Here is a 72,089-nt window from a genome sequence, read left to right as displayed (position 1 = left end):
TTGTCCATGATTATCAGGGAATATGTACCCCTGTTATGTATTGTAGGTAATAGTATGTCTTGTAAAAAAAACTTTTTTCTATTAATTAATTAATTTTTTGGACTTTTTTTAAAATATCAATAATAAAAGCTATTTATATGTTTTAGAATTTTGATCGTGTTACTACTTCATTGGCTCTATTGGGTATTAGTTTTTAGCAGTATGAGGGCTGTTTTTATTCAAGGCAAACTATTTTTTGTGCCATTTTGGGGGACCATACGACTTTAGAATTACTAACTAGAAATGGATTTTTGTATTCATTTTTACTGCGTTAACCACATAGGATACATAAAGTGATATTTTAATATTTCTTAATTAATGGATATGGCAATACAAAATATTTTATTTTCAATGGGAAATAGGTAAAAGTGTTTACTAATTTTTTTGCACACTTGATTGGTTGTAAGGTACACTGCGATACTAATGTAGGACAGGGCTCCATAGTAGCCTAAAAGTGGTAGAACAGGTGGTCTTTTATTAGGCCATCTAAGAGGTTAAGCTCTGAAAACTGTAACTGTGAGAGGGGTGTCAGCTGTGTAATACAGTCAGCACCTGCCTTGTATGGTGAGGGCTCAGCTGCACCACTGACAGTCGCTACAGACATATGGCTTATATTGAGAAGGGGGAAAGGAGAAACTAGAAACTTAAGACAGAAATGGGATTCTCAGTTTCTATCATCTTGAACGGATCTGGCGTTAAGCTGGCCATAAATTTCAGATAGCTGCATTTTGGTAACAGCTATCCCTTCCAACCCCTCCACGTTTCCTTCTATGGGGAATAAGCTGCTGCTAGACATTTGTGATAGTGGCTTGTTTTCCCCTAAGAACAAAAGGATCGTGTTGAAATCCAATTACCTAAACCTTCTCTAATCTGATGTTGAGGGAGAGTCAGAACCACCCTCCCATACATACAAGATTACTGGCTGGGTCATGATCTCAGTTTTGCTCTGTTATTTCTACTGTCATTCTGACTGAAAATGTGTATGAACACAATCAGTTCAACATAAGTAGAATTCAGATGTTAAACCATTAAAGGGAACCTGTCACCCCCAAAATGGAAGTTGAGCTAAGCCCACTGGCATCAGGGGCTTATCTACAGCATTCTGGAATGCTGATGATGGGAGGCCCTGGACCGGACCGCGACACCCACCGCAGCACGAACGCCCCTGGGTGAGTATAATCTAACCTGTTTTTCTCATCTTTCAGGTTACATCGGGGGCTTATCTACAGCATTCCAGAATACTGTAGATAAGCCCCTGATGCCGGTGCGCTTAGCACAACTTCTATTTTGGGGGTGACAGGTTCCATTTAAAGAAAAGTGATCATCAGAAATCAGGTTTTTGGGTTAAATGTATTTTTTTTTTAATTTGCCATTTTTTTAATCTTACTATGTGTACTTACTATGTGTATTAAAAATTTAACAGAAACCTTGCAATTTTCACATTCACAACTGGGGAACTGGGGCTTTTTAAAACTGTAAGTTCCCTTAGTTTTAGGAAATAACACATGAACACAGATAGTCACAATAGTGTGGTGCGGACCCCATCTTTTGTATTGAAATGTCTAATCAGTGTGTTGAAATGTCATAGTGAAGGGAGGGTCAGCTGGACATTACCTATTGTGATCAGTGGATCCTCAGCAATCAGCTGTGCATGTTACCTGTCATCTTGCCTCTGCTGTAAACTCTTCCTAAAAAGACAGAAAGACTGAAAAAAGCCTCAGTGGCCAGTGTGAAAATTCCAAGATTACTATTTTTTCTTTAACCCCTTCATGTCATCCGTCCACCATACATGTAAGGCACAAGTTGAAAACGGGTGTATGGAGAGGGCCCACGGGGTGAGCTCGCCCCATATTCGGCAGGTATTGGCTCAGTGTTACAGACAGGACCTGCCTCTAACATTCGCGAGTGGATCGACGTGCCACATGTGATCGTAAACCTGTTAAACATTAACAACATGCCGGCAGAAGGAGGTATCTTTCTATGCGACAACCAGAGTGCTCGTGATGTAATCTTGGTCGCCAATGGGTTGCTATAACAGCCGGGCGTCTGTTGAAAACCTCTGAGCTTGTCATTACGTAGCTCCATTGAAACCCTACTTGTGAACAGGCTTCAAAGGAGACCATGATTATTACTGTATGCAGCGTATAGTATATATATATATATATATATATATATATATATATATATATATATAGTATAGATCGCATGTTCAAGTAAGAACAGTGAAAAATAAGAAAAAAATGTAAAAAAAAACCTGAAAAAAAAAAGAAATCTAAATAGCATAGAAGTTCAAATCAGCCTCCTTTTCCCCCATGAAAAATATAAAAAATCCACATGGATTGACGGTTGATAGGTGATCGTTGTCCGTTTGTCTCGCATGATGAAAACATGATTCCCTTGCGGAGGAGCTTCATCACTACATTTCTTACTGCCAACAAGTCTTTCATATTTGAGGAATAGTCTCTCTTTGTCTTCTACCAGACTCCCTGGACTGTGCAATCTCTGAGATGTGCTCCCCATCGCTCAGAGTGTATCAACTGTTGTGATTACATCCCTGACCTGATAGGACCAAGGGACTCCCTGCGACAGATTTTCTCATTTAAACCATCAAGTCATGGAATTGATAGTCACCGGGGAAAGTGTTATTTTCCACTGTAAACAGTCCTTGAGTCTTTTTCCTCTTTTAGAATGTCCAACTGCAAATATTTGGAGTATATCTGGGGCCACTGGACTGCTGGAATACAGGAAGTCATTGTCCCTAGTCATTGCCTTTCTTAGAGTCATAACTGGTTTTGTGACTGCCGCTGATACTAAAGCCATGACTTTGTTCTTCTTTTCTTCCGGTAGAAGACAAGTCTTCTTTCGAGTTTAAGATAAGCCCTAAGGTCGGTTTCACATGTATTGATATTTCTCGTACTGGAAACATCAGTACCGGAGATATCTGTGTCAGTGTGTGTCATACGTGTGGCAACTGTGGCCACCTCAGTACCACACGTACTGGTGCCAGGGAAGCAGCGGTTCAGTTATCGCTGTTCCCTGGTGCCGGGTGCAGAAGATGGCTATCATCACTCTCCCCTGCTCTGCCGGCGATCAGTGCAAGCAGGGGAGAATGCTGAAAATTATATTCAAGTGATAACAGCGAGAGCAGGTGGCGGCTGATGGGACAATTACTCCCATCAGCCTACACCTGATGCCACTACTAACTGTGAGACAAGGCGGTGGCTGATGGGAGTATTCATCAGCCACCCACGCTATAAATAAATAAAAAAATGTTGTGGGTTCTCCTGTATTTTTGATAACCAGCCAGGCAAAACTGACAGCTGCGGGCTGCAACCCTCAGCTGTCAGCTTTGGCAAGGCTGGTTATCAAGAATAGAGGGGTCCCCACAATATTTTTCTACATTGTTTAAATAAATAATTGTAAAAAATAGGCGTGGGGTCCCCCCATTTTTGAGAACCAGCCTTGCTAAAGCAGACAGCTGATATTCTCACGCTGGTAAGGGGCCATGGATATTGTCCCCCCAGCCTAAAAATAGCACCCCATAGCCGCCCAGAAAAGGCACATCTATAAGATCCAGGCTCTGAGAATGATGAACTGCGGTGAACTCAGTTACTTTTTCTCATGGTGCTTAGGTCACCGCAGTGATGTCACAGCTGCTCACTGATCCTGCACTCAAAGCAGTTCCTTAGTGGTTCTAAGCCTGCATGATCGCATCTTGGCACCGTTCAGGTTGAAAATGATTTATCCTCAGACATGGGGCCATAGATAGGCCAAAGAGTAGAGCCCTGTACTGAAAATGCCTGACTTGTTTGTTAATATACAAGGCTACTCTCAAGAACTGTTGATCTTTTCCATGGATTGGGACGTGGTAATAAGCGTTCCTCAGGTGCAGGACACTCATAAAATTCTGAAAACAGTATTATTTTTATGGTTAACTTTATGGACTCCATCTTGAAGGGCCTGTAGACTAGAAACTTCAGCCCTTTCAGGTTGACTATGGGCCTGAAGGTGCCATTGTTTGTTTGTTTTTTAAATTAGGAATAGGTGAGAATAGAATCCCTTCCCATGCGCCTGTACCGGCACCACCACCAGAACTTGTTTCTGTACCAGGGTTAATACTTTTATTTCCAGGGCTAATTGTTCCCTGGGAGATGATATCCTGAAAGTATGGCGAGGAACCGACCTGAATTTCAGTTTTAGACCTGATCTTATTATTCCCAGAATCCAGGTGCTGGATGAAATATTCTCCCAGGCAGGCGAGAAGTGGGACAACCATTCTCCTACCTGGGGAAGCCTGTCACTTAAAAGGCTTTCTGGCCTCAAAGGAAGGGCCCCCGACCTTGAAGCCTCCACTTTTTTTCTTCCTCTCCTTCCACTTCCCCTGTTTTCTGGGGGACTTATTTCGGCTATATCTTCTTTTGTAAAAGGAAATCTATACTGCGACAAACAGGAAGAATTCCCTTCTCCCTGTCTGCCGCTTTGTCAAGTACATTGTCAAGTGCTGGTCCGAAGAGGATACCTCCTTAGCATGGCTTTGAGTACAGTTGGGTCTTAGCCTGGACATGCTCTACGGGCAGCATTTGATAGATTTGCTGACCTGGCTGCCAACCTAACCGAGTCCGTCAAGGTGTCAGCAAGGAAGGCAGCAGCTCCTTGCATTAGTGGGAGATTGGCCAGAATTTTATCTCAAGGAGTGTTGTTATTAACTTGATCCTCTAGTTGCTGCAAACAAACCATCATCGATATGGCCGTGCAGGTCGCAGCTACTGCTGGCTTCAATGCCCCCGCTCAGGACAACCATGTCTGTTTCAGATAAAGATCTCCTATTAAAAAAGCAGAGATTTAAGAGTGCCAAGATCTTGAAAGGCAAGGTAGATTTTTTTGGAAGATTTTGCCACTGCCACGTCAATCTTAGGTATTTTATCCCACATGGCTGTTTCCTCTTCGTCAAATGGGTACCTCCTTTTTGATGCTGATGGTAGCGGCCTTTTTTTCTGGTTTTTTTTACATTCCCTGTCATTGAGCATTTTAATTTTCTCATTGACAGGGAATGTGCGTCTTCTCTTTTTCTCCAAACTCACAAACATAATGTCCTGGTATAATGACACCGATGGTGTCACTGGTGCAGCCTAGGGAGAGCTATCAGAGGGCATGGGAACGAACGTAGAGAGTGGGGGAACAAGGCACGCCTTGCACAAAAACCTGAGACCAAGCAGTGAGCACAGGACCTGGAACAAAGCAGTCACATGATGGCAGGGGGCAGAGTGCAGCTAGGGAAGGCAGCAGGGAGCGCAGAGAACCGGGCACAGTGCGTAAATACAGTTAAAGGAGAGCCGAGGGTCAAAAAGCAGACGAGAGCGTGGTACCAAGGGATAGGACAAAGAGTAAACTGAGACAAGCCAAGGGATCAGATAACCAGGAAGGACAGGGCAGTACAATGCAGGATACAGAGGCAAAAGTCAGGGGACAAACTGGGTCATTGACAGCAAAAGCTCACACACAGAGGCACAACGATTACGGACGAGTACCCTGGGGCAGCAACCACTAACCGAGTATACGGAAGTATCACCGACACCAAACCCAGGAACTACAAACATTAAATAGCCGCCCCATTCCCTAGCAACTAGGCAACCCCCACATGTACTCAGGCTGGCTAGTAGCTGAAAATCATTCAGCTGCGGTGATGAAAACTAAATCTCTGAACACTATCAAATACTCGGAGACCACCCGAGTGTGCTTGTTAAAAGCCGAGCAATGAGTATACTCGCTCATCACTATTAATTATGTATTTTAGATTCATAGCAAAGCTAGGGGTTTCTTCAGAGGTGGTCTTCTAAATACAACTGGGACGTAGTCTATTTATATATGTGCTGGGCAGATTATTATATACATAGAGAAAGGGACCTATTTAACATGGTGAACTTTCACAAAGATCACTAACCACTCTGTTGTTCATTCTAGGGTACCGGATATGGAGGCTGGATCAGTTTACATGATCGTTCTACCCTGGAGGTGATGGACTCATGACCTGCTCTGTTCTTCTGTCTGAGTGGCTGCTGCTCCTGAAATGCATCCATTATCCAGGATGAAGCTGCTGCAAGCCTCGATATCTTGTGACCAATGCTCCATATATACTTGAGGGATGGTCCTGCCACACCACTTCTCTTCCGGCTCCTCCCTGGTTTTTACCGGGTCAGACTTGGTCCGGCGCCCTATGTTGCAGGGAGCCTCGCTAACCCTGCCCATGCGCAGACTCGGATTGTCACTTACTTTCTGTCAAGCTGCGTTTTCAGGACACGCCAGATATTCCTTCATGCTCCCTGCACATGCACAGACCGGGCACCCCACTGCTCTCCAGCGCGCTTGTCACAGGGTCACGCTAGATCTTTCACTAACGCACTCCGTGTGTGCAGCCTGGTAGCATGTCCTGGCACACTCAGCACTTCAGCATTCCTGGTGTGTGCAGACCCAGGATTTCGTGTCAGCAATAGACTTTTACCAAGAGGTCTCTGCCTGCACACGCTGCACACCACGATCTCCTGGAGAGCAGTGGCATCTCCAGTTCGGAAAGCATCCTGTCCATGGACACCCTACTCACCAGAGTAAAGGCCCCGTCACACACAGCGACGCTGCAGCGATACAGACAACGATGCTGATCGCTGTTTTGTCGCTGTGTGGTCGCTGGGGAGCTGTCACACAGACCGCTCTCCAGCGACCAACGATGCCGAGGTCCCAGGTAACCAGGGTAAACATCGGGTTACTAAGCGCAGGGCCGCGCTTAGTAACCCGATGTTTACCCTGGTTACCAGCGTAAAAGTAAAAAAAACCAAACACTACATACTCATCTTCCGCTGTCTGTCCCCCGGCGTTCTGCTTCTCTGCACTGTGTAAGCACAGCGGCCGGAAAGCAGAGCGGTGACGTCACCGCTGTGCTGTGTTTTCCGGCTGGCCGGCGCTCACAGTGCAGAGAAGCACAGCGCCGGGGGACAGACACCGGAATGTAAGTATGTACTGTTTGTTTTTTTTTACTTTTACGCTGGTAACCAGGGTAAACATCGGGTTACTAAGCGCGGCCCTGCGCTTAGTAACCCGATGTTTACCCTGGTTACCAGTGAAGACATCGCTGAATCCGTGTCACACACACCGATTCAGCGATGTCAGCAGGACCTGAACGACCAAAAAAAGGTCCAGGCCATTCCGACACGACCAGCGATCTCGCAGCAGGGGCCTGGTCGCTGGTACGTGTCACACATAGCGAGATCGCTACTGAGGTCGCTGTTGCATCACAAAACTTGTGACTCAGCAGCGATCTCGCTAGCGATCTCGCTATGTGAGACGGGGCCTTTAGTCCAAACCATAAGGCTCTTCTAGCTTGCCTCAAGGACAGAAAACCAAAACTGGTGCAGAGGAGAGGTACCAGCCTTTTATTAAGTAGGTTTTCTGTCTTTGACGGGCGGATACCCTCTCTCAGGTGGTGCTGTCATGGGAAAAAAACATGAAAAAATCACACAGTAAAAATTATACAGTAGACCCCAAAAAATTTCAATGCATATGTGCACAAAAAAATTCTGCATGGAAAAACGATAGCTTTTTTTCTGTGCAGATTGTTTATGTGGCCTTTTACATATGTGTTTCTTTCTAGTTAACCCTGCAATACACAACTTAGCTACAGCACTATATAAAAGAACCCGTACAAGTAACTAAGAAAAAAGTTAATTTTCTGTAAGCACAATTTTCTGTTTGGGTACGGTTCTATGTCTGCATTTTTCTTATGTGCCTATATGACTGTGATTTTTTTACAGTGTGTAATTTTCATATGTTTTTTTCATAGAACCCCTTCAGAAATTCTGCTCAGGAAGAGAAGACACAGCCCAATCATCTGTGGTGCCCCAGAAAGTAAGCATTAGTGATGAGTGAGTGTACTCGTTGCTCGGGTTTTCCCCGAGCACGCTCGGTTGATCTCCGTGTATTTGTTGGTGTTCGGAGATTTAGTTTTCATCGCCTCAGCTAAATGATTTACAGCTAGTAGCCAGCTTGATTACATGTGGGGGTTCCCATGAAACCAGGCAACCCCCACATGTACTCAGCCTGGCTAGTAGCTGTAAATCATTCAGTTGCTGGCGATGAAAACTAAATCCCGAGCAGTCACAAATACTCGGAGACCACCCGAGCGTGCTCGGGAAAACCAGAGCAACGAGTACACTCGCTCATCACTAGTAAGCATCTCTTAGATGGAGCTTTCTTATAATAACGTATAGAAAGTTGTATGGTTAAAACTAAGCAGCAATTTTTATTTTACAATAGATTGAAATGTATCAAAACACTGTAGTTTTATCCACAAGGAAGAAAATAGACACCAAATATTGCCCCAAATTGATGTTAAAAATGTAACAAAAATACAAAACCATATTTCCTAGCATGTCTTCTCTGCTGATGGAGCCTTAGGCCAATTATTAAATTTAAATTTTCTACTTCTGAATTTCTCCTTCCTTAACTAGCAATTTCATAATGAGTCCTTCCCTGCTGCAGGGGGATATAAGCTGACACTTTCTTAAACAGTTTCTTGATGTTCCTCAAGATTCAAAAAGCTACTCAGTCTCAACTTGGAATGTGTTTCGACATCTCGGATTAATGATGATCGAGTTGAAAAGATTTTCCCACACTGGAAACATACAACTGTTTTGCGTCCAGTATGGATTCTTCTATGAATAATAAGCTTCAACCTCTCAGAAAACCTTTTTCAACATTCAGGGCATCCATGAAGTTTTAACCCAGTGTGGAGCATTTGATGTGCGAACAACATCTTTCTGTCCTTAAAGCATCTCCAACATCCAGTACATTCAAACGGTCCTTCAACAGTGTGAGTCCTTATGTGTAAATCAAACTGGACTTTTGATTTGTAGGATTTCCCACATTTGGAACATTGATAATTTTTTTCTGCGGTGTGAGTCTTTTTATGTAGATAGAGCTCATAGTAAATGCTGAAACATTTGCCGCATTGAGGACACCGGTATGGCTTCTCTCTGTCATGAACCCGTTGATGGTTTACAACACTTGTCGCATTATCAAAATTTCTCCCACAAAATGAACATTCAAAACTTCCATTGAGGGTCTTCTGATGTTCAACAAGTTGATCACCGTTCAAAAAATATTTCCTGCAGTTTACACACACAAATAGATTCTGTCCTGCGTGGATTCTTATATGGTCTTCAAGTTGATTATTTGTTAGAAAATACCGTCCACACTGTGAATATTGGGGGGTTTTCATACTACAGTTTTCCCATAAGTATTTTGTAAGATTGGAAATATTACCAAATGTTTTTTCAGGATTATCTTGGAAAGATAAATGTTTCATTCTGCTCTCCCAAAGGTCATGCATATCAGTTGATGTGCTCGCAGCATAAGACTGACCTTGAGAATTAGTGTGTGTGTGTAGTTTGCATTACTTTGGGTTTTTTTTAGCCATCGGATGTAAGTGACCTAGTACCACTTCGGCGCTCCTCACAAAGGATGTACTGTTTGTTTTTTTGGATTTCTGAGAGTATTTCTGCGGTCGTTGTCTAGAACATCCTTTTTTACCTCCTTAATGGAAACCATGCTACATTCCATCGCTGTGACTTCACGAGTCTGGTTCCTCCTTAACAGTAGGCAGATATTGTGGTGTATAATTTTGGGGATGGTAAATGTTGGAGTCTGTGGGGTTTCTTTCATCCCCTGAAACCTGTTCTTCTTTAATATGAAATGAACAATTTATAGGCAGATTATAGTAGGAATCTGTGATGTTTTCTTCACCACGCGAGTCAGGGTCTTCCTTAGTAGTTAGATGATGTTGTGTATGATCAGTGGGTGTATCATTGGTTGGGTCTGTGAGGTTCACTCCACCCAATGAGGCTTTTTTCTGTTTAAAATGTGTAGTTGGGCACCACTGTGTATTTTTTGTGTCTTTATTAATGCTGAAGTCTATGAAATGTCCCTCATCCAACGAAAATGATTCCATCTTAATCTGAGTAGTTTTATGATATACATGATCTTTAATCATAAAGCACTTATCTATGAATTGTTCTCCATCCCATGGAGCTAGCTCTTTAATATGAGGACACAAAAAATCTGTAGGCAGATTAGAGTATGGCTCTGTGATGTTTTCTCCATCAGATGAATCAGGTTCTTCCTTAATAGTTGGATGAAGTTGTGTATCATCTATGGGTGTGTTATTGTAAGGGTTTGTGCCATCAAGTGAGGCTAGTTCCTCTCTAACATATGTTGTTGGGCACTGGTGTGCATTATTCGCGGCTGTATTAATGTTGTAGTCTATGAAGTGCCCCTCATCACATGAGAATGTTTCCATCTTAATCTGAGTAGTCATATGGTATGTATGATCTGTAGGCATGTAAGAGTTATCTATGCGCTGTCCTCCACTTCAAGAGACTGGTTCTTTAATATGAAGATAAGAACAATTTGTAGGCAGATTAAAGGAATGATCTGTGATGTTTTCTCTATCACATGGGTGAGGCTCTTCCTTGATAGTTGGAGGAGCTAATGTATGGTCTATAAGTGCATCATTGTTGAGGTCTGTGAGGTTCATGCCCTCTAATGAGTATAGTCCCTTTGTAACATGTGTAGTTGGCCACTGCTGTGTATTGTCCATGGCTGTATTACTGTTGTAGTCTATGACCTGCTCCTCATTACATGAGAATGTTTCCATCTTAATCTGAGTAGTCATATGGTATGCATGATCTTTAGGCTTAGAAAAGTTATGGGATAGAGGACAGCTCATAGATGAGACTGTTTCTTTATTAGGAGATGAACAATTTGCAGGCAGATTAAAGGAAGGATCTGTGATGTTTTCTCTATCACATGGGTGAGACTCTTCCTTGATAGTTGGAGGATCTAATGTATGGTCTATAAGTGCATCATTGTTGGGGTCTGTGAGGTTCATGCCCTCTAATGAGTATAGTCCCTTTGTTTAAGGTACCTTCACACTACACGACTTTGCAACGATAACGATAGCGATCCGTGACGTTGCAGCGTCCTGGATAGCGATATCGTTGTGTTTGACACGCAGCAGTGATTTGGATCCTGCTGTGATATTGCTGGTCGTTGCTGAAAGTTCAGAACTTTATTTGGTCGGCAGATCGGCGTGTATCGTCGTGTTTGACACCAAAAGCAACGATGCCAGCGATGTTTTACAATGGTAACCAGGGTAAATATCGGGTTACTAAGCGCAGGGCCGCGCTTAGTAACCCGATGTTTACCCTGGTTACCATTGTAAATGTAAAAAAAACCAAACACTACATACTCACCTTCCGGTGTCTATCACACGTCCCCCGGCGTCTGCTTCCCGCACTGACTGTGAGTGCCGGCCGTAAAGTAAAAGCAGAGCACAGCGGTGACGTCACCGCTGTGCCCTGCTTTCCGGCCGGCACTCACAGTCAGTGCAGGAAGCAGACGCCGGGGAACGTTACGGACACCGGAATGTAAGTATGTACTGTTTTGTATTTTTTTACTTTTACACTGGTAACCAGGGTAAACATCGGGTTACTAAGCGCGGCCCTGCGCTTAGTAACTCGATGTTTACCCTGGTTACCCGGGGACCGGCATCGTTGGTCGCTGGAGAGCTGTCTGTGTGACAGCTCTCCAGCGACACACAGCGACGCTGCAGCGATCGGCATCGTTGTCGATATCGCTGCAGCGTCGCTTAAGGTACCTTCACACTAAGCGACGCTGCAGCGATATCGACAACGATGCCGATCGCTGCAGCGTCGCTGTGTGGTCGCTGGAGAGCTGTCACACAGACAGCTCTCCAGCGACTAACGATGCCGAAGTCCCCGGGTAACCAGGGTAAACATCGGGTTACTAAGCGCAGGGCAGGGCCGCGCTTAGTAACCCGATGTTTACCCTGGTTACCAGTGTAAAAGTAAAAAAAAAAAAAACAGTACATACTTACATTCCGGTGTCCGTAACGTTCCCCGGCGTCTGCTTCCTGCACTAACTGTGAGTGCCGGCCGGAAAGCAGGGCACAGCGGTGACGTCACCGCTGTGCTCTGCTTTTACTTTACGGCCGGCACTCACAGTCAGTGCGGGAAGCAGACGCCGGGGGACGTGTGACAGACACCGGAAGGTGAGTATGTAGTGTTTGGTTTTTTTTACATTTACAATGGTAACCAGGGTAAACATCGGGTTACTAAGCGCGGCCCTGCCCTGCGCTTAGTAACCCGATATTTACCCTGGTTACCATTGTAAAACATCGCTGGCATCGTTGCTTTTGGTGTCAAACACGACGATACACGCCGATCTGACGACCAAATAAAGTTCTGAACTTTCAGCAACGACCAGCGATATCACAGCAGGATCCTGATCGCTGCTGCGTGTCAAACACAACGATATCGCTAGCCAGGACGCTGCAACGTTACGGATCGCTATCGTTATCATTGCAAAGTCGTGTAGTGTGAAGGTACCTTAACATGTGTAGTTGGGCACTGGTGTGTATTATCCGTGGCTGTATTACTGTTGTAGTCTATAAATTGCCCCTCATTACATGAGAATGTTTCTGTCTTAATCTGAGTAGTCATATGGTACGTATGATCTGTAGACATGTAAGAGTTATCTATGAACAGTCCTCCATCCCATGAACATGGCTCTTTAATATGAGGAGATAAACAATTTGCACACAAATTAACGAATGGATCTGTGGTGTTTTCTCCATCACATGGGTCAGGTATTTCCTTAATAGTTGGAGGATGTAGTGTATGGTCTATGAGTGGATCATTGTTGGGGTCTGTGAGGTTCATGCCCTCTAATGAGGCTAGTCCCTCTGTAATATGTGTAGTTCGTCTCTGCTGTGTATTATCTGTGGTTTTATTACTGTTGTAGTCTATGAAGTGGCCCATATCACATGAGGATGCTTCCATCTTAATCTGAGTAGTCATATGGTACGTATGATCTGTAGGTATATATGCAATAAGTATGATCTGTTTGTCATCAATTGAGAATGGTTCCTCCTTAATATGAGCATCTGGATATTGTGTGGACTTTGTGGACACATAACTGGAGGTACAGTCTGTAACACCTTCATCATCAGAACACAATTCTTCATTTACTGAAACATTTGTATACTCAAACTCTTCCTGTCCTTTATTAATATATAAAGATGAGTGGTGTGCTAGATCTGCATTTCCTTGGATACTTCCATCATCATCACAAGAGACCTTGGTGATATTTCTTACTGTATTAGGAAACTCATTGCTGAACTCTCTGCCATTGAAGAGCTTTAATTTTCTGGAAAAATCTGGGTGCAGTTTCTCATTGTCAGGACAAGATTTCCAGATACGTGGTGGAGTTTCATTAGGTGGACCACCTGTAAATATAATATGATGTGTTAAATGTAGGCATTAAAGTTACAGACTCAAAATTCTATTCTATTTTTTTATATTTTTGGGACCACACTACCCCATGTAATTAAAAGCTTTATATTAGCATCATACACTACTACGGAGTATAAAAGCAATACGCAGCTAAGGCTTGAAATTGTAATATGAAGATTTTACATTAATCCTGTACTGAATAAATCTCAAAAGAAGAAAAGGCTTTTCGAATGCTGCTTATAAACTAAGCAACTTCTTACCTGAAGATATGAGATTGTGGTGGTTCTCTATGTCCTTGTGTATATCATTGTGTCCTTCTGTGTCCATCTTCTTCTCCAAGGATAAATGGACAGAAACATCCTGATATTTTATAGGAACCTGTCACACAGAATTATACAGTCATCATCCAGACACGTTAAAAGGGTTGTACCATTACAACAAGTTATCACCTATCCACGGGATAAATGAGAACTTATTGATCGGTGGGGGTTACTCTGCTGGGACCCACACTGATCAGCAGGACTGATTGAAGAGAATGAATGGAGTAATGATCGGTCCAGGTTCCAGCAGACAAACTCCCTGCATTGATCAGTAAGTTACCACCTATTCTGAGGATATGTGATAACTTGTTTTAACTAGACAACCACTTTAACTATTGTGCTACTGTATAATGTTCCAGTATTCCCAGCAACGCTCACTTCTCCAGTCAGCAGCTCAATGATCTTGTTTGTAAGGTCTAGAATCTTCAGGTCAGTGTTCTTCTCATGGATAAGTGATTGAGATGACGGCTTCTTGGTAGGGCTCAGTGTCAGATGTTGGATAGAGGTCTTCTTAACGACAATATAATCCTAAATAAAAGACATTCTCATCAATATCACTGTGAGGAGATTTAATTCTAAGCTATCAACTATTCCTGCCCATAAGTTCATCCACTTATAAGGTGACGTGCTTAATCTCTACATTCATACTCTTACATTACAAAGCACTTACAGAACATGCCCTCAGTAAATGTTTCTATTACATTGTTTTCTTTTTAAAATGGTTTGCAGGAACGCAGCTCCTGCAGCGCCGTACATATACTGCGCATGTTGGGAAGGGGTTAAACAGGCAGATCGACTATCAAACCCCGCCTGTGGCTGGGTCTAACAGGCCATCATACCTGGCACACCAGGCCATTGTTTGAACCTCCGGGTGCCATGACAATCAATGGTTCCCTGTGATTTTGTCACAGGAGTGCCAATGGAGGTGAGAGAGGGAGCCCATTGACTGTTAAGGGGTTAAAAAAATGTGATGAACAGGGCAAAAAAGTGCACTATTTTTATGGATTGTCATGGAATTTCTGGTCGGTTGGCAACCCTGCTCCCAGAATGCCTTCCGTCCACAAAAAAAGGTTTTATTTTATGTCATCAAAAGTACTGTATCTGGCAGGTTTAGTATTAACCCCTTTCTGACCTCGGACGGGATAGTACGTCCGAGGTCAGAAGCCCCGCTTTGATGCGGGCTCCGGCTGTGAGCCCGCATCAAAGCCGGGACATGTCAGCTGTTTTGTACAGCTGACATGTGCCCGTAATAGGCGCGGGCAGAATTGCGATCTGCCCGCGCCTATTAACTAGTTAAATGCCGCTGTCAAACGCAGACAGCGGCATTTAACTACCGCATCCAGCCGGGCGGCCGGAAATGATGGCATCGCTGACCCCCATCACATGATCGGAGGTCGGCGATGCTTCAGAATAGTAACCATAGAGGTCCTTGAGACCTCTATGGTTACTGATCCCTGGCAGCTGTGAGCGCCACCCTGTGGTCGGCGCTCACAGCACACCTGATTTTCTGCTACATAGCAGCGAACAGCAGATCGCTGCTATGTAGCAGAGGCGATCGCGCTGTGCCTGCTTCTAGCCTCCCATGGAGGCTATTGAAGCATGGCAAAAGTAAAAAAAAAAGTGAAAAAAAGTGAAAAAAAAAAATATATATATAAACGTTTAAATCACCCCCCTTTCGCCCCAATCAAAATAAATCAATAAAAAAAATCAAACCTACACATATTTGGTATTGCCGCGTTCAGAATCGCCCGATCTATCAATAAAAAAAAGCATTAACCTGATCGCTAAACGGCGTAGCGAGAAAATTTTTTGAAACGCATGCAATGCAATAACGGGCGATCAAAAGAACGTATCTGCACCAAAATGCTATCATTAAAAACGTCAGCTCGGTACACAAAAAATAAGCCCTCAACCAACCCCAGATCATGAAAAATAGAGACGCTACGAGTATCGGAAAATGGCGCAATTTTTTTTTTTTTTTTAGCAAATTTTGGAATTTGTTTTCACCACTTAGGTAAAAAATAACCTAGTCATGTTTGGTGTCTATGAACTCGTACTGACCTGGAGAATCATAGTGGCAGGTCAGTTTTAGCATTTAGTGAACCTAGCAGAAAAGCCAACCAAAAAACAAGTGTGGGACTGCACTTTTTTTGCAATTTCACTGCACTTGGAATTTTTTTCCCATTTTCTAGTACACGACATGCTAAAACCAATGATGTTGTTCAAAAGTACAACTCGTCCCGCAAAAAATAAGCCCTCACATGACCAAATTGACGGAAAAATAAAAAAGTTATGGCTCTGGGAAGGAGGGGAGTGAAAAACGAACACGGAAAAACGGAAAATCCCAAGGTCATGAAGGGGTTAAAGAGGTGCTCTGTATTGGCAGGCAGCCTGCAGTGAAACCACTAGGAGCCCAGGCAAGGTTTGGGACTTACTTTTTGCTACTACTACCAGGCTCCAGCACGATGGTTGGGATCAATAACTGTTAGTGAGCGAGCCCTTGTCAACTGTGTGTCAAAGTCTACACTTGTGAAATGTCAAGATTGTCACTGTTACAGATGCTCTAGGATCCCAGTAGCAATCCATCCTGACATAGGGTCTATTTTATTTATTTATTTTTAAATCAAGAGTGCCCCCTTCCCTATGTCCACTGAATTAAGCACCTCCCCATACGTTGTACAGAAGTCCTCCACGCTAAAGTCATGACATGTGAGACTACTCTACGAGGAAAGTCCACAGCAGCATCGACAAAGCCTCTCTGTGCCATGCATGTGGTCCTTACATTTCACAGACTGGGAATGAGGAGTGCCATTCTCTTCTCTGCTCCACACTTATCCGCTCCTCACCTAATCGCCTCCAAGACTTCTCCCGAATATCCCCCATCCTCTGGAATTCTTTGCCCCAACATGTCCAACTATCAACCACATTCGGATCCTTCAGACGGAACCAGAAAACCCACCTCTTCAGGAAAGCCTACAGCCTGCACTAACCCCGCTGCCTCCTCACCACTACCGGAGCTACCGCCTCACCAACACCGGAGCTCCTACAACCCTCAACCTATTGTCTTCTTCCCCACCATCCTGTAGAATGTAAGATCGCAAGGGCAGGGTCCTCACCCCTCTGTATCAGTCTGTGATTGTTAGTTTGCTTACTGTAAGTGATATCTGTAATTTGTATGTAACCCCTTTCTCATGTACAGCATCATGGAATCAATGGTGCTATATAAATAAATAATAATAATGTATGACCTCCATACATAAACTCTCTCTGTCACTGAGTCCGGCTGAAAAATGTTTTATACAGTATAAAAGATAATTTTAGGCGGTGTGTATTTTTGTGTAAACAGTCAAATAAATAAGGCAGCACTCTGTAGCGCCATAGATTCGGAATCAAACAAAGTCCAGCTCACCATGGTCGACATCCTTGGAAACTCAGAGCACGGAGCCGCTGTGTCAGGGCGTAGAAGTATCAAAGGAATGATGAGGAATCCAGCTCAACGAGATAGTGAAAAAAACCTTTTCTTTATTTCACTTAGAAAATGTGCTCAGTGGAGGATAAAAACATCAGCAATAACAGAGAATAAAATGCAATATTAACGCGTTTCTGGTGACCAAGCACCCTTAATCATGATATCCAATGTGTAGCTTGTCTTACACTTTTGTACTAAGATCCGGTGAACACACCAGTATAGTAATTAATTAACATGATTGCTGAACAAGTTGAAAACACATGAGAGTGAATACAGATTAAAAACAGGTACTTTGGCTGGATAGAAATACAATATAAATGATGTATTGTTCACAGTATTAAGCAGTTTTTGGATCCAAGATCCTGTTACATGAAAGTAGCCGCAAAAAAGTTATATAAAATATATGAAATTTCATTTCAAATTATTATTATTTTATAAGCACAGAGAATTCATTATAATTGTTGGCATATCGAATGTAAAAGCAGGTCTCGTACTGGCGGTCAATTTTTAGATCTAAAATCCAGAGAAAAATAATTTTAACAACAAAAAACACTAGAATAAATGTAATTTCATTCTACATAGTTGTTTTACACTATGAATACTAAGGATTGAGTATGATTGGTAACAGGTCTGATGTAGCAAGCTAACTTTTCCATAGGTTGCAAACGTGAAATCTGAAAATTGAATTGCATTACTGCAATAGAAATATGAAAAATTGAGAAAGCTTGGTGCATAAATTGGCAAATTCATGTGTACCTGGTAGCCACATTAAGGCATTTCTCGTTACCAGGACCTATCAATGCCAATTGTTGTGTATCCGCTTTTTGGGCTCCCCTGGTGGTTGCTGGTGGTACTGGTGACTTGTTTGCACTTTGCTGCTTCTGTTCACCTGCTTCCATCAGTGTTTGGGAGTTTCCTATTTAGCCTTGCTCTCCAGTCATTTCCTTGCCGGTCATCATTGTAACCAGAGCCTTCGGTTGCATGTTCCTGCTACTAGTCTGCTGATCAGCTAAGTGGACTTTGTCCTTTTGTTTTGTACCTTTTGTCCAGTTTGCAGTTTTTGTAATTCTCTGTAGCTGGAAGCTCTTGCAGGCTGAAATTGCCACTCCTGTGTCATGAGTTGACACAGGAGTCTTAAAGTAATTTCAGGATGGTTTTTGAAAGGGTTTTCAGTTGACCGTGAAGTCCTCTTTTGTATCCTTCTGCTATCTAGTAAGTGGACCTCTCTTTGCTAAATCTACTTTCATACTGTGTATGTCTTTTCCTCTTAATTCACCGTTATTACATGTGGGGGGCTGCTATCATCTTTTGGGGTATTTCCCTAGAGGTAAGCCAGGTCTGTTTCTTCCTCTACCAGGCGTAGTTAGTCCTCCGGCTGGCGCGTGGCATATAGGAAGCCGTAGGTATGCTCCCTGGCTACTGTTAGTTGTGTGGTAGATTTAGCTCACGGTCAACTCGAGTTTCCATCACCCGAGAGCTCGTTCGTTACTTATATGTTTCTTACGTTCCCTTGCCATTGGGAACCATGACAGTTATTTCCCTAGAGGTAAGCCAGGTCTGTTTCTTCCTCTACCAGGCGTAGTTAGTCCTCCGGCTGGCGCGTGGCATATAGGAAGCCGTAGGTATGCTCCCTGGCTACTGTTAGTTGTGTGGTAGATTTAGCTCACGGTCAACTCGAGTTTCCATCACCCGAGAGCTCGTTCGTTACTTATATGTTTCTTACGTTCCCTTGCCATTGGGAACCATGACAGTATGACCGGCCAATGTTAAACTTATTGGCAGAAGAAAGGAGAGAAAAAAGAAGTCTGTAAATTTTTTTTTTTTTCCCTTTTTCCCCTATGCTTGCTCCATAGTTGGATCAGTTGTATTTCAGCTTTAATTACAGCCTTTGCCTTTCTCTCCTTATAATCCTTGAATGGCTCTGAGCTCACCTGTTTAAAGATGGATCCTCAGAGTTTGGCTGCAGGTTTAAATAATCTTGCTACGAAGGTTCAAAATTTACAAGATTTTGTTATACATGCTCCTATTTCTGAACCTAAAATCCCTACACCAGAGGTGTTTTCCGGAGATAGATCTCGGTTTTTGAATTTCAAATATAATTGTAAATTATTCCTTTCTCTCAGACCTCACTCCTCAGGAGATCCTGTCCAGCAGGTTAAGATTGTAATCTCTTTGCTGCGAGGTGACCCTCAAAATTGGGCATTTTAATTGGCACCAGGGGATCCTGCGTTGCTCAATGTGGATGCGTTTTTCCTGGCTTTAGGGTTGCTTTATGAGGAACCTAATTTGGAGATTCAAGCTGAAAAAGCTTTGATAGCCCTATCTCAAGGGCAAGATGAAGCGGAGATATACTGCCAAAAATTTCGTAGGTGGTCTGTGCTTACTCAGTGGAATGAGTGCGCCTTAGCGGCAAATTTCAGAGAGGGCCTTTCTGATGCCGTTAAAGATGTTATGGTCGGGTTCCCTGCGCCTACAGGTCTTAATGAGTCCATGACAATGGCAATTCAGATTGATCAGCGTTTGCGGGAGCGCAAACCCGTGCACCATTTGGCGGTATCTTCTGAAGAGACGCCAGAGAAAATGCAATGTGACAGAGTTATGTCCAGAAGCGAGCGGCAGAATTATAGGCGTAAAAATGGGTTATGCTTCTATTGTGGTGATTCTGCTCATGTTATATCGGCATGCTCTAAGCGTACTAGGAAGGTTGACAAGTCCATTTCAATTGGCACTTTACAGTCCAAATTTATTTTGTCTGTAACCTTGATTTGTTCATTATCAGTTATTACCGTGGATGCCTATGTGGACTCTGGCGCCGCTCTGAGTCTTATGGACTGGTCCTTTGCCAGGTGCTGTGGGTTTGATTTAGAGCCTCTGGAAGTCCCTATACCTCTGAAGGGTATTGATTCTACACCTTTGGCTTGTAATAAACCACAGTTCTGGACGCAAGTGACTATGCGTATGACTCCAGACCATCAGGAGGTGATTCGCTTCCTTGTGTTGTACAATTTACATGATGTTTTGGTGCTTGGATTACCATGGTTACAGTCTCATAACCCAGTCCTTGACTGGAAGGCTATGTCTGTGTTAAGCTGGGGATGTCGGGGGGCTCATGGGGACACTCCTATGGTGTCCATTTCGTCATCTATTCCATCTGAGATTCCGGCATTTTTGTCTGATGATCGTGATATTTTTGAAGAGCCTAAGATTGGTTCACTCCCTCCTCACAGGGATTGTGATTGCGCCATAGATCTGATTCCTGGCAGTAAATTTCCAAAGGGTCGTTTGTTTAACCTATCTGTACCTGAACATGCTGCTATGCGCGAGTATATTAAGGAGTCCCTGGAAAAGGGACATATTCGTCCTTCTTCATCACCTTTAGGAGCCGTTTTTTTCTTTGTCTTTAAAAAGGATGGCTCTCTGAGGCCTTGTATTGATTATCGTCTCCTGAATAAAATTACAGTCAAATATCAGTATCCGTTGCCTTTGCTGACTGATTTGTTTGCTCGCATAAGGGGGGCTAAGTGGTTCTCTAAGATTGATCTTCGTGGGGCGTATAATTTGGTGCGAATTAAGCAGGGGGATGAGTGGAAGACCGCATTTAATACGCCTGAGGGCCATTTTGAGTATTTGGTAATGCCTTTCGGCCTTTCTAATGCACCTTCTGTCTTTCAGTCCTTAATGCATGATATTTTCCGTGAATATTTGGATAAATTTATGATTGTGTACTTGGATGATATTTAGATTTTTTCTGATGACTGGGAGTCTCATGTTCAGCAGGTCAGGAGGGTTTTTCAGGTTTTGCGGGAGAATTCTTTGTGTGTAAAGGGTTCAAAGTGTGTTTTTGGGGTTCAAAAAATTTCATTTTTGGGGTATATTTTTTCCCCTTCTTCTATTGAGATGGACCCTGTCAAGGTTCGGGCTATTTACGACTGGACGCAGCCTACTTCTCTGAAGAGTCTCCAGAAATTCTTGGGCTTTGCTAATTTTTATCGTCGATTTATAGCTGGTTTTTCTGGCGTTGCTAAACCTCTGACGGATTTGACTAAAAAGGGTGCTGATGTTGCCAATTGGTCCCCTGCTGCCGTGGAGGCCTTTCGGGAGCTTAAGCGCCGCTTTTTGTCTGCCCCTGTGTTGCGCCAGCCTGATGTTTCTCTTCCCTTTCAGGTTGAGGTCGATGCTTCCGAGATCGGAGCGGGGGCGGTTTTGTCGCAGAAAAGTTCCGACTGCTCAGTGATGAGACCTTGTGCGTTCTTTTCGCGAAAATTTTCGGCCGCCGAGCGAAACTATGATGTTGGTAATCAGGAGCTTTTGGCCATGAAGTGGGCATTTGAGGAGTGGCGTCACTGGCTTGAGGGTGCCAGACATCAGGTGGTAGTTTTGACTGATCACAAGAATTTAATTTATTTGGAGTCTGCCAGGCGCCTGAATCCTAGACAGGCACGTTGGTCGTTGTTCTTTTCCCGGTTTAATTTTGTGGTCTCGTACTTACCGGGTTCTAGGAATGTGAAAGCAGATGCTCTTTCTAGGAGTTTTGAGCCTGACTCTCCTGGGAATTCTGAACCTGCTGGTGTCCTTAAGGATGGAGTGGTTTTGTCTGCTGTCTCTCCAGATTTGCGACGTGCTTTGCAAGAATTTCAGGCGGATAGACCTGATCGTTGTCCGTCTGGTAGACTGTTTGTTCCTGACGAGTGGACCACTAGAGTCATCTCGGAAGTTCATTCTTCTACTCTGGCAGGTCATCCGGGAATTTTTGGCACCAGAGATTTGGTGGCTAGATCCTTCTGGTGGCCTTCCCTGTCTCGAGATGTGCGTGTTTTTGTGCAGTCTTGCGATGTGTGTGCTCGGGCCAAGCCTTGTTGTTCTAGGGCTAGTGGGTTGTTGTTGCCCTTGCCTATTCCGAAGAGGCCTTGGACGCACATCTCTATGGACTTTATCTCGGATCTCCCTGTTTCTCAGAAGATGTCTGTCATCTGGGTGGTGTGTGACCGTTTTTCTAAAATGGTTCATTTGGTGCCATTGCCTAAGTTGCCTTCCTCATCTGAGTTGGTCCCTCTGTTTTTTCAAAATGTGGTTCGCTTGCATGGTATTCCGGAAAACATCGTTTCTGACAGGGGTACCCAGTTCGTGTCTAGATTTTGGCGGGCAGTCTGTGCCAGGTTGGGCATTGATTTGTCCTTTTCGTCTGCATTCCATCCTCAGACCAATGGCCAGACGGAGCGAACTAATCAAACTTTGGAGACTTATTTGAGGTGTTTTGTGTCTACGGATCAGGATGATTGGGTTGCCTTTCTGCCGTTGGCGGAGTTTGCTCTTAATAATCGGGCTAGTTCTGCCACTTTGGTTTCTCCTTTCTTTTGCAATTCAGGGTTTCATCCGCGTTTTTCATCTGGTCAGGTTGAATCTTCGGATTGTCCTGGAGTGGATGCGGTGGTGGATCGGTTGCATCGGATTTGGGGACAAGTGGTGGATAATTTGGAATTGTCCCAGGAGAGGACTCAGCAGTTTGCTAACCGTCGTCGTCGTGTTGGTCCCCACCTTCGCGTTGGGGACTTGGTGTGGTTGTCTTCCCGTTTTGTCCCTATGAGGGTTTCTTCTCCCAAATTTAAGCCTCGGTTCATCGGTCCTTATAGGATTTTGGAGATTCTTAACCCTGTTTCCTTTCGTTTGGACCTCCCGGCATCTTTCGCTATCCATAATGTGTTCCATCGGTCGTTGTTGCGGAGATATGAGGTACCGGTGGTTCCTTCTACTGAACCTCCTGCTCCTGTGCTGGTGGAGGGTGAATTGGAGTACGTCGTAGAGAAGATCTTGGACTCCCGTATTTCCAGATGGAGACTTCAATATCTGGTTAAATGGAAAGGCTATGGTCAGGAAGATAATTCTTGGGTAACTGCCTCTGATGCTCATGCCTCGGATTTGGTTCGTGCCTTTCATAGGGCTCATCCAGATCGCCCTGGCGGTTCTTGTGAGGGTTCGGTGCCCCCTCCTTAAGGGGAGGGTACTGTTGTGTATCCGCTTTTTGGGCTCCCCTGGTGGTTGCTGGTGGTACTGGTGACTTGTTTGCACTTTGCTTCTTCTGTTCACCTGCTTCCATCAGTGTTTGGGAGTTTCATATTTAGCCTTGCTCTCCAGTCATTTCCTTGCCGGTCATCATTGTAACCAGAGCCTTCGGTTGCATGTTCCTGCTACTAGTCTGCTGATCAGCTAAGTGGACTTTGTCCTTTTGTTTTGTACCTTTTGTCCAGTTTGCAGTTTTTGTAATTCTCTGTAGCTGGAAGCTCTTGCGGGCTGAAATTGCCACTCCTGTGTCATGAGTTGACACAGGAGTCTTAAAGTAATTTCAGGATGGTTTTTGAAAGGGTTTTCAGTTGACCGTGAAGTCCTCTTTTGTATCCTTCTGCTATCTAGTAAGTGGACCTCTCTTTGCTAAATCTACTTTCATACTGTGTATGTCTTTTCCTCTTAATTCACCGTTATTACATGTGGGGGGCTGCTATCATCTTTTGGGGTATTTCCCTAGAGGTAAGCCAGGTCTGTTTCTTCCTCTACCAGGCGTAGTTAGTCCTCCGGCTGGCGCGTGGCATATAGGAAGCCGTAGGTATGCTCCCTGGCTACTGTTAGTTGTGTGGTAGATTTAGCTCACGGTCAACTCGAGTTTCCATCACCCGAGAGCTCGTTCGTTACTTATATGTTTCTTACATTCCCTTGCCATTGGGAACCATGACAGCCAATCCTCTCTTAGAATAAAGTCTTCACCTGTATGGGAACCTGTGAGTCCTCTCTTAGACTGAAATCTATATCTCTGTGGAAGGGTAGTGGTCCCGCTTTGATTAAAAACGCCTGAAGCTAAGAGGCGGTAACAAGAAATGCCTCATTGTGGCTACCAGGTACACATGAATTGCCCAATTTATGCGCTAAACTTTCTCAATTTTTCATATTTCTAGTGCAGTAAGGCAATTCAATTTTCATATTTCATGCTTGCAAGCTATGACGCTACAGAGTGCTGCTTTGTTTGATTGTATATGAGTTGGTGACTCTAGGTTAGCACCTGTTCACACCTAGTCTATGTTTGGATGTGACGGTCAGTTTTTTTTAAAGGAGTTTTGTGTAAACAGGACTTGCACTGCCGAGAACAATGGCAGCCTATGCACACTGAGTGATTTTGTATAGATTGCTGAGTGAGCATCGTTTGCTTTGATCTGCCAGGCATTCAAATAACCAATGATCGTGCTGTTGGTCGGTCAGTCTAAACTTAGTTTACTGGGTGCAGCAGTTGAGACACAATCACTGTTTTCTCTGCTGCAGATCTAGCAGAGCTCGGAATGCTGAGCTGTGTATAACCCCTCCCAAATCACTGATTAGCAGCTTTCAGTCAATATACATTGAACACAGAAAACTGCCAATCGGTGCTTGGAGTGTGGTTGAGTTAGGAGAAACGAGAAATCCAGTTCGCTAGTGACAATCTTCTACTGATAAAACACTGATATTATTGAAACAACAAAACACAGCCTAGTAAGTGACACATCACTGGAATCAGACACTCAGCCACTAAATCATGTTGCTCTCAAATTCCATAGCAAAAACCTGCTGACAGATAACCTTTAAGGAGAAAAGTAAAAGGCATTTTTTATTTTGCACCAAATTCATGAACCATGTGTGCCCTTTTGAAGAATTTGGTGAAAAAAGTCAGCAAATGCCACAAGATGAAAGAAAGGGAGTGTGTGTGAGTGTAGGGTGGGTCTAAATCAGGGTCTTAATGTTTAAAAATGTCTAAAAGAATGAAATAGTAAATAGTGAGGTCATGTTACATTTCCCAATGTGCCTCACATCCCTAATGAAATTTCTGCCTTATCAACATTGACTAGTCGTTACTCTCTCATCTCTCTACTTATGTCACTCCATCGATCATACTGATAATAGTGGGGTCAAAATTCCCAGAATGCCTCACCTCACCAGTTAGCAGGCAGATGATCTCTAGGGCGAGCTTCAACACTTTTTGGTTTAACGCTTCCCAGTCACTGACTGTCAATATTTGCTCCCGGTCTTGAGTGGATGTCCTCCTCACAAGTTCTTTGGTCTATGTGTTGGAGAAAGGTGGATAAGGTGAATCATTCAAAAAGTCCTCAAACAATATTAATAATTGTCCAAAATAAATTACAGTGCATCCAGTTAAAAAGGAGGTTTGGGGCTAATATTTTTGTAATTCACCATAGGAGACATGCTGATGAAATAAGAAAAGAAGCTATGCACACCCCTGCAGCGAAAAATGTCAGCACTGCAGACTTGGAATAGTGAAAATGGGTAGTCTTTATTCACCTATGTATCCGTTCGCTATATCAGTTTTGTATAGTGCTACTTTTTAAGGAAATCTGCTCCCTGCAAAAAAACTCCAACGGTCTCCACCAGATTGGAAGCAGCGGCATCTTGACTACCAGGCAGCTAACCAGTGACTGCAGAGGTCAGATGACTTGTGGTCATGACATCATCACTCGTGGTCCATAGAAGACCATCGTAGTTTTAGTGCTAGAGCCGATTTCTGGAGTGAATATACTGTACCTCTTTTTCTGCTCTTTTCAGAATGGCTCCTTGCTGTAGTTTAAAAACAAACAACAACAACAAAAAAATCAAAAACAAAAAAGCTTTAAACCCTTAGTGATGGAGCTAATTTTGACCTTCCTGACCAGGCCAAATATTTGAATTCTGACCAGTGTCACTTTATGTGGTTATAACTCTCGAACACTTCAACAGATCGTGACATATTGTTCTTCATGTTAGTGGTAAATTTTGTTCGATATGATCACTTGCTTATATTTATGAAAATATTGAAAATTTAACAACAAATTTGAACATTTCGCAATTTTCAAACTTTAAATTTTTATGCCCTTAAATCAGATAGTAATTAGTGATGAGCGAGTGTACTCGTTACTCGGGTTTTCCCGAGCACGCTCGGGTGGTCTCCGAGTATTTCGGCATGCTCGGAGATTTAGTTTTCATCTCCGCAGCAGCATGATTTGCGACTGCTAAACAGCCTGAGTACATGTGGAGGTTGACTGTTTGTTAGGGAATTCCCACATGTATTCAGGCTGTCTAGCAGTCAAATCATGCAACTGCGGCGATGAAAACTAAATCTCCGAGCCCTCACAAATACTCGGAAACCACTCGAGCAATGCGTATACTCGCTCATCACTAATAGTTATACCATACAAAATAATTAACATCACATTTGAAGTCACTTTGAGGGGTCTATATGATGGAAAATACCCCAAAGTGACACCATTCTAAAAACTGCACTACTCAAAACCACATTCAAGAAGTTTATTAAGCCTTCAGGTTCTTCACAGGAATTATTGGAACGTGGAAGGAAAAAAATGTTGCTTTAGCCCCAAATTTTTATTTTCACATGGGTAACAGGAGAAAATGGAATCCAAAATGTGTTGTGCAATTTCTCCTGAGTAAGCCAATAACCAAGATGTGGGGGAAAACCACTGTCTGGGCGCACGGCGGAGCTCGGAAAAAAAGGAGCGCCATTTAACTTTTTGATTAGTTGGAAAAATGGCTGGAATCAAGAGTTAACGTCATGTCGCATTTGGACAGCCCATGATGTGCCTAAACAGTGGAAACCCCACACAATTAACTCCATTTTGGAAACTACACCCCGCATAGATCTTATCCAGGGCATGGTGAGGAATTTTAACTAAGATATACTACACAGAATTTGATAACATTAGGTCATCATATTGAATATATCGTTAGTGTTGAGCGCAAGTGCTCACTACGGTATGTGCCAAGTATCATAGGTGCTCTAGCGACCTTGATGCAAACTCGAGTAATGAGCACTTCAGCTCAACACTAGTCGTCATAATTTTTTTTTTTAACTTTTGAAAAAACCCTAACCTTCTCCCAATCTTAACCCTACCCCTAACAGAAAAGAATGAAAGAAATACAAATTCTAAAATAAAAATAAAAAATTAATCTAAGGGGATGACACAGGGGGGGATGATGTACTAATTATTGGCTTTTGATCACTGTGATAGACCCTATCACAGTGATCAATATGAACCAATATTTTTTTTCCAGGAAGAGCTGAAGAGTCCGAGGAACCTCATGTTTCTCTCCTCTGAAATGTATATTCATGTCAGAACAGAGAGAGATGTTTTTAATAGCTGGCACACTTTTTTTTACATGATCGCTGTTATTCATTGAATAATGGCCATCACGTGATCGGGGATTGGAAAACACGGCCCTGATCATGTTCTCCAGGGTCTCAGCTTCCTCTGTAGCTGACACTCCGGAGAATTTTCGGCACTGGGAAATGCTAAACCCTTTTTCTTGATCGCCGTTTTAAAACGGCAATGAGGGAATAAGACCCTTTAACAGCCGCCATTTTAATCCGTATGGTTGTTAAAGGGTTAAAAAAATTAATGGTTTTCTGCTTAGCCTTGGTGCAGCTGCTAATCTGTGCTGTGGGTTGTGGCCAGAATCAGCCTCTTTTCCCCACTGGCAGTTGACAATATAAAACCTTTCATAAATAGGACCTGTGACTTGGTTAACAAATTTACCGTAAGTTATATACTTTGCAAAAATTCCTGAGGAGCTGCCCTCCATTGCAGAGATATTTACATTTATTTCTTCTGGAGCACAGTATGTGAAATCTCTGCTTGTAGACCAACTGTGCATTTCTTTAGAGTCTTCTCTGTGGATATTGCAATTTCAACCCTCACTCCCAGACATTGCCAATCACAGCTCAGCAACTGATGTAGTAATCTAAAATGCTGCAGAACAGTGATTGGCAGATTCTGGGAGGGGTGAACACACATGAACCTACAGAAAACTCCGAAGAAATGTTTAGTTGAATTGCAAGGAGAGATTTCACATATTGCGCTCCAAAAGCAACTAATGTGAATATCTCTACAATGCAGTGATCAAATGCAAAGCGAAAAATTTATGTCAGGATGCTACCTATTGGGAGAAAAGTACTCTATGGGGAACTAAGTGCAAGAAAGTGCTAATGAAGACAGTAGCATCTGAGATACATACAGACACTAACACAAGAGAAAAATCTAAAACTTGGATCAGGCTGCAACTGCATATCAGGGCGTCTGAGTATGAATGAAGTAATGAAGATTGCAGGCAAACTTTGCGTAATAGAATTACTAAATTGTATAACCACTTTAAGACAAAAAAAAACCTTTAACACCTCCCCCCATCCTGAAAGCTGTAATAGTAGGTCATAGATTTTGCTCTGGAGCCTGCTCTATACTGCACAGGTACCAGCTCTGTTATACAGTCGGCACCTGCCGCTAACATCTGTGATCGAAGCTAGCCCTGAACGCTGCTGTTTAACCACTTATATGTCACTCTCTAAAAGTTTTTGTCAGTTGCAGTTAAAGGGGTTTTACAGGCTAAGGACAAAATAGAGTGACTTCAGACTGCTGAACTGTGACAGCATGCAGTGGGCACGCCGTATGTATGCGATTTCCATACTTGTGGTCACATGCCAACTAGTCTCACCTAGTCTCTCTCAATTTCGCCCTATTAAGAGAATCTGAACACATCTAGTTGGCACGTGACCGTAACTATGCAAATCGCATATACACATACACGTGACTGCCCACTTGTCCTGGTGATACTGGGAAATCTTGACACTGTGCACATTGGACCCAGTCATGATTCCCACAATCTGCAGTCACAAAGAGTGACTGTAAACTGCTGTCCCAAGCATAGACAGCCCCTTTAAGTAGAACATATCAATAGATCGTTATTTGTACTAAATATTGCAATACTGAAATAATGCATTATATAGTAGAAGTGATCATACAACTGCATATTCAAGTATTCTAGTGACACTATCTCAGTAAATTAGAATACTTTAGAACACCAGCTTCCAAATTGATTTTAAAATCCGAAATGTTGGCCTACTGAAATGTATGTTCAGTAAATGCACTCAATACTTAATCGGTGATCCTTTTAAATCAATTACTGCATCAATGCGGTGTGGCATGGAGGCGATCAGCCTGTGGCACTGCTGAGGTGTTATGGAAGCCCAGGTTGCTTTGATAGCAGCCTTCAGCTCGTCTGCATTGTTGGGTCTGGTGTCTCTCATCTTCCTCTTTACAATATCCCATAGATTCTCTATGGAGTTAAGGACAGGTGAGTTTGCTGGCCAATCACGCACAGTGATACTGTTGTTTTGAAACCAGATATTGGTACTTTTGGAAGTGTGGACAGGTGCCAACTCCTGCTGGAGAATGACATTTCCATCTCCAAAAAGCTTGTTGGCAGAGGAAATCATGAAGTGCTCTAAAATTTTCTGGTAGACGGCTGCACTGACTTTGGTCTTGATAAAACATAGTGGACCTACACCAGCAGATGACATGGCTCCCCAAACCATCACTGATTGTGGAAACTTCACACTAGACCTCAAGCAGCTTGGATTGTGTGCCTCACTACTCTTCCTCCAAACTCTGGGACCTTGATTTCCAAATAAAATGCAAAATTTCCTTTCATCAGAAAACAACACCTTGGGCCACTGAGCAACAGTCCAGTTCTTTTTCTTCTTGGCCCAGGTAAGACGCTTCTGGCGTTGTATATTGGTCATGAGTGGCTTGACACATAAGGAATGCGACACTTGTAGCCCATGTCCTGGATACATCTGTGTGTGGTGGCTCTTGAAGCAATGACTCCAGCAGCAGTCCACTCCTTGTGAATCTCCCCCACATTTTTGAATGGCCTTTTTTTAATCCTTTCAAGGCTGCGGTTATCCCGGTTGCTTGTGCACCTTTTTCTACCACACTTTTTCCTTCCACTCAACTTTCCATTTATATGCTTGGATACAGCACTCTGTGAGCAGCCAGCTTCTTTAGCAATGACCTTTTGTAGCTTACTCTCCTTATGGAGTGTGTCAATGACTGCCTTCTGGATATCTGTCAAGTCAGCAGCCTTCCCCATGATTGTGGAGCCTACTGAAACAGACTAAGGGACCTTTTTAAATGCTTAGGAAGCCTTTGCAGGTGTTTCTTTCTTAATTTTCTAATTTACTGAGATAATGACTTTTAGGTTTTCATTGGCTGTAAGCCATAATCATCAACATTAACAGAAATAAACACATGAAATAGATGACTTTTTTGTAATGACTCTATATAATATGAGTTTCACTTTTTTGTATTGAACTGAAATAAATTAACTTTTTGATGATATTCTAATTTTGTAAGAAGCACCTGTACTTATATAGACAATTGCTCATCTTCAAGATCATTGCAAAAAAATGTAATTTCTCCTCCAGGGTGCAGGGTTCAATCAATAGTCATTGCCTTTTATTGTTCTGTCAGTTGTAGCTAAGCAGTAATCATTATTAATCTTTATTATCAAAAGCAGGACAAGTTGAGCAAACTGGTTAATGTCCACATAAGCCTCATGAGTTCTCCAGTATAACACAGGTGTGGCACTGGATGTCAGCACCATTTCATAAATTCTTTACATCCTTTTTTTTACTCAAAATGGTTTTTTTTATTAAATATAAGAGTACAATAAAACATTTCACATTAAGGTATACATTTCCATTTTCCCTATTCTTAACCCTCCCTTACCCACCCCGCCCCCCTCCTTCCCTTTTAGACAGCTCACGCCTTCCTCTTAACATATCCTGTAGTATTATATACGTTATCCATATACAATAGCTTTTATTTGTACACGAGTACACCATAAATATATAGGCGAACCCTCCTCAGGCCTAACTTCTCATAGCCTCCCCTAGCCTAGTTCCAGGGCCGGACTTAGCCCAAAAGGCGCCCTGTGCGAGACTGCAGGACGGCGCCCCCCCCCTCCAAACTTTGAAAGAAAACAATAACTCTTTAATATTCACAACAACACGTTTACTTAGAAAACTTGTGTTTCCCTGCAAAACACTTGAAGAAACACTAATATTGCAATAACGGGAATTATAAAGTGCTTTAAAGCGGACCAAAAGGAAAAAATGACGCTTGGTCCAAAGCCATATGGGCTGACAGCCAATCAGAGTGCAGAGCGGCGGCCTGCAAGGCCAAACACCGCCACACCATGACCAGATGACATATTACCACCACAGTGATCGAATAATATCAAATACAAGGAACGAATACCACAACATCATGACCAGACCACATATTACCACCACATAGTGACTGAATACTACAATACTGATCAATAATAAAAAAAAACACAATACTATCACCATAAGTGCCATTATACACAGGAGATCTGTACTTAGTATGCAGCGTCTGTGTATAGGTAATACAGTGATCACCGGTGACATACACAGGACCTCAGTATATAGTATACAGTGTATAGTGTCAGTGTATAGGTAACACACTGACTCACCAGTGACATCTCTAGGTGAAGTCCTTCATCTTTCATCCCGCACAGACCGCCATCACTTCATCCAGCCAGGACTCGTCTCTGCAGGAAATAACACAGTTATCTCGAGTTCCACTTGCAGAACACATTACTTAATTTTCCCAACTTCTACATTACACCACATGAAGAAGGCGACATAGTATCACTCTACACAGTAATAGGACCGCCCCTCCATTTAAAACAGTATACTCAAAAAATAAAATAAATACATCACTGCAGTAATAATATCCCTTAATTAGCCCCTATGGTAATAATATTCGCCATCCTGGCCCCCGTGTGTCTCATTCCTGGCGTCAGCCATATATTCTCCCATCCTGCCCTAATGAGTATCTATCCTGCCCCATATGATCTTCCCATCCTGCCCCATCTGTCTCCATCGTATCCATCCTGCCCCATCGGTCTCCAATCCTGCCTCCAGTGTCTCCAGTCATGACGCCATGTCTGTCATCCTGCCCCGTGTCTCCATTCTGCCCCTGTGTCAAGCATTCTGCCCGTGTCCAGCATTCTGCACCAGTGTCCAGCATTCTGCACCAGTGTCCAGCATTCTGCACCAGTGTCCAGCTTTCTGCCCCTGTGTCCAGCTTTCTGCCACCTGTGTCCAGCTTTCTGCCCCAGTGTCCAGCTTTCTGCCCCAGTGTCCAGCTTTCTGCCCCAGTGTCCAGCTTTCTGCCCCAGTGTCCAGCTTTCTGCCCCAGTGTCCAGCTTTCTGCCCCAGTGTCCAGCGTTCTGCCCCCGTGTCCAGCGTTCTGCCCCCGTGTCCAGCGTTCTGCCCCCGTGTCCAGCGTTCTGCCCCAGTGTCCAGCGTTCTGCCCCAGTGTCCAGCGTTCTGCCCCAGTGTCCAGCGTTCTGCCCCCGTGTCCAGCGTTCTGCCCCAGTGTCCAGCGTTCTGCCCCCCGTGTCCAGCGTTCTGCCCTCGTGTGCAGCGTTCTGCCCCAATGTCCTTTCTGCCCCCCTGTGTCCAGCTTTCTGCCCCCCCCTGTGTCCAGCTTTCTGCCCCCCCTGTGTCCAGCTTTCTGCCCCCCCTGTGTCCAGCGTTCTGCCCCAGTGTCCAGCTTTCTGCCCCCCAGTGTCCAGCTTTCTGCCCCCCAGTGTCCAGCTTTCTGCCCCCCCCTGTGTCCAGCGTTCTGCCCCAGTGTCCAGCTTTCTGCCCCCCAGTGTCCAGCTTTCTGCCCCCCCCTGTGTCCAGCTTTCTGCCCCCCAGTGTCCAGCTTTCTGCCCCCCCCTGTGTCCAGCGTTCTGCCCCAGTGTCCAGCTTTCTGCCCCCCAGTGTCCAGCTTTCTGCCCCCCCCTGTGTCCAGCGTTCTGCCCCAGTGTCCAGCTTTCTGCCCCCCTGTGTCCAGCTTTCTGCCCCCCTGTGTCCAGCTTTCTGCCCCCCAGTGTCCAGCTTTCTGCCCCCCAGTGTCCAGCTTTCTGCCCCCCAGTGTCCAGCTTTCTGCCCCCCAGTGTCCAGCTTTCTGCCCCCCAGTGTCCAGCTTTCTGCCCCAGTGTCCAGCTTTCTGCCCCAGTGTCCAGCGTTCTGCCCCAGTGTCCAGCGTTCTGCCCCAGTGTCCAGCGTTCTGCCCCAGTGTCCAGCGTTCTGCCCCCGTGTCCAGCGTTCTGCCCCCGTGTCCAGCGTTCTGCCCCAGTGTCCAGCGTTCTGCCCCAGTGTCCAGCGTTCTGCCCCAGTGTCCAGCGTTCTGCCCCCGTGTCCAGCGTTCTGCCCCAGTGTCCAGCGTTCTGCCCCCCGTGTCCAGCGTTCTGCCCTCGTGTGCAGCGTTCTGCCCCAATGTCCTTTCTGCCCCCCTGTGTCCAGCTTTCTGCCCCCCCTGTGTCCAGCTTTCTGCCCCCCCCTGTGTCCAGCGTTCTGCCCCAGTGTCCAGCTTTCTGCCCCCCAGTGTCCAGCTTTCTGCCCCCAGTGTCCAGCTTTCTGCCCCCCCGTGTCCAGCGTTCTGCCCCAGTGTCCAGCTTTCTGCCCCCCAGTGTCCAGCTTTCTGCCCCCCCCTGTGTCCAGCTTTCTGCCCCCCAGTGTCCAGCTTTCTGCCCCCCCCTGTGTCCAGCGTTCTGCCCCAGTGTCCAGCTTTCTGCCCCCCAGTGTCCAGCTTTCTGCCCCCCCCCTGTGTCCAGCGTTCTGCCCCAGTGTCCAGCTTTCTGCCCCCCTGTGTCCAGCTTTCTGCCCCCCAGTGTCCAGCTTTCTGCCCCCCAGTGTCCAGCTTTCTGCCCCCCAGTGTCCAGCTTTCTGCCCCAGTGTCCAGCTTTCTGCCCCAGTGTCCAGCTTTCTGCCCCAGTGTCCAGCGTTCTGCCCCAGTGTCCAGCGTTCTGCCCCAGTGTCCAGCGTTCTGCCCCAGTGTCCAGCGTTCTGCCCCCGTGTCCAGCGTTCTGCCCCAGTGTCCAGCGTTCTGCCCCCCGTGTGCAGCGTTCTGCCCTCGTGTGCAGCGTTCTGCCCCAATGTCCTTTCTGCCCCCCTGTGTCCAGCTTTCTGCCCCCCAGTGTCCAGCTTTCTGCCCCAGTGTCCAGCTTTCTGCCCCAGTGTCCAGCTTTCTGCCCCAGTGTCCAGCGTTCTGCCCCAGTGTCCAGCGTTCTGCCCCAGTGTCCAGCGTTCTGCCCCAGTGTCCAGCGTTCTGCCCCCGTGTCCAGCGTTCTGCCCCAGTGTCCAGCGTTCTGCCCCCCGTGTCCAGCGTTCTGCCCTCGTGTGCAGCGTTCTGCCCCAATGTCCTTTCTGCCCCCCAGTGTCCAGCTTTCTGCCCCCCCCTGTGTCCAGCGTTCTGCCCCTGTGTCCAGCTTTCTGCCCCCCTGTGTCCAGCTTTCTGCCCCCCAGTGTCCAGCTTTCTGCCCCCCTGTGTCCAGCTTTCTGCCCTGGGCCCCCCCCCGATCGCCGCTCTCAATAAAAAAAAAAAAAAAACAAGTTCTGCTTACCTGACCGCGATCCTGCTCTGTCTGGTTATCGGTGGGGGCGGCCATCTTCCTGAGGCCGCGCGTGCGCAGGTGGAGTGCTCTGGTGCCTGGGGCTTCAGGAAAATGGCCGCGGGATGCCGCGCATGCGCAGATGGAGATCGCGGCGGCCATTTTTCTGAAGCCGACATGCGAACAGGTAAATTCTGCGCCGCCGGCGACCCGCCCCCCGCATTGTGCCGCCCCCCGCATTGCGCCCCCCTTCCTACGCCACTGCTTGGCGCCCTGTGCGGCCGCACAGGTCGCACAGGGCAAAGGCCGGCCCTGCCTAGTTCCAACCAGGGCATCCACAATTTATCGAACAGGCCCATCTTCCCTCTTTTCTGATATACACCCTTTTCCAGGGTAATGACCTGCTTCACATATTTAATATATTCTCCCCTCGAGGGAGGTTCCTCCTAGATCCAATTCTTGGCTATGACCTTTCGAGCCATGTATATTAGTCTAGCGATTGCTATTTTCAGCTTGTTATCCACAACTATCTCTTCCACATACCCTAACACTCACACCAAAGGTTCTCTTGGAATTACACATCTGTATGCCCCTTCTATCCAGCTTACAACCACCAACCAAAAAGCAGTCAATCTCGAACACGTACATTACATATGAAATATTCCAGCACTATCATTCCTACATCTAGGGCATTCCGAGTCAGATCTCAGCCCAGCTCTATACAGGACATCCGGGGATCTATACATTCTGTGTACAATATAAAGCTGGGGGAGCCTATACGGCTCATTCAGTGATAGTTTCGGTATCCATTCTAGTACAGCCTCCCATGTTTCATCCTCTAAATGACCCAGCTCTCTTTCCCATTTAGCCCTCGCGCCAATCAGATATTCTAATAGGTGAGTGTGAAGTAGATCCTTGTATAAAGATGAAATAGCCCCTCTCGTTGTCCCCACTCCACAGATGTAGTCTAATACTAAGCCGTTTTTAATTTGGAAACAATTCCCCTCATTCTGGGCCACAAACGCATGTCGCACTTGTGCATATTAGAACCCCCCAGATGTCTTAAGACCATATTCCGACTGTAGCTGGGAAAAGGATTTCAACTCCAGTCGCTCTAAAATCTGACAGGCATACCGGATCCCCCTGGCTTGCCATTCTGGTATATGTCCCATAGCCAAAAACTCCGGTAGATTATTATTAAACCACAGCGGAGAAAACCTGGTCAGACAAGTAACCCCGCGAATTTGATTAACTCTCCCCCATACCTTATATATCAGAAATAAGGTTGGGTATTTCTTCCCCAGTGTCCCTAGGGATCCATCTTCCAGACACTGTACCGCCGGACTTCTGTTCACCACCCTTTCTATCAAAAGTTGTGCTACATTGGTAGACGACTCATGTTCCCAGCCCTTTAAATGCTGACATTGGGCCGCAAAAAAATATATTTCAGGGTTAGTTAAAGCCAAGCCTCCCGCTTCCTTAGGGCGTTGAAGAATTCTTTACATCATTACCACCTTCATGATCAAAATGTTTGGCGCCAATAAAATAATAAAGTCTACAGTCACCACCCGTGCCAGCGCCGTTCCGGAAGTGTCGACAGTCACGGTCCTGAGCGGTGTTGTGACATGTGACCCCAATCAGTGCTGGCATCGCTGTCTCCACCTTCAGACAAATCATACATGAAGCAGAAGTCCGGGCTGCACCTGATCTTGGACTTCCTCTTCCTGCTCAATTTGACAGGAGGCGGGGACAGTGACACCAGCGTCACGTGTCATAACAGCAGCATGGGAGGACTGGGAGACAGACTGCAGACATTGTGGGAACGGATCCAGCTCGGGAGGTGATTATAGGCTTTACTATTTTATGGGGGCCAAGCACAGGGTATGAGAAGTTGTCCAAATAGTGGACAACTTCTTTTAGGTATAACTACAGCTGATGGGAGTGCTGTCTATCTGTTCCATATTTATTGAAGCCTGGATGAGTCTGTGCAACTGTGCTTCTTAGATGCCATAAAATTCCTGTTCTAAGAATATGGCATTCAAAGCAGTTTCCTTTAAGTTATCCTGCTCAATCATTTGGCTGATAAGGGAGAGATGAGAATGTGCTCCCCATCTCCGTATTCTCAGCCAAATCATGAAATCATAGAATATAACTAATAATAATAATAATCTCTATTTATATAGCGCCAACATATTCCGCAGCACTTTACAGTTTAACAGTTCAAACACAACAGTCATAAGTAACAATGTTCACAATACAATAATTAAAGAAACATAAGACGACCCTACTTGTCTTATCTTATTAACTAATATGTGATAATAATATTTTTTATTTCTATAGCGCCAACATATTCCGCAGCACTTTACAATTAAGCGGGGACATGTACAGACAAATTCAATACAAGTTAAGACAATTTAAACAGTGACATTAGGAGTGAGTTCCCTGCTCGCAAGCTTACAATCTACAAGAAAATGGGGGGACACAATAGGTGAAAAGTGCTTGTTATTTCAGGTCTGGCAATTATAATAAATAGGGATTTTCATACAAAGCTGCATGATCCGGTCATCAGCCCGTGTGTTTAAGTGCAATAGTCAAGTATCAAGTGCAGTTATCATGTGCATGGAGGGTGTGGAGACAGATGAATAGTAGGGTGCAGATTCTGAATAATATTTGGAAGGAGGGAACAGGGCAAAGTTAGTTTACTGAGTAGTTGATGTGGTAGGCTTGTTTGAAGAGATGGTTTTTTAAAGCGCGCTTGAATAGGTCGGGGCTAGGTATCAGTCTGATCGTCTGGGGAAGTGCATTCCAGAGAGCAGTCGCAGCACTAGAGAAGTCTTGGAGACGGAGGTGCGAGGTTCGGATTACGGGGGATGCTAGTCTTAGGTCCTTTGTAGAATGGAGGGCACGTGTAGGGCGATAGACAGAGATGAGAGAGGAGATATAAGGCGGTACTGAACTGTGGAGAGCTTTTTTGGTGAGAGAGATGAGTTTATACTGGACCCTGTAGCGAATGGGTAGCCAGTGTAATGACTGGCACAAGATGGAGGCATCGGTGAAGCAGCTGGACAGAAATATGACTCTGGCTGCAGCATTCAAGATGGATTGGAGAGGAGAAAGTTTGGTAAGAGGGAGACCGATCAGAAGAGAGTTGCAGTAGTCCAGACGAGAATGAATAAGAGCGACAGTAAGAGTCTTAGCAGTTTCAAAGGTGAGAAAAGGTCGGATTCTGGAGATGTTTTTAAGATGCAGGTGACAAGAGCGAGTGAGTGATCGGATATAGGGAGTAAAGGAAAGTTCGGTGTCGAATATGACCCCAAGACAGCGGGCATGCTGCTTGGGAGTTATGGTTGATCCCTCCAGGGTAATTTCGATGTTGGGTAGCGTGAGGTTAGTAGAGGGGAGAAACACAAGAAGTTCCGTTTTGGAGAGATTTAGTTTCAGGTAGAGGGGGGACATGATGTTAGAGACAGCAGGCAGACAATCCTTGGTATTTTGAATTAGGGTAGGGGTGATGTCGGGGGAAGAAGTGTATAATTGGGTGTCATCAGCATAGAGATGATACTGGAACCCAAATCTGCTGATTGTTTGTCCAATAGGGGCCGTGTAAAGAGAGAAGAGGAGGGGGCCTAGAACTGAGCCCTGTGGAACCCCGATAGTAAGGGGACGGGGAGAGGAAGAGGAGTCGGCAAAAGATACAGTAAAGGAGCGGACAGAGGGGTAGGAGGAGAACCAGGAGAGGGCTGTGTCCTTAAGGCCTATAGAGCGGAGCATAGAGAGGAGGAGCTGATGATCCACAGTGTCGAATGCTGCGGAGAGATCCAGGAGAATCAGCAGGGAGCAATGAGCTTTGGATTTAGCTGTTATTAGCTCATTAGAGACTTTAGTGAGGGCAGTTTCAGTGGAGTGTAAAGAGCGGAAACCAGATTGTAAGGGGTCGAGAAGAGAGTTATCCGAGAGATAGCGGATTAGACCGGACTGGACCAAGCGTTCCAGGAGTTTAGAGATGAAGGAAAGGTTAGAGACAGGTCTATAGTTAGCAGTGCAGTTCTGGTCCAGGGATGGCTTTTTAAGTAAAGGGGTTATGATGGCATATTTAAATGAGGAGGGAAAGATACCTGAAGAAAGAGAGAGGTTAAATATTTAAGTCAGGTGAGTGGTGACCACTGGTGAGAGAGACTGCAGGATATGTGAAGGAATGGGGTCACTGTTGCAGGTTGTAGGCCGAGCAGAAGCGAGGAGCTTGGAAACTTCTTCTTCTGAAGCAATAGTTAATGTGAGGACACGTGACAAAAAACGAAAAAGGTGAACCCTCTGGACTGTGATGACGAACCCCTCACGGACGAGCTGACCAGATGGACCGCCCCCTATACAGGGAGTGTTAGGGGCAGGCCCGCGAGGGACTATCGCCACGGAAGCTGGAGGATCAAGATGGAAAATAACGAACTGGCGATGACGGAAGGAACACAGGATAGATGGGAACAGAAGAGACTAAGAACGGAAGGATATGACGAAGACAGAGGCCTGAAGGGAACAATATGGAGACACTCAGACTGACGGGAGCAAGGCAGGGGCACGGGAGCATAGAGGAAAACCGCAGAGAAACAGGAACTGATGGTAACACGGCAGGTACACAGGAAACAGACACTGCACTGTAAAGAAAAGCAGAGACCCAAGGCCAGAGGACAAGGAACGCACAGAGACCACGGGCGGCCAGAAGCACTTGAAAACACAAATGATCATCAGGCACAGAGGGGCAGGCGGAAGCAGTTTACATACCAGCGCGGCGCAGCACTTCCGGGTGAAGGTCCTCCAAGATGATAGAGAGGATGGGAAGAAGCGCAGACAAGAAGATTAGAAGTGTGCACGCGCAGTGTTGAATCTGACGTGCGCACGCGCCCGACGGCCAGCAGAGGGCGGAAGCGCGCGCTGAGAAGAAGACGCTGCAGGAGGAGAAACGCGCTGGGACGCCGAGAACAGGTATGATAGGGCGCAGGGAGCGGCGGCATGACAGTACCCCCGTCTTTAGGCCCCTTCTTTTTAAGACTGGAAAGAAACCTGGACAAAATACGAGGAGCTAGAATATTCTCTCGAGGCTCCCAGGACCTCTCCTCAGGGCCAAACCCCTTCCAGTCAACCAAAAACAAAGTTCTGCCTCTAAGTTTTTTCATGGCTAAAATGTCCTTAACTTCAAAGACATCATCCTCGGAAATAGGCGAAGGAGAACTAAGGGAAGAAGCATGGAACTGATTGAAAATTACCGGCTTGAGGAGAGACACATGAAAAGAATTAGGTATACGAAGGGAGGCAGGTAACTTAAGTTTATAGGAAACATCATTAATACGAGACAAAACCTCGAAAGGACCGATATAGCTAGGACCCAGCTTAAGTGAAGGAATTTTGAGGGGAATAAATTTGGAGGAAACCCAAACCTTGTCCCCGGGATGGAATAAAGGAGAATCGAGACGCCTTTTATCCGCATGTCTCTTCATCCTAACTTGAGCCAACTCAAGGGCGGACTTGGTCTCCTGCCAGACCCTGGAGAACTCCCTAAACAGAAGATCAGCCGCTGATACAGTAGAGACAGGAGGAACCGGTAGAGGAAGACCAGGATGTATACCGTAGACGATGAAAAATGGAGAATTGTTGGTAGCTTCGCTGGGATGGTTATTGTAGGAAAACTCAGCCCACGGTAGTAAGTCTGACCAATCATTCTGATGGGCATTGGAGAAATGGCGAAGATAGGATACCAAAGTCTGATTAGTACGTTCCACTTGGCCGTTGGACTGTGGATGGTAGGCCAAAGAAAAATCAAGCGAGATGTCCATGGATTTACAGAGAGATCTCCAGAAGTGGGCGGTGAACTGAACACCTCGGTCAGAAACAATATGTAAGGAAAGACCATGAAGACGAAAAATATGATGAACAAAGATCTTTGCCAATTCGGGAGCAGAAGGTAAACCTGGTAGTGCAATGAAATGAGCCATCTTGGAGAAACGATCCATGACCACGAAGATGACGGTACAACCAGACGAACGAGGCAGGTCAGTGATGAAGTCCATTGATAAATGTTGCCACGGAGTGGAGGGTACCGGTAAAGGATGCAAAAGCCCAGAAGGTAGTTGCCTGGGAATCTTATTCTTGGCACAGGAAGGACAAGAGGCGACAAAACTTTGGACATCCTTAGACAACGTTGGCCACCAGTAATAGCGAGAGATCAAACGGAGGGTCTTTTTGAGACCAACATGTCCAGTCAATTTGGAGGCATGACCCCAAAGTAAGACGCATTCTCTGTTCCCATCAGCAACTAAGGTCTTACCCGGAGGCAAAGAGGAAAGAGAGACTGGAGCGACCGTGATGACTCTGGCAGGATCGATGATATGTACAGGCTCCTCCTCCAAATCCACTGCCTGGAACGACCTAGACAGCGCGTCGGCTCTGGAGTTTTTATTTCCAGGTAGGAAGCGAAGTTCAAAGTCGAACCTGGTGAAAAACAAGGCCCGCCTAGCCTGTCGAGGATTAAGTCTATGCGCAGAACGAATATACGCCAGATTCTTGTGATCCGTGTAGATTACAAAACGATGTAAAGCTCCCTCTAAGAGATACCGCCACTCTTCTAATGCCAACCTGATTGCCAAAAGCTCCTTATCCCCGATGGCATAATTATTTTCTGAGGAGAAAATCTTGGAAAAAAAACCACAGGGCACAAGGCGACCAGAAGACGATTTTTGAGAGAGCACTGCTCCAGCTCCAATAGCAGAAGCATCCACTTCAAGGATGAAGGGTTTATTGGCCACAGGACGGTGAAGTATAGGCAAAGGCTTGTTTGATGGATCGGAAAGCCTCTTCGGCCTCAGCCGGCCACTGACGAGGGTTGGCACCCTTCAAAATCATGGAGGAGATTGGAGCTGATAGAGAGGGAAAATGAGGGATAAACTGCCGATAGTAGTTAGCAAATCCAAGAAATCGCTGAATTGCTTTCACTCCCAGTGGGCGTAGCCAGTTGAGCACGGCTGAAACCTTTTCCGGATCCACACGCAAACCAGCATCAGAAATGATGAAACCCAAGAAGGGTAGAGACGACTGTTCGAAGACACATTTTTCAAGTTTCGTCTACAGCCGATTCTCTCTCAAACGCAGTAGTACTTGCCGTACATCTCTTCTGTGGGTAGACAGATCTGGAGAGAACACAAGGATATCGTCCAAGTACACCACTACACAGGTGTAAAGTAGATCCCGAAAAACATAATTTACGAACTCCTGGAAGACTGCTGGCGCATTGCATAAGCCGAAGGGCATAACCAAGTATTCATAATGGCCGTCCCCGGTATTAAACGCTGTCTTCCACTCGTCACCGGACCGAATACGAACCAAATGATAAGCTCCTCTGAGATCCAATTTGGTGAAGATCCATGCTCCACGCAGACGATTAAAAAGTTCCGGAATGAGGGGAAGTGGGTACTTGTTTTTGATCGTGATAGTATTGAGATCCCGGTAATCAATACACGGACGAAGAGAACCATCCTTCTTCTTAACGAAGAAAAATCCAGCTCCTGCAGGTGAGGAAGACTTTCGAATAAAGCCTCTGGCCAGATTCTCTTGGACATATTCGGACATGGCTTGAGTCTCGGTAGGAGACAGAGGGTAGATACGACCTCTAGGTGGAGTAGAGCCAGGGACAAGATCAATCGGGCAGTCATAAAAGCGGTGCGGCGGCAAGACCTCCGCCTCCTTCTTGTTAAAAACGTCAGAGAAAGCGCAATAGGCTGGAGGAATTCCCACGGATTCCGGAGCAGGCTGAGAGGAAATTGCCGGTTTGACGGGAAGCAGGCACCTATTCAGACAAGACAGTCCCCACCGTAAAACGTCTCCAGTACGCCAGTCCAGAATGGGTTTGTGATTTCTTAACCAGGGAAGACCCAAAAGGAAAGAATGAGAAAAAGAAGGTAAAACATAAAAAGCCAGTTTCTCTCGATGTAGAGCTCCAATCTGAAGTTCGACTTCCTCCATAACCAAGTTGACAGTCTCCCGCAAAGGCTGACCATCGACAGAAGCTATTTGTCTAGGAGTCTCCAAGGGTCTAACAGGTATCCCAAGCCTGTTAACAACCTCGAGTTGAACAAAGTTCCCAGCCGCTCCAGAATCAACATAAGCCTTCAGAGAAAAGCGACGGGAACCTAAATGTAGAATAACAGACAAAACCAGAGGCGGAGAGGAATCATAACCACCTAGGAAGGCCTCTCTTACCTGTCCTAGGCGGAGGCGTTTCCCGGCTTCGGCTTCTGAGGACAGGAGGGTAAGAGATGCGAGGCGCTGCCACAATAAAAGCATAGACCTTGTGCGAGTCTTTCCTTGCGGCGTTGCTCAGAGGACTTGAGGCGATCGACCTGCATGGGTTCGGGAGAGGATGCAGAGGCAACCGATGCTGGTTGGGAAGCAGAAGAAGTCCCTAGTGTGGCAGAAGTCTGGCGAAGAGGTCTCCTCTCTCTGACGAGCTCACGAGAGCGCTCCTGAAAGCGCAAATCGATGCGTATAGCCAAGGAGATAAGATCATCCAAAGAGGTGGGAGTGTCCCGTCCCGCCAGCTCATCCTTAATCCGTGAAGACAAACCACGCCAAAACGCCCCAACCAAAGCCTCATTGTTCCACCCTAAATCTGAGGATAAAGTCCGGAAACGGATGGCGTACTGGGCTACAGAGAGAGTACCCTGGTGAAGGTTGAAAAGGGATTCAGTAGTAGAGACCAGACGACCAGGTTCATCAAATACCTTGCAGAAGGTATCTAGGAACAGATTGAGTTGGGAGACCAAAGGATCATCACGTTCCCAGAGGGGATTAACCCATGCCAAAGCCTCACCCTCCAGATGGGAAACTACAAAAGCCACCTTAGCTCGGTCGGTAGGGTAAAGTAGCGAGGATAATTCAAAATGCAGCTGACACTGATTAAGAAAGCCGCGGCACGATTTAGGATCCCCACCATACCGAGGAGGTCTAGCAAGTCGGGGCAAAGGTTGTGGCGCAGAGGCTGGAGTAGGAACGGAGGCAGCATTCTGGAGGGAGAGAAGCCGATCATTTACGGAAGCCATAAAATTCAAAATATGGGCCTGAGTGTCCCGTTGTTGGCCAAGCTCCTGCTGAAGGGCGGCCAACTGCGGGGCAATACCAGGATCTGCAGACTGTAGGGACGCTAGGCGAGACTCCATATTTTTTAGAAACGACATGATCCTAGTCTAGTTTTCCCGCAAAAAAAAGTAACTCCTTTTGAGTGGCGGAGACACCAGCGGGGTCCATGGCTTGATGATACTGTGAGGACATGTGACAAAAAACGAAAAAGGTGAACCCTCTGGACTGTGATGACGAACCCCTCACGGACGAGCTGACCAGATGGACCGCCCCCTATACAGGGAGTGTTAGGGGCAGGCCCGCGAGGGACTATCGCCACGGAAGCTGGAGGATCAAGACAGAAAATAACGAACTGGCGATGACGGCAAGAACACAGGATAGATGGGAACAGAAGAGACTAAGAATGGAAGGATATGACGAAGACAGAGGCCTGGCGGGAACAATACGGAGACACTGAGACTGACGGGAGCAAGGCAGGGGCACGGGAGCATAGAGGAGAACCGCAGAGAAACAGGAACTGATGGTAACACGGCAGGTACACAGGAAACAGACACGGCACTGTAAAGAAAAGCAGAGACCCAAGGCCAGAGGACAAGGAACGCACAGAGACCACGGGCGGCCAGAAGCACTTGAAAACACAAATGATCATCAAAAAGGTGAACCCTCTGGACCGTGACGACGAACCCCTCACGGATGAGCTGACCACATGGACCGCCCCCCTATACAGGGAGTGTTAGGGGCAGGCCCGCGAGGGACTATCGCCACGGAAGCTGGAGGATCAAGACGGAAAATAACGAACTGGCGATGACGGCAGGAACACAGGATAGATGGGAACAGAAGAGACTAAGAACGGAAGGATATGATGAAGACAGAGGCCTGGCGGGAACAATACGGAGACACTGAGACTGACGGGAGCAAGGCAGGGGCACGGGAGCATAGAGGAGAACCGCAGAGAAACAGGAACTGATGGTAACACGGCAGGTACACAGGAAACAGACACGGCACTGTAAAGAAAAGCAGAGACCCAAGGCCAGAGGACAAGGAACGCACAGAGACCATGGGCGGCCAGAAGCACTTGAAAACACAAATGATCATCAGGCACAGAGGGGCAGGCGGAAGCAGTTTACATACCAGCGCGGCGCAGCACTTCTGGGTGAAGGTCCTCCAAGATGATAGAGAGGATGGGAAGAAGCGCAGACAAGAAGATTAGAAGTGCGCACGCGCCCGACGACCAGCAGAGGGCGGAAGCGCGCGCTGAGAAGAAGACGCTGCAGGAGGAGAGACGCGCTGGGACGCCGAGAACAGGTAAGTATGACAGGGAGCAGGGAGCGGCGGCATGACAGTTAACACCAAACAGGGGTGTCTCCTAGTATAATTATAATAATTGGTATTAAATCTCTCAATTTATATATGTATAAGAATATGTGTATATTGAATATAAGGTACTAGGAGATGCAAAGACTGGAAGGACAGCCGGTAATGCAAGCAATAAAAATCAAGAAACAGAAAAAAACCGACCAGAAAGTCCAAACTATGTTGTAAAATTAAAAAATATCTTTTTATTGAAGAACAGATTTAAAACAATGAGATCACAAGATCTATACATATATTAAAACATAACTTCAAATATTCTATATTATTAAATGAACGCAACCAATTCCAGTAAATGAATGACAAATCGTGGACTACACTGATAGTACATATGGCTCATGGATGTGTGCTAAAAAATATTCAGTGCAAAAAAAATTGTGAGTATAAAGTGCTGAAAAAGTGTTACCAACACTGCAAAATTAATATAAACTATAAAAAGTGCACATATAAGAAAATTCTTTCAACAAATCCATAGAATAAGTGATTAAGTACAATACTATATTTACAGCTATATTTAAAGTGCAAAAAGTGCAATCAACCAAGCAGCCAGTAGGGGTCAGTGTAATCACATACGTGTTTGCAAGACCAGGATTGTAAAGTAACTGCAAGCTAGACTGTTTAAAATCAGACCTCAATCCAAGGTCAAGGTCTGACGAAGGCAAGGAGCCGAAACGCGCGTCGGGTGTTGGACGCCATTCCAGGAGACCAGGTATACATCATATTCCCTTGTAAGTAGCCTAACTTACTTTGTCTCACCTTGGATTGAGGTCTGATTTTAAACAGTCTAGCTTGCAGTTACGTTACAATCCTGGTCTCGCAAATACGTATGTGGTTACACTGACCCCTACTGGCTGCTTGGTTGATTGCACTTTTTGCACTTTAAATATAGCTGTAAATATAGTATTGTACTTAATCACTTATTCTATGGATTTGTTTGAAAGAATTTTCTTATATGTGCACTTTATATAGTATATATTAATTTTGCAGTGTTGGTAACACTTTATACTTACAATTTTTTTTGCACTGAATAATTTTTAGCACACATCCATGAGCCATATGTACTATCAGTGTAGTCCACGATTTGTCATTCATTTACTGGAATTGGTTGCGTTCATTTAATAATATATAATATTTGAAGTTATGTTTTAATATATGTATAGATCTTTTGATCTCATTGTTTTAAATCTGTTCTTCAATATAAAGATATATTTTAATTTTACAACATAGTTTGGACTTTCTGGTCGTTTTTTTCTGTTTCTTGATTTTTATTCTTCTGAAGCAGCCTCAAAGATGCCCAATGAGATTGGGCTGAGATATCTTGATGGATGTGGTTGATTTTTTCTAGGAAATAAGTGGCCAGATCCTCACCACTGAGATTGGTGATGGGGGCCTGTACTTTAGGTTTCAGGAGGGAGTTTAAGGTTTCAAAAAGTCGTTTTGGGTTGTTGGATAGTGAGGTGATGAGGGTGGTGAAGTAGGATTGTTTGGCCAGATAAAGGGCAGTTATAGGTTTTGAGCATGAACTTATAGTGGATGAAGTCTTCTGCTAAGAGAGACTTTTTCCACTGCCGCTCTGCACACCTTGAGCAATGCTGAAGAATGCGTGTTTGCACAGTGTGCCAGGGCTGCCGTTGTCTGTGTCAGGTCTTTCTGCGTGTAGAAGGTGCTGCTTCATCTAGGGCATTCCTCAGTGTATTATTGAAGTGTGACAATGCTAAGTCTGGACAGGAGAGGGAGGAGATGGGGGCTAAAGATGTGTGGAGGTTGTCCACAAGCTGCTGGGTATTAATGGTACGTGTATTCCGATAAGTGTGGTAAGTGGGGGTGTCCCGGGTGAGGAGACAATTCTTGACAGAGAAGGAAAGAAGGTTGTGGTCCAAGAGCGGGAGAGGGGAGTTAGTAAAGTCGTATAGCGAGCCGGGACGGGAGAAAACCAGGTCCAGAGTATTCCCATCCTCATGCGTAGGAGAATTAGTAAACTGTGAGAGGCCGAATGAAGAAGTTAGAGAAAGAAGATGAGAGGCAGATTGGGAGAGGGGATCATTGATGGGGATGTTAAAGTCTCCCATGATGAGGGCGGGGATGTCACAGGATAGAAAGTGAGTAAGCCAGGTGGCAAAGTGGTCTAGAAACTGGTGGAAGGAGCCTGGAGGGCGATAAACAACCGCCACCCGCAAGGAGAAGGGCTTAAAGAGTCTGACGGCGTGGACTTCAAAGGAAGGAAATGTAAGTGAGGGAACCGGGGGGGGGGGGGAGGGGGAAGACCTGGAAAGCACATTGTGATGAAAGGAGCAAACCAACACCTCCACCCTGTCTGTTCTCAGCTCTGGCGGTATGTGAAAATTTCAGCCCACCAAACGAGAGAGCGGCAGCGGCGGTGGTGTCTGAGTGCTGGATCCAGGTTTCTGTAATAGCCAGAAGGTTAAGGGGTTAGAGCTTTTATAGGAGACTTTTTGTGACATGACCCGTCTTCATGGCCATGCTTACATACTTATGTAATACAATCCTTGGCCTTCCACAACTTACCGGTACTCTGGACAGTTCTTGTTCCTCACCCGGAGAGTAAGTTTTCGCTTGGTCCGTCTTTATGATGCTCTTCTCTCCTCTCTCTATAGAACATCCTCTTGGTAAATGCTCACAGCCAACTCCACAGGTGAGGTGCGTCTTCTTTTCTAGTCCATCCATAGCCATTTTGTCAATGTTCTTGAACACTTGTCCGCTTTGCTTTATGGATTTTAACCAGACGTCAATCTGATCCAGGAAAGCCACACACAGGATTACGTCGCCGTAACGCTTCCTTTCTCCAGAATAATTAACAATACATTCCTAGATTTTGCAGGAAATAAACAGAAACATTTTTTCGTACAATTTCACTTACACAGGAAAGCTTAATCCCTTTCTGTGACAGCCAGTTTGTTATTCTCCGTCCCATCTTTACAAACGATAATTGGGTTTTTCAGCACCACACCCGTATGAGGGCTCGTTAGTTACATAAGTCATTGTATTTCGAATATAGGGCAGTGTAACTAAATCCTTCCTCCCAGGTTCCATATGTGCAGCCTTCATTATGCACTAAAACACATTAACCTTCTTGGCCATTCTAGGAAAGCGACAAATTGACATTTTTTTGCTACTTTTACAAAAATGAGACGCCGCTGATGTCGGAGAGACAAACATTTGTGAGGTTTTTTATTACAAGGAAATCTGGTGTTGTGATAAGGCCACATTGTCATGTATCATGGCCAACAAGTGGGACAATAGGGGCCATGTACCTCCACCTGCGGCCACTGCCTGTGTGCGCCCACCATAACGTCTCCAGTTGTTGCCCCAGACTCTCTATCCTGACCTCCTCGTCTATGGTTCTCCTGGGTATGACGTCACGGGGAAGGGGTGGGGCTTAGGAAGAACATCACCTGCACCAACTCGTCACATGACCTAGGAAAGGGGAGAGCTGGCGCTAACATCGTACCCGATGTTTGTGAATGTCCGGTTCCCATAGTGACTGCTCCTCCTCTGCTTATCGTTATCGCGGATCTATAACCAGTAGCTCATTACTGTTGGAACGCAGCACATATGCAACATTGAGGCTTGGAACGCAAACAGGAAGTGCCGGGGAGGAGTGAAAGGAAGTACTTCCGGGAGCTAGAATGGCTGCGCACGGACAGGAGGTAGAGAGCGGGTCGGTCCTGCTTTATTCATTTAGCATGTGTATGGTTTCTAATGCTATGTCCCTGTAATCACCTCCGTGCCTCATATCATCCGCCCCAGTATGATCACGTGACACTGTAACCAACTAACGTGCACCCATTCTAACACCCTCCTGTCATGTCTGCTCTATTGTATTAGGAGTGATCAATACATGGTGCTGAAATCAGACACTAAGCCCCATACTGGCAATGCCACCCTGCTCCCCAACAGGTACTGCTATGCAGCCCATGCCCCATACTGGTAATGCCACCCTGCTCCCCAACAGGTACTGCTATGCTGCCCATGCCCCATACTGGCAATGCCACCCTGCTCCCCAACAGGTACTGCTATGCTGCCCATGCCCCATACTGGCAATGCCACCCTGCTCCCCAACAAGTACTGCTATGCAGCCCATGCCCCATACTGGCAATGCCACCCTGCTCCCCAACAGGTACTGCTATGCTGCCCATGCCCCATACTGGCAATGCCACCCTGCTCCCCAACAGGTACTGCTATGCTGCCCATGCCCCATACTGGTAATGCCACCCTGCTCCCCAACAGGTACTGCTATGCTGCCCATGCCCCATACTGGCAATGCCACACTGCTCCCCAACAGGTACTGCTATGCATCCCATGCCCCATACTGGTAATGCCACACTGCTCCCCAACAGGTACTGCTATGCAGCCCATGCCCCATACTGGCAATGCCACCCTGCTCTCCAACAGGTACTGCTATGCTGCCCATGCCCCATACTGGCAATGCCACACTGCTCCCCAACAGGTACTGCTATGCTGCCCATGCCCCATACTGGCAATGCCACACTGCTCCCCAACAGGTACTGCTATGCAGCCCATGCCCCATACTGGCAATGCCACCCTGCTCCCCAACAGGTACTGCTATGCTGCCCATGCCCCATACTGGCAATGCCACACTGCTCCCCAACAGGTACTGCTATGCTGCCCATGCCCCATACTGGTAATGCCACACTGCTCCCCAACCGGTACTGCTATGCTGCCCATGCCCCATACTGGCAATGCCACACTGCTCCCCAACAGGTACTGCTATGCTGCCCATGCCCCATACTGGTAATGCCACACTGCTCCCCAACCGGTACTGCTATGCTGCCCATGCCCCATACTGGCAATGCCACACTGCTCCCCAACAGCTACTGCTATGCTGCCCATGCCCCATACTGGTAATGCCACCCTGCTCCCCAACAGGTACTGCTATGCTGCCCATGCCCCATACTGGCAATGCCACACTGCTCCCCAACAGGTACTGCTATGCTGCCCATGCCCCATACTGGTAATGCCACACTGCTCCCCAACCGGTACTGCTATGCTGCCCATGCCCCATACTGGCAATGCCACACTGCTCCCCAACAGGTACTGCTATGCTGCCCATGCCCCATACTGGTAATACACACTGCTCCCCAACAGGTACTGCTATGCTGCCCATGCCCCATACTGGTAATGCCACACTGCTCCCCAACCGGTACTGCTATGCTGCCCATGCCCCATACTGGCAATGCCACACTGCTCCCCAACAGGTACTGCTATGCTGCCCATGCCCCATACTGGCAATGCCACACTGCTCCCCAACAGGTACTGCTATGCTGCCCATGCCCCATACTGGCAATGCCACACTGCTCCCCAACAGGACAGGTACTGCTATGCTGCCCATGCCCCATACTGGCAATGCCACACTGCTCCCCAACAGGTACTGCTATGCTGCCCATGCCCCATACTGGCAATGCCACCCTGCTCCCCAACAGGTACTGCTATGCTGCCCATGCCTCATACTGGCAATGCCACACTGCTCCCCAACAGGTACTGCTATGCTGCCCATGCCCCATACTGGCAATATCACACTGCTCCCCAACAGGTACTGCTATGCTGCCCATGCCCCATACTGGTAATGCCACACTGCTCCCCAACAGGTACTGCTATGCTGCCCATGCCCCATACTGGCAATGCCACACTGCTCCCCAACAGGTACTGCTATGCAGCCCATGCCCCATACTGGTAATGCCACCCTGCTCCCCAACAGGTACTGCTATGCTGCCCATGCCCCATACTGGCAAAGTAATGCCGCACTGCTCCCCAACAGGTACTGCTATGCTGCCCATGCCCCATACTGGCAAAGTAATGCCGCACTGCTCCCCAACAGGTACTGCTATGCTGCCCATGCCCCATACTGGCAATGCCACACTGCTCCCAAACAGGTACTGCTATGCAGCCCATGCCCCATACTGGCAATGCCACCCTGCTCCCCAACAGGTACTGCTATGCTGCCCATGCCCCATACTGGCAATGCCACCCTGCTCCCCAACAGGTACTGCTATGCTGCCCATGCCCCATACTGGCAATACCACACTGCTCCCCAACAGGTACTGCTATGCAGCCCATGCCCCATACTGGCAATGCCACACTGCTCCCCAACAGGTACTGCTATGCTGCCCATGCCCCATACTGGCAATGCCACACTGCTCCCCAACAGGTACTGCTATGCATCCCATGCCCCATACTGGTAATGCCACCCTGCTCCCCAACAGGTACTGCTATGCTGCCCATGCCCCATACTGGCAAAGTAATGCCGCACTGCTCCCCAACAGGTACTGCTATGCTGCCCATGCCCCATACTGGCAAAGTAATGCCGCACTGCTCCCCAACAGGTACTGCTATGCTGCCCATGCCTCATACTGGCAATGCCACACTGCTCCCCAACAGGTACTGCTATGCTGCCCATGCCCCATACTGGCAATGCCACACTGCTCCCCAACAGGTACTGCTATGCTGCCCATGCCCCATACTGGTAATGCCACACTGCTCCCCAACAGGTACTGCTGTGCTGCCCATGCCCCATACTGGTAATGCCACACTGCTCCCCAACAGGTACTGCTATGCTGCCCATGCCCCATACTGGCAAAGTAATGCCGCACTGCTCCCCAACAGGTACTGCTATGCTGCCCATGCCCCATACTGGCAAAGTAATGCCGCACTGCTCCCCAACAGGTACTGCTATGCTGCCCATGCCCCATACTGGCAATGCCACACTGCTCCCAAACAGGTACTGCTATGCAGCCCATGCCCCATACTGGCAATGCCACCCTGCTCCCCAACAGGTACTGCTATGCTGCCCATGCCCCATACTGGCAATGCCACCCTGCTCCCCAACAGGTACTGCTATGCTGCCCATGCCCCATACTGGCAATACCACACTGCTCCCCAACAGGTACTGCTATGCAGCCCATGCCCCATACTGGCAATGCCACACTGCTCCCCAACAGGTACTGCTATGCTGCCCATGCCCCATACTGGCAATGCCACACTGCTCCCCAACAGGTACTGCTATGCAGCCCATGCCCCATACTGGTAATGCCACCCTGCTCCCCAACAGGTACTGCTATGCTGCCCATGCCCCATACTGGCAAAGTAATGCCGCACTGCTCCCCAACAGGTACTGCTATGCTGCCCATGCCTCATACTGGCAATGCCACACTGCTCCCCAACAGGTACTGCTATGCTGCCCATGCCCCATACTGGTAATGCCACACTGCTCCCCAACAGGTACTGCTATGCTGCCCATGCCCCATACTGGCAATGCCACACTGCTCCCCAACAGGTACTGCTATGCTGCCCATGCCCCATACTGGTAATGCCACACTGCTCCCCAACAGGTACTGCTGTGCTGCCCATGCCCCATACTGGTAATGCCACACTGCTCCCCAACAGGTACTGCTATGCTGCCCATGCCCCATACTGGCAATGCCACACTGCTCCCCAACAGGTACTGCTATGCTGCCCATGCCCCATACTGGTAATGCCACACTGCTATGCTGCCCATGCCCCATACTGGCAAAGTAATGCCACCCTGCTCCCCAACAGGTACTGCTATGCTGCCCATGCCCCATACTGGCAATGCCACACTGCTCCCCAACAGGTACTGCTATGCTGCCCATGCCCCATACTGGCAATACCACACTGCTCCCCAACAGATACTGCTATGCAGCCCATGCCCCATACTGGCAATGCCACACTGCTCCCCAACAGGTACTGCTATGCTGCCCATGCCCCATACTGGCAATGCCACACTGCTCCCCAACAGGTACTGCTATGCAGCCCATGCCCCATACTGGTAATGCCACCCTGCTCCCCAACAGGTACTGCTATGCTGCCCATGCCCCATACTGGCAAAGTAATGCCGCACTGCTCCCCAACAGGTACTGCTATGCTGCCCATGCCCCATACTGGCAAAGTAATGCCGCACTGCTCCCCAACAGGTACTGCTATGCTGCCCATGCCCCATACTGGCAAAGTAATGCCACCCTGCTCCCCAACAGGTACTGCTATGCTGCCCATGCCCCATACTGGCAAAGTAATGCCGCACTGCTCCCCAACAGGTACTGCTATGCTGCCCATGCCCCATACTGGCAAAGTAATGCCTCACTGCTCCCCAACAGGTACTGCTATGCTGCCCATGCCCCATACTGGCAAAGTAATGCCGCACTGCTCCCCAACAGGTACTGCTATGCTGCCCATGCCCCATACTGGCAAAGTAATGCCGCACTGCTCCCCAACAGGTACTGCTATGCTGGCTGCCCATGCCCCATACTGGCAAAGTAATGCCACCCTGCTACCCAACAGGTACTGCTATCTGTCCCATACCATACCCAGAGCAAACACCAGTGTACTTGATGGAAAGCTGTCAGGTTACACATGATTCTGACTGGTGGCCATCATGGTGTAGAGAAGAAGCTGAGCAGAATTATACATAGCCTTGTGAGAATCATTCAGTATAACCAGTATATTATTCCTAAAAATCCCTGCTCGTATATGTAAGAGTCCACTAGTGACTGACTGCAGGTCGAGATGGAGTTCATACAGGGAAGACCATCAATAACTGTACAGGACCACCCACTGGACTCCTAATCCTTGAAAGTGGAAAGATTTTTTAAATCCTTAGTGACCAAGCCAAATTTTTCACATCTGACGTGTCACTTTAACGGGCACTAACTCCAAATGTTTCAACATGTCCCAGAGTTTTTTAGATTAATTTTTCAGGACAAGCTGTACTTTACGATCATGGTAAATTTAGGTGGACATGTTTTTGTGTTTATTTATAAAAAAAAAATATTTATACATATCTCACACACGCACTGCTAAAAAAAATAAAGGGAACACTAAAATCCCACATCCTAGATATCTCTGAATGAAATATTCCAGTTGCAAATTTTTAGTCATTGCATAGTGGAATGTGTTCAGAACAATAAAACATAACAATTATCAATGTAAATCTAATGAATATCCCATGGAGGTCTGGATTTGGAATGATACTCAAAATCAAAGTGGAAAATCAAATTACAGGCTGATCCAACTTTAGTGGAAATGCCTCATGACAAGGAAAAGAAGCTCAGTATTGTGTGTGGTGCTCCACGTGCCTGTACGACGTCCCTACTGTACAACGCCTGGGCATGCTCCAGATGAGGCGGTGGATGGTCTCCTGAGGGATCTCCTCCCGGACCTGGACTAAAGCATCCGCCAACTCCTGGACAGTCTGTGGTGCAACGTGACGTTGGTGGATGGTGCGAGACATGATGTCCCAGATGTGCTCAATCAGATTCAGGTCTGGGGAACAGGCAGGCCAGTCTATAGCTTCAATGCCTTCATCTTGCAGGAACTGCTGACACACTCCAGCCACATGAGGTCTGGCATTTTCCTGCATTAGGAGGAACCCAGGAGCAACTGCACCAGCATATGGTCTCACAAGGAGTCTGAGGATCTCATCTCAGTACCTAATGGCAGTCAGGGTACCTCTGGCGAGCACATGGAGGGCTGTGCGGCCCTCCAAAGAAATGCCACCCCACTCTATTACTGACCCACTGCCAAACCAGTCATGCTTAAGGTTGTTGCAGGCAGCAGATTGCTCTCCACGGTGTCTCCAGACTGTCAAGTCTGTCACGTGCTCAGTGTGAACCTGCTTTCATCTGTGAAGAGCACAGGGCTCCAGTGGCGAATTTGCCAATCCTGGTGTTCTGTGGCAAATGCCAAGCATCCTGCACAGTGTTGGGCTGTGAGCACAACCCCCATCTGTGGATGTCGGGTGCTCAGACCATCCTCATGGAGTCGGTTTCTAACCGTTTGTGCAGACACTTGCACATTTGTGGCCTGCTAGAGGTCATTTTGCAGGGCTCTGGCAGTGCTCCTACTGTTCCTCCTTGCACAAAGGTTGAGGTAGCGGTCCTGCTGCAGGGTTGTTGCCCTCCTACGACCCCCTCCACGTCTCCTGGTGTACTGGCTTATCTCATGGTAGCGCCTCCAGCCTCTGGACACTACGCTGACAGACACAGCAAACCTTCTTGCCACAGCTCGCATTGATGTGCCATCCTGGATGAGCTGCACTACTTGAGCCACTTGTGTGGGTTGTAGAGTCCGTCACATGCTACCACGAGTGTGAAAGCACAACCAACATTCAAAAGTGACCAAAACCTCAGCCAGAAAGCATTGGTACTGAGATGTGGTCTATGGTCCCCACCTGCAGAACCACTCCTTTATTAAGTTTGTCTTGATAATTGCCAATAATTTCCATCTGTTGTCTATTCCGTTTGCACAACAGCATGTGAAATTGTCAGTGTTGCTTCCTAAGTGGACAGTTTGATTTCACAGAAGTTTGATTTACTTGGAGTTATATTCTGCTGTTTAGGTGTTCCCTTTATTTTTTTGAGCAGTGTATTTAACCTCATTGGCACCCTGAGATCATGATTGTGTGGCCCTGATGTTTGCCATGGCAATTCATGACCAAATAAAGGCCTTAGAGTCTGCCAGCTACAGTGGCCTGTTCAGAAGTTAGCGACATTTAGGTGGCAAAAATACACTTTCATTTCTGTCATGCCACTTTACGTTAATTCCTGTAAATCACCTGAAGGGTTAATAAACTACCTTACAGCAGTTTTCAGTATGTCAGGGGGTGTTGTTTTTAAAATTGTATCACTTTTGGGGGTTTTCCAATATGTAGGACCCCTAAAGTAATTTTCACAACAGCATGTGAAATTGATTGTCAAACAGTGTTGCTTTCTAAGTGGACAGTTTGATTTCACAGAAGATTGATTTACCTGGAGTTATATTCTGTTGTTTAAGTGTTGCCTTTATTTTTTTGAGCAGTATATATAGTTAGGTCCATATATATTTGGACAGAGACAACATTTTTCTAATTTTGGTTATAGACATTACCACAATTAATTTTAAACAAAACATTTCTGATGCAGTTGAAGTTCAGACTTTCAGCTTTCATTTGAGGGTATCCACATTAAAATTGGATGAAAGGTTTAGGAGTTTCAGCTCCTTAACATGTGCCACCTTTTTTTTTTTTAAAGGGACCAAAAGTAATTGGACAAATGACTCCAAGGCTATTTCATGGACAGGTGTGGGCAATCCCTTCGTTATGTCATTCTCAATTAAGCAGATAAAAGGCCTGGAGCTGATTTGAGGTGTGGTGCTTGCATTTGGAAGGTTTTGCTGTGAAGTAAACATGCGGTCAATGGAGCTCTCCATGCAGGTGAAACAAGCCATCCTTAAGCTGCGAAAACAGAAAAAATGAAAACTACAAAAAGAGGAAAATCCTCCAATATTTAAGAAAACAAACCAAAAACAGGCAGAGATGCTTACCTGTCTAAATGGGCCTCAATACAATTGCACTGACAGGGTGCAGCGGACCCAAGTAAAATTGCAACTACACAGGTGCAATACCAAATGAAACAGCCAGCCTTCAATCAGGGATTGGCCGTGTGGCACACCAATGCAAAAAAATATACTCTGTATGTGGCGTGTTCACACAAGGAATGCAGAACATCTGGTTCTCAACCTATTAATGACGCCCTATGGCGGGCTGCCCAGTGCTAACTATAATGCATCCTGTGTGAACAGAGGCCACAGTGTACAGAACCATTTGGGCCCAACTGCACCCCGAAAAAAATACAATGTGCAAAAAAAAAACATATCAATACATGTAAGGTATTGGTTGATATTCTGGCCATAATATGTAAGCTGACAACCCGCGTCAAGGGTCCTTACGTTTGCCAGTCCTACTCTAACATGAAAACCATAAAAAGAGAAAAAATCCTCCAATATTTAAGAAAACAGAAAAAACCCCTCCGAGAAATTGCTAAAATATTAGGAGTGGCAAAATCTACAGTTTGGTACATCCTGAGAAAGAAGGAAAGCACTGGTGAACTCATCAATGCAAAAAGACCTGAGCGCCTACGGAAGACAACAGTGGTGGATGATCGCAGAATAATCTCCATGGTGAAGAGAAACCCCTTCACAACAGCCAACCAAGTGAGCAACACTCTCCAGGAGGTCGGCGTATCAATATCCAAATCTACCATAAAGAGAAGACTGCATGACAGTAAATACAGAGGGTTCACTGCACGGTGCAAGCCACTCATAAGTGTCAAGAGTAAAAAGGCTAGACTGGACTGTGCTAAAAAACATCTAAAAAAGCCAGCACAGTTCTGGAAGAACATTCTTTGGACAGATGAAACCAAGATCAACCTCTACCAGAATGATGGAAAGAGAAAAGTATGGCAAAGGCGTGGTACAGCTCATGCTCCAAAGCATACCACATCATCTGTAAAACACGGCGGAGGCAGTGTGATGGCTTCGGCATGCATGGCTGCCAGTGGCACTGGGTCACTAGTGTTTATTGATGATGTGACACAGGACAGAAGCAGCCAAATTCATTCTGAGGTATTCAGAGCCATACTGTGTGCTCAGATCCAGCCAAATGCAGCCAAACTGATTGGTCTTCGTTTCATACTACAGATGGACAATGACCCAAAACATAAAGCCAAAGCAACCCAGGAGTTTATTAAAGCAAAGAAGTGGAATATTCCTGAATGGCCAAGTCAGTCACCTGATCGCAACCCAATTGAGCATGCATTTCACTTGTTAAAGACTAAACTTCAGACAGAAAGGCCCACAAACAAACAGCAACTGAAAACCACCGCAGTGAAGGCCTGACAGAGCATCAAAAAGGAGGAAACACAGCGTCTGGTGATGTCCATGAGTTCAAGACTTCAGGCAGTCATTGCCAACAAAGGGTTTTCAACCAAGTACTAGAAATGAACATTTTATTTAAAATTATTGAATCTGTCCAATTACTTTTGGTCCCTTTAAAAACAGGGTGGCACATGTTAACCCCTTCACCCCCAAGGGTGGTTTGCACGTTAATGACCGGGCCAATTTTTACAATTCTGACCACTGTCCCTTTATGAGGTTATAACTCTGGAATGCTTAAACGGATCCCAGTGATTCTGACATTGTTTTCTCGTGACATATTGTACTTCATGATAGTGGTAAAAATTCTGTGATAGTACCTGCGTTTATTTGTGAAAAAAACGGAAATTTGGCGAAAATTTCGAAAATTTCGCAATTTTCCAACTTTGAATTTTTATGCAATTAAATCACAGAGATATGTCACACAAAATACTTAATAAGTAACATTTCCCACATGTCTACTTTACATCAGCACAATTTTGGAACCAACATTTTTTTTTGTTAGGGAGTTATAAGGGTTAAAAGTTGACCAGCAATTTCTCATTTTTACAACACCATTTTTTTTTAGGGACCACATCTCATTTGAAGTCATTTTGAGGGGTCTATATGATAGAAAATACCCAAGTGTGACACCATTCTAAAAACTGCACCCCTCAAGGTGCTCAAAACCATATTCAAGAAGTTTATTAACCCTTCTGGTGTTTCACAGGAATTTTTGGAATGTTTAAATAAAAATGAACATTTAACTTTTTTTCACAAAAAATTTACTTCAGCTCCAATTTGTTTTATTTTACCAAGGGTAACAGGAGAAAATGGACCACTGTTTGGGCGCATGACAGAGCTCGGAAGCGAAGGAGCGCCATTTGACTTTTCAATGCAAAATTGACTGGAATTGAGATGGGACGCCATGTTGCGTTTGGGGAGCCCCTGATGTGCCTAAACATTGAAACCCCCCACAAGTGACACCATTTTGGAAAGTAGACCCCCTAAGGAACTTATCTAGAGGTGTGGTGAGCACTTTGACCCACCAAGTGCTTCACAGAAGTTTATAATGCAGAACCGTAAAAATAAAAAATCATATTTTTTCACAAAAATTATCTTTTCACCCCCAATTTTTTATTTTCCCAAGGGTAAGAGAAGAAATTGGACCGCAAAAGTTGTTGTACAATTTGTCCTGAGTACGTTGATACCCCATATGTGGGGGTAAACCACTGTTTGGGCGCATGGGAGACCTCGGAAGGGAAGGAGCTGTTATGACCCCAATGGCGAGGGTCTCAGAGGAACGTGGAAGTCTGCAGAATACAAAAATCCAGCTCATAGGGCAGTGGTAACTGGGTTGACCATATATCTACTCCTAACGCCAACACTAGAAGTAGCCGGGGATCATTCCTACGTTGATTCTAGATGACACGCGCCAGCCGGAGAATCTAGCTACCCCTAGTAGAGGAAAACAAAGACCTTTCTTGCCTCCAGAGAAAGGGACCCCAAAGCTGGATAGAAGCCCCCCACAAATAATGACGGTGAGGTAAGAGGAAATGACAAACACAGAAATGAACCAGGTTTAGCACAGAGAGGCCCGCTTACTGATAGCAGAATAAAGAAAGGTAACTTATATGGTCAACAAAAACCCTATCAAAATCCACACTGGAAATTCAAGAACCCCCGAACCATCTAACGGTCCGGGGGGAGAACACCAGCCCCCTAGAGCTTCCAGCAAAGGTCAGGATATAGATTTGGAACAAGCTGGACAAAAATACAAAACCAAAACAAATAGCAAAAAGCAAAAGGCAGACTTAGCTGATATAACTGGAACCAGGATCAGTAGACAAGAGCACAGCAGACTAGCTCTGATAACTACGTTGCCAGGCATTGAACTGAAGGTCCAGGGAGCTGATATAGCAACACCCCTAACTAACGACCCAGGTGCGGATAAAAGGAATGACAGAAAAACCAGAGTCAAAAAACTAGTAACCACTAGAGGGAGCAAAAAGCAAATTCACAACAAGGAGCGCCGTTTGACTTTTCAATGCAAAATTGACAGGAATTGAGATGGGACGCCATGTTGCGTTTGGAGAGCCACTGATGTGCCTAAACATTGAAACCCCCCACAAGTGACACCATTTTGGAAAGTAGACCCCCTAAGGAACGTATCTAGATGTGTTTTGAGCGCTTTGACCCACCAAGGGCTTCACAGAAGTTTATAATGCAGAGCCGTAAAAATAAAACAAACATTTTTTCCCACAAAATTTATTTTTTAGCCCCCAGTTTTGTATTTTCCCGAGGGTAACAGGAGAAATTGGACCCCCAAAGTTGTTGTCCAATTTGTCCTGAGTGCGCTGATACCCCATATGTGGGGGGGAACCACCGTTTGGACGCATGGAAGGGCTCGGAAGGGAAGGAGCGCCATTTGGAATGCAGACTTAGATGGAATGGTCTGCAGGCGTCACATTGCGTTTGCAGAGCCCCTAATGTACCTAAACAGTAGAAACCCCCCACAAGTGACCCCATTTTGGAAACTAGACCCCCCAAGGAACTTATCTAGATGTGTTGTAAGAACTTTGAACCCCCAAGTGTTTCACTACAGTTTATAACGCAGAGCCGTGAAAATAAAAAATCTTTTTTTTTTCCCCACAAAAATTATTTTTTAGCCCCCATTTTTTTATTTTCCCAGGGGTAACAGGAGAATTTGGACCCCAAAGGTTGTTGTCCTATTTGTCCTGAGTACGCTGATACCCCATATGTTGGGGTAAACCCCTGTTTGGGCACACGGGAGAGCTCGGAAGGGAAGGAGCACTGTTTTACTTTTTCAACGCAGAATTGGCTGGAATTGAGATCGGACGCCATGTCGCGTTTGGAGAGCCCCTGATGTGCCGAAACAGTGGAAAACCCCCAATTATAACTGAAACCCTAATCCAAACACACCCCTAACCCTAATCCCAACAGTAACCCTAACCACACCTCTAACCCTGACACACCCCTAACCCTAATCCCAACCCTATTCCCAACCGTAAATGTAATCTAAACCCTAACCGTAACTTTAGCCCCAACCCTAACCCTAACTTTAGCCCCAACCCTAACTGTAGCCTTAACCCTAGCCCCAACCCTAACCCTAGCCCTAATGGGAAAATGGAAATAAATACATTTTTTAATTTTTCCCTAACTAAGGGGGTGATGATGGGGGGGTTTGATTTACTTTTATAGCGAGTTTTTTTAGCGGATTTTTATGATTGGCAGCCGTCACACACTGAAAGACGCTTTTTATTGCAAAAAATATTTTTTGCGTTACCACATTTTGAGAGCTATAAATTTTCCATATTTTGGTCCACAGAGTCATGTGAGGTCTTGTTTTTTGCGGGACGAGTTGACGTTTTCATTGGTAACATTTTTGGGCACGTCACATTTTTTGATCGCTTTTTATTCCGATTTTTGTGAGGCAGAATGACCAAAAACCAGCTATTCATGAATTTCTTTTGGGGGAGGCGTTTATACCGTTCCGCGTTTGGTAAAATTGATAAAGCAGTTTTATTCTTCGGGTCAGTACGATTACAGCGATATCTCATTTATGTTATTTTTTTATGTTTTGGCGCTTTTATACGATAAAAACTATTTTATGGAAAAAATAATTATTTTTGCATCGCTTTATTCTCAGGACTATAACTTTTTTATTTTTTTGCTGATCATGCTGTATGGCGGCTCGTTATTTGCGGGACAAGATGACGCTTTCAGCGGTACCATGGTTATTTATATCTGTCTTTTTGATCGCGTGTTATTCCACTTTTTGTTCGGCGGTATGATAATAAAGCGTTGTTTTTTGCCTCGTTTTTTTTTTTTTTCTTACGGTGTTTACTGAAGGGGTTAACTAGTGGGCCAGTTTTATAGGTCGGGTCGTTACAGACGCGGCGATACTAAATATGTGTACTTTTATTGTTTTTTTTTATTATTTAGATAAAGAAATGTATTTATGGGAATAATATATTTATTTTTTTTTCATTATTTTGGAATATTTTTTTTTATTTTTTTTACACATTTGGAAAATTTTTTTTTAACTTTTTTACTTTGCCCCAGGGGGGGACATTACAGATCGGTGATCTGCCAGTTTGCATAGCACTCTGACAGATCACCGATCTGAGAGAAGTGCAGGCTGCTTCACAGTGCCTGCTCTGAGCAGGCTTCCGTGAAGCCACCTCCCTCCCTGCAGGACCCGGATCCGCGGCCATCTTGGATCCGGGTCTGGAGCAGGCAGGGAGGGAGGTAAGACCCTCGCAGCAACGCGATCACATCGCGTTGTTGCGGGGGGCTCAGGGAAGCCCGCAGGGAGCCCCCTCCCTGCGCGATGCTTCCCTGCACCGCCGGCACATCGCGATCATGTTTGATCGCGGTGTGCCGGGGGTTATTGTGCCGGGGGCGGTCCGTGACCGCTCCTGGCACATAGTGCCGGATGTCAGCTGCGATAGGCAGCTGACACCCGGCCGCGATCGGCCGCGCTCCCCCCGTGAGCGCCGCCGATCGCGCTGGACGTACTATCCCGTCCGTGGTCATGGGGGCCCACCCCACCTCGACGGGATAGTACGTCCGATGTCAGAAAGGGGTTAAGGAGCTGAAACTCCTAAACCCTTCATCCAATTGTAATGTGGATACCCTCAAATGAAAGCTGAAAGTCTGAACTTCAACTGCATCTGAATTGTTTTGTTTAAAATTCATTGTGGTAATGTCTATAACCAAAAATGTTGTCTCTGTCCAAATATATATGGACCCAACTGTGTGTGTGTATGTGTGTGTATATATATATATATATATATATATACACTGTATATATATCTCAGAAGTTTGACAGATTTTTAAAAATTAGCAAATTTCAAACTTTGAATGATAATCCGGATCGTGTTACCACACAAAATGGTTAATAAATATCTTTTTACTGCCTTTACATCAGCACCAACTGTAAAGTGTTCTTTTATTTTGTGAGGCTGTTAGAAGCTTTACAATTGTAGCACTCTTCTTTCTTTTTCAAATAAATTTTCATTTTTTAGGGACCTATTACGGTTTGAAGTGTCTTTGTGGGACATAAATATTGGAAACCCCCCCCCAAAAAAAAGTTATACCATTTTAAAAACAGCACCCTTCATTATATTGAAAACTGCTGTCAGGTTAATTGTGGCAACAGGTTTCCTTCAAGTGATGTAACCCTACTCTGCAGAAATAATAGAAAAAAGAATGAGTAGACAAAATCAGTGTATTGATGTTGTGGTCAATTAGGGAATTATTGAGTGAATTGATTACCATGGCTATATCAGGGGCACCCGTCTTTCCCCAGAGTGATACTTTCTAATGACTGTCTGTCTCACATTGTGTGTAGGTCTATGCTATTGTGAAGAAGACATCTGATGCAGCGGAATGAGCAGAACCCGCACCATACCGTACAGCCTCCACCATAAAAAACAATGAGCAAGAGATCCTCAAACTCTGCACCAAGGTGATTGAGCTGCTGAGTGGAGAGGTGAGGCATGTCGGCACATATTACTGGCCCATGGACGGAGGTGGCTGTATCACTGACTACTTTCTTCTGCCTCTGTATGGTTTTATGTCTTCTTGGATGTTCCATAAATTACATTGATGATTTTGGAAATCCTAGTTTGCATGGACATTGTCATTTGCTAATACTCCTTTTCTTTTTCTTTACAGTATGGAGCATGGGGATGTTTTTCTCAAGGATAATGAACCTATGGGTATGAAGATTTCTATTGTTATAGTCCTGTAAATTACTCTCTAAATGGTTGTGGACTAATTTTATATTTTTTCCAGTAACCATTTCCTGTAATTCTTTGTCCATTATATTAGCGAGGCTATAATCCCAACTGATTTATGTCAGTTACCCCTATTTTAAAGCGAGTGCCATGTTATATCATCTCCTTACAATTGAATCTGCTCCATTGTATTATTATTGCATCATTTATGGTTTTGAAATCATAATCTTGTTTTAGTTTTTAGAACTGATGTTAAAAATGTTGCCTGCAGAGAGGTTTTTTTTTCTTAAATACTGGAAATAGGCCAGGAAACAAAAAAAAAAAAAGATATATTCACCAGGGTCAAATTTTGCAACTCCCAATCTGATGCTCTTCAAGTTCCACTGGTCTTGATGAACCAGTTTTTAACTACAGCAGTCACAAGTTACTGTACCTGGAAGAACAGACAAGCATGGGATGGACGATATCAGAACAGGAACCTGGGGCTTTGGTCAAGTGAAAATATCCTTTTATTTATTTTTTTAATTTCCAGCATTTGAGAATCAAAATGGCTCTCCTGGACAACCACTTTAACCCCTTTAGTGACGGAGCCAAATTTTTGAAATCTGACCAGTGTCACTTTATGTGGTAATAACTCTGTAATGCTTCGACAAATTCCAGTGATTTTTAAGACTGTTTTTTTCGTGACACATTATACTTTATTATAAGTATTTATAAGTATTTAAGTTATTATTTAGGTCGATATGTTTTGTTTATTTATAAAAAATATCAGAAGTTTGACAAAAATGTAAAAAAAATGCAATTTTCAAACTTTGAATGACTATCCCTTCAATTCAGATAGTTATACCGCTGCAAAACATTAATAAATGACATTACCAACATGCCTGCTTTACATCAGCACCATTTGTAAAATGTTATTTTATTTTGTTAGAATTTTAGGAGGTTTAAAATGTAGCAGTAATTTTTAAGTTTTTCATGGAAATTTATAAAATTATTTTTTTAGGGACCTATCCAGGTTTGAAGTGACTTTAGGGGTCCTATATATTGGAAATCTCCCAAAAGTGATACCATTTTAAAAGCCGCACCCCTCGACATATTAAAATTTGCCATCACATAGTTTATTAACCCTTCAGGTGATTTTCAGGAATTAATGCAAAGTGACAAGGCAGGAATGAAAAAGTGTATTTTTACCACCTAAATGTCGCTGACTTTTGAACAGGCCGCTGGTACCGGAAGACTCTAAGGCCGCTATTTGGCTGTGAATTGCCATGGCAAACATCAGGACCACACAATCATGATTGCAGGGTGTCGATGGGATAAAGAAGTAGCACCCACACTCTTTTAAACATTTATATGATAGTCATTATTGACAGCAGCATCTAAGGGGTTAAACAGATATGGACGGTGACAACACTGATTGTGGCTGATGCAGCAAGATTTCAGCTGTATTGTACAGCCGGCAGCTGCTGGATTGTTACCTGTATGGGGAGGCTATTCTCTTATATCTCAGGTCAGTTAAGACGTATCGGTGGTCATTAAGGGGTTAAAACTTAAGCTCAAGGGATTAAGAGAATGCTAGTTTATGACAGACGAATTCTGCATAATGTAAACTATATATAATAATAATGTTTATTTCGGTCCAGGTGACAGAGCCGATCGCTTTCTTTTAGAAAACGACTCTGTTGGTGCAGTACAACTCACTGAATGGCTTTCTGAAGGCAGGTGTTCAGAGAATGTTTTGACCAAGCAGGATCACCTGAGATGTTTCATGGCATTGTTTATAGGGTGCATTCAGCTCTAATTTCTAAATGATTAATCCATTAGTTTCTTTTGAAAAAGATTTGAGGAATATTGCCATGGTGATTGATTCTATATAATCAAGAAATCTTTCTTCTCATTCTAACTATCATATCTAATGGACCAAAATATTTTCTTGAACACTGTCTCTGTGAGAATCTGAAAATGTGATTTTTTTTTTGTTTTGTTTTTGTAGATTCCAACAACGACCGAAAGCCACCTGGAGCATTTCATAATCTTACTGCTGTCGACTGTACAACCTCTATAACAAGTGTTGTAAACAATAATCAGGGACAATCTGTCAGAAGTGTTAAAAAGGAGTCTGTGTTACATACGGAAAGTGGCGACAGATCACCCACAGACTTTCCAGCTACACAGCACAATACTGCTTATATTAAGGAAGAGTCCCAGGAAAAAGATAACCCTGACAATGTTGTCCCCAAGATACTGACCCAACATGTGTTTACTGATAGTGACATGGATTGCTTGTCTAGTGAGGAGGGAAGTCAGACAAGCTGCGACATCGATACACAAGCACAGTCTGGCCATTTAAACAGAAACTGCTTACCAAAAGAATATACAGAACCTTGTTTATCTACGCACGTAAAAGAGGAATCTAAATTATGTGATGAAGGAAATCTCCTAGATACTGACAAGTATTCCCCAGCACACGGTGTAAGTGCAGGGCAAATGTCTGTCCAAGTCAAAGAATCAGCATGTGGACACATGAGTACACCCACAGATCATGCACAGCATCACCCATCTCCTGACTTTAAGGAAGAATCAGATTCTTGTGAAGAAGACAGTGTCTCTGATATGGAGGGTCACCCATCAGCAGATTATATCCCAGTGACCATCAAAGAAGAATCTGCCTCGTGTGATGAAGATAACCTCACAGATGGTGATCTTTATCTGCCAGAAGAACATATAAACCCCCAGTCCCCGTACCAATATGATGGAGAATATTCTTGTCCTGTATGTGAAAAGACCTTTAATACAGCAATTGAACAAGTGAGACACCAACAAACTCACTTGCAGGAGAAAACACTCTCATGCAGTTTGTGTGATAAATGTTTTAGCAGTAAATCAGATCTTGCAAGACACGTGCGGATTCACAAAGGAGACAAGCCTTTTTTATGTTACGAATGCGGCAAATCTTTTAGCAAAAAATCTGGTGTTATTAGACACGAGAAAATCCACACCGGTGAAAAGCCATTTACCTGTCCGGATTGTGGAAAATGTTTTGGCCGGGACTCGCATTTGAACAGGCATCAAAGAATCCACACTACAGAACATGGTTATACGTGCTCCGAGTGCGGAAACATATTTACCAGAGAGTCACAACTTATCCGACACTTGAGAATTCACACAGGAGAAAAACCTTTCTCTTGTACAAAGTGTGATAAGTGTTTCCTTAAGAAGTCAGATGTTGTCAGGCATGAGAAAATTCACACAGGGGAGAAGCCATTTGTTTGTTCAGAATGTGACAAGTGTTTCAGCAGACATTCTCATCTTGTCATCCACCAGCGGGTACACACAGGAGAGAAAACCTTCTCCTGTTCCGAATGTGGCAAATGCTTCACTCAGTACTCAACCCTCATCTCGCACCGCAGGATGCACACAGGTGAAAAACCTTTTGCTTGCCCAGAGTGTGGGAAAACTTTTGCTCAGAAACGAGACTTGAATAAACATATGACTCTTCACACCGGGGTGAAACCTTTCCCGTGTTCGGAGTGTGGCAAGAGCTTTGTGTTGAAATATGAGCTGAGGAAGCATCTGAGAATCCACACGGAAGAGAAACACTTTGTCTGCTCTGAGTGTGGCAAATGTTTCATCACAAAGTCCGACCTGATGCGTCATCAGAGGATTCACACGGGAGAGAAGCCTTTTGCATGTTCAGAATGTGGAAAATGTTTCAGTAGGCACACTTACTTGGGGATTCATCAACGGGTTCACACAGGGGAGAAGCCATTTGTTTGTACAGAGTGTGGCAAATCTTTTAGTCAACGGACAGCCCTTGCTGCACATAGTAGGACTCACACAGGAGGTAGGCCATTTGCATGCTCAGAGTGCGGTAAGAGTTTCAGCAAAAAATCGGATCTTCTCCGACATCAAAGAACCCACACAGGGGAGAAACCATTTACGTGTCCAGAGTGTGATAAATCCTTTAGCCGTCACACCTATCTTATTATACACAAGAGGATACACACTGGGGAGAAGCCATTTCTGTGCCCCGAATGTGGAAAGCGCTTCTCTTATAAGTCACACCTTGTCAGACATCAGCAGAGAATCCATGTGTCAGAAGGCGCCTTCCCTTACTCTGAGAGTCAGTAGGAAGGTCATAATGAAAGAAAGTAACCCTTTGATTGGGATCCATCAACGGGTTCACACAGGGGAGAAGCCATTTGTTTCTAAAGTGTGTGGCAAATGTTTTAGTCAACGGACAGCCCTTGTTGCACATGGTAGTTAGTCTTAGCGAGTAGTTAGTCATAACGAAACAAATTAACCTAAAGAGGTATTCCCATCTCCAAGATTTTATCCCAATATGTAGCAGGTGTAAAAAAACGTTTTTTTTTATTTGCTATGTCTCTTTCTTCATGTGCGAACATTGCCGGACCTTAGGTATCCATGGTTATGTCCACTGATAGTCACAGTTAGCTAGTTGCTAGTGGTCGTAACCATGGATACCTAAGGCCTGTATATGAGGAAAGAAACATAGCGAATCAGAAAAACTATACTACATTTCTAATTGGAGGTATTTGCTAATATTATTATTATTACACCTACTGCATATTGGGATAGGACCTTGGAGATGGGAATACCTCTTTTACAGGAAGAAGGACTTCTGTAAATAAAAGGTGGCAGAGGTATTGAAGGCTACTCTCTAACAGTGAGATCCCACAGAAACAATAATGCTACTAATACTTTTAGATGCAAGTGCTTCTCTCTAAATTAGAATATCGTCAAAAAGTTAATTTATTTCAGTTCTTCAATACAAAAAGTGAACTCATATAGAGTCATTACAGACAGAGTGATCAATAAGTTAACTTTTTGATGATATTCTAATTTAGTGAGAAGCACTTGTAATTATGTAGGAGCTAGAGAATTAAACGAGTGTCTTGTATGTGTGTTACAAGCTTCCAGTTGTCTCAATAAACATTGCGTCACTTTTTCAGTCGCTTAGCTTTCTGTAGAGTGAGAGGAAGTTGCGTGACAATCGGGGTACTGTATCTCCTGATAAGTTTTCTGTTATCAGAGGAAGATTAAATACAGAGTAAGAACGAGTCATTTCACAAAACGTAAAGGAAGAACTAAAAGCGAACGCAATGCCATATGGGTCATTCCATATCAAGTGATCCAAATATGAATATTTTTTTTTTATGAAGTACAACTTTATTTAATTACAGATTACAACTTGCTCAGCATTTTCAACCTGAATGCATTGAACAAACAAAAAGAAAAAAGGTGATCATATCCTCAAGTGTGATTTTCTAAATACGGTCTCATCCTAATTATATGTTAAAAACAAGATTAAAAGAACCAATATTTTTACCACCTATTTATACATGTAACAATTTTTTTTCTATTATATCACTAAACATGTCATTTATGAAGTGTTTAAGAAGAATAGTACAGTAGTTAAATCCTCGTTCTATAAAATATGAACTAGTCAAACAATTAATAGTAGGTTTTTACACTGGCCTTTTGTCATTGTCCCTTCTAGTGGGTGAAATGTCATCTTGTCCATAAGCGCTCACTAGCAATGGCCGTTTCCTTTTGTGTCGGTATGTGCGGCCTGTCATGGTGCTCGGCTCCACCTGAGTTAATATCTGATTTTTGTAACTTTTACAATGTCTGGTTTTCTTGGATACACAAAGGACGGCGCTGGACCAGAAGGTGCAAAAAAGTCACTTCTACGTCTTCAGTTTTATAATCTTTGGAGAGTCCAGTAGCCGCCACCAGTGCCGATCATATTCACAGGTCACATAACCAGTTCTGTCATCCATTGCCGATCTTGTGCCGCCTTCTACGATTTCATGGACTTCACTGTCTTTGCTGAATGAAGAAATCCTTGTTTTTATTTCTGATTCATTACATGGGATGACAGTCCGGTATTGCTGAGTCCCTGTGATGGGTTCTGCTTCCTGTAACCGATGTTATAACAAACTCGCCTCCTCTTCGTAGTCCTGGTTTGTACAATACATGAACTGGATGTTAGAGTATTTTTCTCCCTCCATTTGAGGAGTTGCCTCGGTGTTAAGATTTGGTGTGAATATGGCCTCTGGAGGCTCGGGCTGCCGGCCGGTCATCTGCTCTGCATTCACTGTCTACCCCTGCTCATTCTCAGCCCTAACAAAGCTTTCTCCTCTGTCCTCTCCTGCTTCTAGGCTGTAAGATAATAAAATAATACAGGAATATCTAACAATCATGGATTATTTGGTAAATATAGACGCCACACTTTTAGGGTACTGTCACACTATACGATTTACCAACGATCACGACCAGCGATACGACCTGGCCGTGATCGTTGGTAAGTGGTTGTGTGGTCGCTGGGGAGCTGTCACACAGACAGCTCTCCAGCGACCAACGATGCCAAAGGCCCCGGGTAACCAGGGTAAACATCGGGGTACTAAGCGCAGGGCCGCGCTTAGTAACCCGATGTTTACCGTGGTTACCAGCGTAAAAGTTAAAAAAAACAAACAGTACATACTTACATTCCGGTGTCTGTCCCCCGGCGTTCTGCTTCTCTCCACTGTGTCTGCGCCAGCCGGAAAGCACAGCGGTGACGTCAGACGTCACCGCTGTGCTCGCTTTCTGGCCAGCCGGCGCTCACAGTGCAGAGAAGCAGAACGCCGGGGGACAGACACCGGAATGTAAGTATGTACTGTTTGGTTTTTTTTACTTTTACGCTGGTAACCACGGTAAACATCGGGTTACTAAGCGCGGCCCTGCGCTTAGTTACCCGATGATTACCCTGGTTACAAGCGAACGCATCGCTGGATCGCTGTCACACACAACGATCCAGCGATGACAGCGGGAGATCCAGCGACGAAAGATAGTTCCAAACGATCTGCTACGACGTACGATTCTCAGCAGGGTCCCTGATCGCCACTGCGTGTCAGACACAGCGAAATCGTATGGATATCGCTGGAACGTCACGGATCGTACCGTCGTAGCGACAAAAGTGCCACTGTGAGACGGTACCCTTAGACCACAGGCTGAACAGATCTGAATTCAAGATTTTCGAACTGACACTGTAATAGTTTTATTTTTGTAAATATGATCCCATCACGATCCCAGCTTGTGTTTTGGTACAGATGTGGCTAGGAGCATAGCAGGCACAGGTGCAGTTTTTGAAATGTTTAAATTAAAGGTTTTTTTTTCAGAAATGCGGTTTAAAATTTTGCGTTAGCGTTCGCATGGGTAAAATATTAACAAAGATACTCTTGTGACATAGCTGGTGAAAGCCTGTACAGTTCTGAGTAGAATGGTGTTTATTTTGTTTCTCTATCTTTTTCCTAGCCTGAGTTATGAGGGGAAATGTAAAGGCAGGCAACACCGAAATTAGCACTTTTTCCGAACTTTGAAAATCAATTAAAAAAATAGAATTTTTCTTCTTCACATTTTGCATTCTCTGACACACTATTGCCAAATAACAAAATCTCAAAAGAATTATAAATATAGAGGTAAAAATCATTGGTTCACTTGACATGACCCATATCTTAAGGGTTCTGTATAACGTTTTAGTTAAGATGTGTCACTGGCATTAGATGTACAGAAAGGACACCTAAAATCTGCAGCAAAACGGTAGTGTCTGAACATAGCCCTACACTTCAGTTTGGAACCATGAAAGATCTATCCTAAATGGTATGTTAATAGCAGATAGAAGGAAACGTGGATATTCCTTCTATCTGCTATTGTGAATCAGTCAAATGGTTTGACTTGTGGATCTGCGGCAGCTGTTGGCTCTGAGTCCTATGGGTTTTTAAAATATGGAATACTAGGTGAGTGCAAACTGATATTTTGAAACTTTTATCGGCTAAGACCCTATTTGCGCTTTTTCTCTCCTAGAGTGTTCTGTGTTTCTGAATGGTATGTTAAAACAAAGATGTCACAGGTACACAAATATACGGTATACGGATATAGTAGTGTTAAGATTACATGAGCAGAGGGTAAGAAAGGATTATTCCTAGTGCTGTACTCAGGAACGCAAAGTCCGATGATTGGTAGTATTAGTATTTGAATTAATGATATTTTCCATACATATGGTATTTTTAGTTTATATAAAGGCATAGTAAATATATGAAAGTGTACCGGCAATATGATATGCCAAGTTTTATTGACTGCCATAAGTTTGTATGGAAAGGTATATGGGCATAGACAAGGCCAATTGTGATTTTAAGGGAACATGGAGGTAATCTGCAATAATAGTATGTGGTAGTAGTATGATCTAAGATAAAGTCATGCTGGTTATTGATGAGTAAAATAGTGTTATCTAATACAAGGGTATGCTGGTTATATAGAGGTAAAATAGTGCTACATCAGCTAATACAAATGCATGCTGGTTATATGGTGATATATAATGTCATATGCAGATAGACTTTACATATAATGTCATGTAGGGATATATTGGAGGTAACGTAGTGTGAGTTTACAAGAAGGCTTACACTGGGGTATGTAAGGCTGCATGGTGATGTCTGAGGGAATATGACTTTATATTGGTTAAATGTAGGTGTGAAGATTTTATGGTGCACGGTTGTATGCAGGTAAAGGTACTCTGTAGTCAAAGGGGTTTTCCGGCCTGAATTGATAGGTCTGCAGTCACTCTGTGTGACTGCAGACTTATGAATTCCCC

The 72,089-nt window shown here is 45.0% G+C and overlaps 2 protein-coding genes across 4 annotated transcripts; one reads left to right on the top strand and one right to left on the bottom strand.

The window, feature by feature from the left end:
- Nucleotides 1-12,464: 12,464 nt before the first annotated feature.
- LOC143767897 (uncharacterized) lies at nt 12,465-48,359 on the bottom strand. Its single transcript, XM_077256418.1, has 6 exons — nt 48,224-48,359; nt 47,478-47,777; nt 25,138-25,266; nt 14,099-14,248; nt 13,661-13,778; nt 12,465-13,393 (listed from the first exon to the last, which is right to left on the bottom strand). Exons 1-6 carry the CDS (start codon nt 48,257-48,259, stop codon nt 12,465-12,467), a joined length of 1,662 nt encoding a protein of 553 aa, XP_077112533.1. The 5' UTR covers nt 48,260-48,359.
- Nucleotides 48,360-48,394: 35 nt separating this feature from the next.
- Nucleotides 48,395-68,408, top strand: LOC143764932 (uncharacterized). Of its 3 annotated transcripts, none has more exons than XM_077251056.1 (4): nt 48,395-48,619; nt 63,049-63,165; nt 63,375-63,418; nt 65,430-68,408. In XM_077251056.1, the coding sequence occupies exons 2-4, from the start codon at nt 63,134-63,136 to the stop codon at nt 67,565-67,567; spliced, it is 2,214 nt and encodes a 737-aa protein (XP_077107171.1). In that variant the 5' UTR covers nt 48,395-48,619; nt 63,049-63,133; the 3' UTR covers nt 67,568-68,408. The 3 variants fall into 3 exon arrangements, with proteins under 3 accessions (XP_077107171.1, XP_077107173.1, XP_077107172.1); XM_077251058.1 differs by having other exon boundaries at nt 48,396-48,619; nt 63,049-63,189; XM_077251057.1 differs by having other exon boundaries at nt 48,396-48,630; nt 63,049-63,189.
- Nucleotides 68,409-72,089: the final 3,681 nt, after the last annotated feature.

The sequence above is a fragment of the Ranitomeya variabilis genome, chromosome 4 (assembly GCF_051348905.1).
Source record: "Ranitomeya variabilis isolate aRanVar5 chromosome 4, aRanVar5.hap1, whole genome shotgun sequence".
Taxonomy (NCBI): Eukaryota; Metazoa; Chordata; class Amphibia; order Anura; family Dendrobatidae; genus Ranitomeya; species Ranitomeya variabilis.
Note: the sequence above shows the minus strand (reverse complement) of the source record. Positions and strands in the feature narration are given on the sequence as shown.

Excerpts from the sequence above, each read along its gene's own strand:
- LOC143764932 (XM_077251056.1), top strand. The coding sequence starts at position 63,134 with ATGAGCAAGAGATCCTCAAACTCTGCACCAAG. Across the intron at positions 63,166-63,374 it reads TCCTCAAACTCTGCACCAAG|TATGGAGCATGGGGATGTTT; the intron begins GTGATTGAGCTG and ends TTTTCTTTACAG. Across the intron at positions 63,419-65,429 it reads CAAGGATAATGAACCTATGG|ATTCCAACAACGACCGAAAG; the intron begins GTATGAAGATTT and ends TTGTTTTTGTAG.
- LOC143767897 (XM_077256418.1), bottom strand. The coding sequence starts at position 48,259 with ATGGTGGGCGCACACAGGCAGTGGCCGCAGGTGGAG. Across the intron at positions 25,267-47,477 it reads AAGAACTGTCCAGAGTACCG|ACCAAAGAACTTGTGAGGAG; the intron begins GTAAGTTGTGGA and ends TCCAACACATAG. Across the intron at positions 13,779-14,098 it reads TTGAGCTGCTGACTGGAGAA|GTTCCTATAAAATATCAGGA; the intron begins GTGAGCGTTGCT and ends TCTGTGTGACAG.